The sequence below is a fragment of the Passer domesticus genome, chromosome 32, assembly GCF_036417665.1.
Source record: "Passer domesticus isolate bPasDom1 chromosome 32, bPasDom1.hap1, whole genome shotgun sequence".
NCBI classification, from domain to species: domain Eukaryota; kingdom Metazoa; phylum Chordata; class Aves; order Passeriformes; family Passeridae; genus Passer; species Passer domesticus.
The window spans coordinates 2,235,660-2,305,197 of NC_087505.1; the positions used below are offsets into that span (position 1 = coordinate 2,235,660).

The 69,538-nt window shown below is 51.7% G+C and overlaps 1 protein-coding gene across 5 annotated transcripts; it reads left to right on the plus strand.

Moving 5' to 3' along the window:
• Positions 1 to 5,742: 5,742 nt before the first annotated feature.
• Positions 5,743 to 35,671, plus strand: LOC135288400 (basic proline-rich protein-like). 5 transcript variants are annotated; one of them, XM_064401786.1, is made up of 6 exons: positions 5,743 to 5,879; positions 9,482 to 9,533; positions 21,527 to 21,572; positions 27,014 to 27,100; positions 27,501 to 27,842; positions 35,287 to 35,671. In XM_064401786.1, the coding sequence occupies exons 1-4, from the start codon at positions 5,758 to 5,760 to the stop codon at positions 27,088 to 27,090; spliced, it is 297 nt and encodes a 98-aa protein (XP_064257856.1). In that variant the 5' UTR covers positions 5,743 to 5,757; the 3' UTR covers positions 27,091 to 27,100; positions 27,501 to 27,842; positions 35,287 to 35,671. The 5 variants fall into 5 exon arrangements, 2 of the variants coding, with proteins under 2 accessions (XP_064257856.1, XP_064257855.1); XM_064401785.1 differs by having other exon boundaries at positions 27,014 to 27,076; XR_010351528.1 differs by lacking the exon at positions 5,743 to 5,879 and adding an exon at positions 5,910 to 6,853.
• The last annotated feature ends 33,867 nt before the right edge of the window (positions 35,672 to 69,538 follow it).

Here is a 69,538-nt window from a genome sequence, read left to right on the forward strand (position 1 = left end):
AAGTAGTGAAGGATTTTGCAGAAAATAATGGATCATTTTCCCATTTACCCATGATTCAAGGATTAATAACTAATCCCATCAAAGGACATCTGCTTAGATTGTTCCTTGTCAGTGAAAGTAAATAGAGCCTTTTAGTCTTTAGACCTAAACTCCTCTGAGGTTATTATGCAGAGGAACCTCCTACAAGCTCTGGCTTTCTCTGTCGCTCCTGCTGTGCCTAACCCTGGAGGGAGAAAGCAAACTTTGCAAGTCCCTGGACATAAAGGTTATTTGCTAGAATGGAGGAGACTTTTATGAGAGGCTGGGTAAGCTGAGACCCTCACCCTGCCCTGAGGCTGGGCTGGGGCAGGGGCTGCACCCCCCGAGCCCCTTTGTGCTGCCCCCGTGCCACGTTTTGGGCTGGGAATTCAGGGCTTTGCTCTCCCTAAAGCTTCTCCCCTGTTTGTGGGGTGTTTCAGCCCAGCTCTTCTGGGGATAAATGGGAAAATGAGGAATTGGTTGGGTCTGGGTGCAAAATCCCCAGGAAAATGTGGGAGGGGGGAATGGGCTGGGGGTGCACAGGGCTGGGAGACCTGGGGGAAGTGGGGAGGGGGTGGCACAGGGCTGGAGGGAAGGAGACCTTGGAAACAATGAGCTGCTTGTCAAACAATGGCCTGTCAGGGCATCATTTGGGTTTTCACCGCTGGGGCTCCCAAAGCTGCTTTTTGGGGGGATGGAGACATTCCCAAAAGGGGTTTGGTGAAGCCAAAATGGGAGAAAATTGCCCCAGATGAGAGGAGCCGTATCTGCTCTCTGTAAATATTGATGGCAGGGAGGCCCCAGAGGGGAGGGGACACCCCTGGGGTCACCTGGGGAGAGCCTGGTGCCAGGCCCAGCGGATCCAGGTCCCTGGTGTGGAAATAACCACTGGTGCCCGTGCCAGGCCGTTGGAGGGATGCATGTTGTAAGCATTTCAGAACATCTAAAATTAGACTTTGTCTTTTTTCCCCCTACCAGAACACGGCTGAGTGTCTCATCCACCAACACCAGCTGTGGATTTTTCTTTTTTTTTTTTTACTTTTTTTTTTTTTTTTTTTTTGCTCTCGCTTTGGGAAAAGCTTCCTCAGAGATACAGACAAAAAAGAAATGCTGCTCCACCCTCTCCCTGGCACGCACAAAATATGAGAGGAGTAATTACAAACTGGGGCTCTGGGCCTCAAACCCAGACCCTGCTCTGAGCTATTGAGGGAAATCTTTCAAAACCCACATGGAAAGCAGCCCCATCAGCCTTTTGCCGTGTGGGGAAGCCGACCCTGCTGTGCTCAGCCCTCCCAGCCCTCTGGACCTGCAGCCCTGGTGCCGCTGTAATCCAGCTCCCAGCTCCCAGAAGGGAACAATTGCAGGCAGAGCCAGTGGGAGTTCAAAAGGAGCAATAGTGAATTAAACGATGGCAATTTCCCTTATTTTCCGCCGCTTAAAGGTGCACGCTGGGAATGTTTAAATATCCTTGTTATCCCCTTCAATACCTAGGGAACATTTTTTTAACGAGCTGGGCTGTAATCAGGCCGTGTTCGTGCCAGGCATCTCCAAAAGAGCTGCCCAGCTCCAGGCCCTTTTGGAGGCAGAAGAAAAGGCACCTGCTGCAGGGAGGACGCCAGGCAGCTGAGCTGGGGTAGGTGCTGGGGGGAAGCTTCACCCGATTTCACCAGGACAAAACACAGCTCCCTGCCCGTACAGGAAGAAGGAGTTTTGGTGTTTGGGGTTTGTGGGATTTTTCCTGGTTTGGTTTTTTTTTGTTTCACGCTGGAGGTGAGATGAGGCTGGGGATGACATCCCCTCTGAGGTGATCTGCTGGAAATGAATTTGTTTTCAGGCTTCAGCCCCCTTTTTCCCCTGCTGGGTTCCATGGGTGCCTTTGAAGGCGTCCAATTCTGCTCAGCCTTTGGGGTTGAACCATTAAAATCCTGAATTACTGAACCCTCCACCAAGGGGACAGCCAGGAGGAAACCACGAATCTTTCCAGCCCTGAGACAAGAAGGGTTTGTCTGGCTGGTCCAGGATGGAGAAAAGCATCCTCAGAGGCTGAGGGTGCCCAGGACAGAGGCTGAGGACGGGCAGGAGCTGCCTGAACACGGCTGGCACAGCCTGGCCATGGCTTTGGAGCTTCTCTGTCCCTCAGTGCACCCACTTGCCTCCAAACGCAGCTTTTGTTGGCATTTTCTTTGTCTGGAGGACGCTGAGGCACGGCCCAGGCAGCAGCAGCAGTGCCCAGTGAGGGCAGAAAAATGCCAGCCATGGAGTGGAGGTTGGCACCAAGGGAAAAACATTTTTTTAGAGAGCACCCAGCCCCAGAGCCTTTCCCCTTGTCCCAAACCTGCTCAGGCAGCTGTACCCCAGGTTTTGGGGTGACTGGGATTGCTGGGACCCAGGTTTTGTGGTCACTGGGGCTGCTGGGACCCAGGTTTTGGGGTGACTGGGGCTGCTGTACCTCAGGTTTTGGGGTGACTGGGGCTGCTGGGACCCAGGTTTTGGGGTGACTGGGATTGCTGTACCCCAGATTTTGGGGTGACTGGGATTTCTGGGACCCAGGTTTTGGGGTGACTGGGATTGCTGTACCCCAGGTTTTGGGGTAACTGGGGCTGCTGGGAGGATCTCAAACAAAATCCTGTGTTTGAATGTCCCAGAGCAGCAGCCACACACATTTAGGGCCCGTTGTGAGGACAGGAAATAACCCACAGCTTGTCTAAAGTCCTGTCTGTGGGGACATCTCGGTGCCAAAACTTCAAAAGCCAAAACCCCTCCTTGCCCCAAACGTGGCCCTTCTTTCAGAGCTCACACTTCTGAGCTGGCAGGCCGAAAAAAAAAAGGGAATTTCCTTCAAAAACCCCAGCAGGGGAGCTGCAGGCTGCCCAGGGAGAGCAGGGAGCACCCACTGCTCCTTCCCGAGAGGGGAAGGATGAAATGAAGGGTGAAAATGCAGGGGGGAATTTCAGAGGGCATTTTCAGGGGGAATTTTGCCCCCTGGCACACCCAGAGAATCCCCCTGCAGCTGCTGGGGGGCACGGAGTTGGCATCGGGATGGAAATCCCTCGTGTGCCCACAGGGAGGGCACAGCCAGGACGGTGCCCCTGGCTGGGGTTTGGGCACAGCCCAGCGGCTTCTGATGGGTTTTGGGGGGTTTTGGGGTTTTTTTGGGGGTGCTGCTGCTGAATTTGCTGCCCCAGCTCCCACTCGGGGCCTCTCCCCGAGTCTCATCCCGGGTTTTGGGGGGCAGAGCCGCCCCCAAAGCACCCGCAAAGCACCGGGCTGGGGGCGTCCCCCCCTCTCCCCTGCAAACCCGACCCTTCTGGGGGGAATAAAACCTTTGTTTGGGTTTCCTTTAGTTGGTTTTTTTCAGTTTTTAATGGGTGCGGCTGCCCCGCGGGTCTCTGCCCCCGCCTCCCCCGGGACCCCCGGAGCCGAAAATCGCGGTGAAAAATCCTCCTGGATCATCTGAGACCGACCGTCCCCGCGGGGTCTGCCTTCCAGCAGAAAGTCCCTTCAAAAATAAGTTTAAAACGCCCGTTTTGAGGCACTAACGCCCCTTTCCGTGCCCGGAAAAAAAAATAAATATGAAATAAATAAATCCGAAATGAGATGGGCACAAAGCTGCTGAGCTGGAGGCTGCGTGCCTCCCGCTGGAGGAGCCGGCATTGCCGAGAGGATTCCGAAAAAAAATGGGAGAAATTTCTCCACCGCTTTGCTCCAACCCCTCCTCTTTAAAGTTCCCTATCAGAGAAAATAAAAAAGCCAAAAAATGAACGCGTGTCCCAGCGGAAGGCAAAGGTTCCCTACTTTGGGATAAGGAGGGGAAAAAATAATAATCCTATTTTTTCTTTTTTTTTTTTTTTAGCATAATGTGGTGGGCGAAGCCGCCGTCCTCGCGGGCGGGTGGGGAAGGGATGCCAGAGGGTCTCGGGTCTGTAGCGAGGATTTCTGCAGGGAAAAAACTCCTCTCGTTGGGCGCCGGGAGCTGCGAATTTGCCAAGAGAGGGGGAACGGAAAGGGAAATTCAAATTTTTAAAATTTCCTTTCCACGTTTGCAAACTCACGGGAGATTTGCGGGAATGTCGGCTGAAATAGTAATAATAATAATAATAATAATAATAATAATAATAATAATAATAAAAAAGCGGGGACGGACAGAAATGGTCGGGGTAACACAGGGCTCCTCTGCCCGCGGCCGTGCTTTGGCCATTCGCAGTAAATAAATAGATTTTTAAAATGTAAAAATAACAGTAATAATTTAAAAAATAAGAAAAAAATCCTGGTGACTCGGGAATTAAAGAGGAATGGGGTAGAGGAATGCAGAGACCCAGACGGGGCTGGGAAAAGCGGCTCAGCTGCCGAGGTGGAAAGGAAACTACAAAAAAAGGCTTTTCCCAAATATATATTTAAAAAATATTAAAATAAATCTTAAAAACTGGGAAGAAAGAAGGGAAGGGACACCCGCAATTCCCTTTTTGCACGGCTGTTGCTCTCCGGGCTCCGGAGGGGATTCTGCCCCCATCCCCCGCCGAGGTTTTGTTCACTTTGGGTGTTTTTATCTATATTTTTATCCCTTAAACTAAACGACAAAACAGGGAATTGATTCCTGATTTCGAATCAATTCTCGTTATTTGGGCGTTTGAACGGCGGGCAAAAGGGAGAAAATGTTATTTATTAAGGGGAAAAAGAAAATAATCCTGAGTAGGGAAGAAAATCGGAGCCCAGCCCGAAACGGGCGTTATTTTTTAATACAATTTGTGGAAGGAGGGAAACAAAATCAATTCCCAGATGGAGGGGGAAGCCCAGCGCAGGGGGAAACTTTGTGAGATGCCCGAGCAGCCCGGCGGAAAAACCCGCGCCTTGCGCTGCTCCTGCGTGACCCCCGGCTTGAATCCACACTCAGGAAATGCCAGGGAGACTTTGCCCTTAATCCGTGCTTATCAAGCAAAAATTAAAAAAAAAAAAATTAAAAAATTAAAGAAAATTTAAAAAAAAAAATTTAAAAATGCTTATAAAACCGCAGGTAACAAGGGAACTCGCAGTCCAGCGCGGGGATCTCCGCTCCGGCGGGGGTTTTGGTGTTAATAAAATGCAAGAATTCGGTAGTTACCTGTGCAACACTCCCGGGGCCGGGCCCGGAGCGCTCCGAGCCCGGCACCGGCTCCGTGCGTGTCCCCGAATCCCCGGGATGCTCCCGGGGCGGGCAGAGGGCACCGCGCCCTTTGGGGAGGGGGTCCCGGGCTGCAGAAGGAGCCCCCGCACCGGGGCCGGGCCGTGCTGCTCGCCGGCCGTTAATGGCAAAGGGAGAAAAATAAATTTATTTGAATTCAGGAGAGGATTGGGGCCCCAGCCGGGCGTGTCTGCCCCCCTGAGCGCTTCGTGCCCCCGCGGCTCGGCTGCTTTGCCCCAAAACCACCCAAATACCCTCAAATAACCTTTTTTTCCCCCCCCGTTATCCCCGTTCCCCCGCACCCCGCTTCCCACCCCCCAAGGTTCTCTCTTCCCCGCTCCTCCGTGGCTGCGGAGAGAGAGAGGTTGCCATATTTGCATATATGGTAATGAGCTCCTAATTGCCAGGCTTGCTGCGCTTCGCCGATCGATTTCGAGCAACGCAGAGGTTAAGGAAGCTTGGAACCAGCGCGGCTCTCGGCTCCCCCCAGCCCCGGAGCCCCTCGGAGCCCCCCCGCGCCGCGGAGCTGGCCCCGCATTTGCATCCCAACTTTTTTTAACTCTCACACGTACACTTTACGTATGGGCTACGTGGAGCCTCCTCGGCCGCTCCTATATATCCTTACGCCGGGCACGGCCCCCGCTCCTCCGCCGGCGGCTCCGGGCTCGGGGCCACCGCCGAGAGCCGCGGGAGAGCCGGGCAGGTGAGGGCAGGGCACTCAGGGCACTCAGGGCACTGAGGGCAGGGCACAGTGGGCACGGCAGTGAGGGCAGGGCACTGAGGGCAATTTGGGCAGGGCACAGCGGGCAGGTGAGTGAGGGCAGCCTGGGCAAGCAGGGAGGGCAGGCAGAGCCGTGCGGGCAGTCTGACATTGGAGAGAGGACAGGCAGAGCCGTGCAGGCAAGTTGGCACTTAGGGCACTGAAGGAAGGACAGGCAGAGCCGTGCAGGCAGGTTGGCACCGAAGGGAGGGCGGGTTGGCACTGAAGGAAGGGCAGTCCGAGCCGTGCGGGCAGCCTGGCACTCAGGGCACTGAAGGGAGGGCAGGCAGAGCCGTGCGGGCAGGTTGGCACTGAAGGAAGGGCAGGCAGAGCAGTCCGGGCAGCCTGGCATTGGAGAGAGGGCAGGCAGAGCCATGCAGGCAGGTTGGCACCAAAGGAAGGGCAAGAAGAGCCGTGCGGGCAGGTTGGCACTGAAGGGAGGACAGGCAGAGCCGTGCAGGCATCCTGGCACTCAGGGCACTGAAGGAAGGGCAGGCAGAGCCGGGCGGGCAGCCTGGCACGCCGGGCACCGAGGGGAGGACAGGCAGAGCCGTGCGGGCAGGTTGGCACTGAAGAGAGGGCAGGCAAAGCCGTGAGGGCACCCTGGCACGCCGGGCACCGAAGGAAGGGCAGCGGTCCAGGCTGGCGGGCAGCACAGGCAGCACCCGCCGGGCACCGGGCGCATCCAGGTGCGTGAAGAAGCCGGGGTGAGGAAAACGGGAGGCCGGGTCCTGCTCCCCCGGCCGAGCATCGCCCACCCACCCCCGCCCCGCCGAGCCCCCGCAGCCTCCCGCGCCGCGCGGGGCCGGCCCCGCACAGCCGGACAAACAATGTGAGACTTGGCGGAACAAAAGCGGCGGGGCTTGGGTTGCTGAACACGTCTGAGGCCAGACGAGCCGCGCGATTTATTGGACTCGGTGAGAAAACCATAATAAAAAAAAAAAAGTAAAAGGGGGACGGGGGTGGAGGGGGGAGAGGACTCTCAAAGCGTCTTTATGATGGGCTGGGGGCCGCGGGCTGCGGGGCCGGGGGGAAATGCCCCGGGAGCGGGTCCAGCTCCTGCCTGGGGCCGGGATGCGGGGTCGGAGCTGCTCCCAAAACCGCGGGGCAGGAGGAGCTTCCTTCCCTTTTCCCTTTCCTCCCCTTTTCCCTTTTCCCTTTCCTCCCCTTTCCCTTTCCTTCCCTTTTCCCTTTTCCCTTTTCCCTTTTCCCTTTTCCCTTTTCCCTTTTCCCTTTTCCCTTTCCATTTTCCCTTTCCTCCTCTTTTCCCTTTTCCCTTTTCCCTTTTCCCTTTTCCCTTTTCCCTTTTCCCTTTTCCCTTTTCCCTTTTCCCTTTCCATTTTCCCTTTCCTCCTCTTTTCCCTTTCCTTCCCTTTTCCCTTTTCTCTCCTTTTCCCTTTCCTTCCCTTTTCCCTTTCCTCCTCTTTTCCCTTTCCTTCCCTTTTCCCTTTTCTCTCCTTTTCCCTTTCCTTCCCTTTTCCCTTTTCTCTCCTTTTCCCTTTCCTCCCCTTTTCCCTTTCCTCCCCTTTTCCCTTTCCTTCCCTTTTCCCTTTTCCCTTTTCCCTTTTCCCTTTTCCCTTTTCCCTTTCCTCCCCTTTTCCCTTTCCATCCCTTTTCCCTTTCCTCCCCTTTTCCCTTTTCCCTTTCCATCCCTTTTCCCTTTCCTCCCCTTTTCTCTTTTCCCTTTCTTTCCCTTTTCCCTTTCCATCCCTTTTCCCTTTCCTCCCCTTTTCCCTTTCCTCCGTCCCGTGGCATCCGAGCTGAGAAACTTGGGTGCCGGCCGAGCGCGTCCATCCCACGGCCCCGCGCTGTTCTCTCGGCCCGCGGGTGCCCCGGAGCCACTTTGGGTGAGGGATTCACTTCTTCCACCCTGTGCCGGCTGGGGAATCCAGATTCGGGGTGCGGAGCCCCCCCGGCAGCCCCCGCTGTGCCCCGGGGCTTTGTGCCTTGTCCAGGGGATGCTGTGGGTGCCTCCCGGGGGGGCAGGAGGAGGCACCCCCAAATCCTCGCTGCCGGGGGTCGGGCAGAGCCGGGGGGACACGGACCCCCGTGGGGAGCGGGGAGCGAAGGCTCCCGGTGCCCCCCAACACCGGGCAGGGTTTTGGGAGGGGCGGGATGCGCAGAGCTGGATCCCAAATTTGGGATCAGCGAATGAAACGCGCGCGGAAATAAACCCAGAGCAAAGGTTCTGCACATCCTCCTGCAGCGCCCGCGGCAGAGCCAAGGGGGAACGGCTCCTCCCCACCTCGGGAACTTCTCCCCGTGCGGCTTTTCTGAAATTTCTCCCCCCACCACCACAACGAGGTGGGAGCCGCTCCGTTCATATCCCAAACCCCGAGAATTCCTGCCCCGGAGAGGCCCCGCGAGGCTCCCGCTCCTCAGGCCGTGCAGGGAACCCAAATTAAACGGGTTTAGGGGTTTTTTTTAGAAGTTATTGAAGGCAAACGTGATGCCCCGGCCGAAATCCTCCTCTCGGTTGCAGCGGGCCCGGGTGTTCCAATCCTGCCGCCGCATGGGATTTTTTTCGACGTTTTTTTGTAATTTTTTTCCTGCCAAAAATTCTTCAATCTTCATTTTAATTTTAATTTTTATTTTAACTTATATTTTAGTTCTTATTGTCCTTTTTTTGTTGCTGTTGTTTTGGTTTTGGTCTTTAAAAGCCTCATCCCTGCAGTCTGTCCTTGATTCTTTCCTCAGCGAGGGGAAGGAGCTGCGCTCAGAGAGTGAACAGGGAAAAATCAACCCGAGCTTATTTTGGGCTATTTTTCGGGTCGTACGTGCACTCCTGCAAAAAAACCCCACAGAGTACCCAGCGGCTCACGTCCTGCCCACCTCGGCTCCGTTTTTAGCCCCCCGAAAATTAAGTTTTTGTATATGCACTGGTGTGCGTGGAAGTTTTAAGGCTGGAAATCCTCAAATCCGCCGTTCCAAGGGAGATCCCGCGGTCGCGGCGGCGGCTCCTTCTGCTTCCTCGCGGTTTGGATTGGTTTCTTTTTCCCCAGAAAGACAGCAAAGCACGGAGCGGGTTTTTATTTGTCAAGGCACTCAGAACACACCCGAGCATTTTCTGCAAATCGCTCGTGCCCTTCCTTAAATCCTCCCAGATCGGGCTGGTTCTAACGCGATGTTAAATAAAATTAGAAATAAAAATGCACTGTCATCGGGGTAATCCCAGGGTGAATCCAAATTTGAAAGCGAAATCCCTGTTTTTGCAGCCTTTTTCAGGATAAATCGCAAAATTCGCAGTGTTTTTTTTTTCTTTTTTGGCAGGTTAAAAAAAAAAAAAAGATAATTTCTGGAGGGGGCTGAAATAGAAATTAAGAATAAAAAAAATGTAGGTGAATTTAATAAAGAGGAGAATCAAAAGAGGGGAATCAAAAGAGGGGCAGGCGTGCGGTTGTGTCCCTAAAATCCCATTTCTGTGGCGGTGGGGAATGGTCAAAGCCGGCCCCGCCGGGACCCCACCGAGCTGCCCCACTGCCCCGGGGGCTGCGTGGGCACCGCTGCCCCTTTAACCCCCTCCTCTTCTCGGCCTTTTCTTCCAGGAGAGCCCCGGCTCTGGACCCCGTGCCCACCGAGGAGCAGCCGCTGGCCCAGGTGGGTGCTGGGGAACCACGGAGGGAGAAAAATCGCGGGCAGAGCCCAGCCCGGGCTGCGGGGGCGCGGGGGGCGAGCCCCTGGCCCCAACAGGAGCTGGAGGCTGTGATTTGGGTGGGAGGACCCCCCAACAGGAGCTGGAGGCTGTGATTTGGGTGGGGGTACAGGAGAGAGCACCCCTGGGTGCCTCCATGGGTGCTGCAGCCCCTCCTTGCCCCGTCACCCTCAGAGTCTTCCCAAAATCTGCGGTTTTCCCCCCAGCTAAGCCTGGAAGTGGAATAAAAGAAAGGGGAAAGGTGCAGAACAAACCCCCCAAAGCCTTTTGTGCTGGGGGGCTCACAGAGAGCGGGGCAGGGGGCGCGGGGAGGGGCTGTCGGTGGAGCAGCCTGAGGAGCAGAGCCCCAGGGCTGTTTTGGGGTTATTTTCACACCCCCAACCCCCTTTCCCCACTCCAGTGCTGGGCCTAGACCAGTGGGTTCCTATTTTCCCAGTGGGGGCAACTGGGAGAGGGGGTCCTGGCAGGTGGGACACGCTGTGGTGGCAGCGGGAGAATCCAGCTCCAGAAAGAGACAAAAGCCATGAGTAACTTCCCAGCCCAAACTCACAGACCCAAAACCAGCTGGGAAAAAAAAATAATAATTCCAAGGTAAAGAAACCTTTAAGAGAAAATGAAAAAAATCCCAGCTCCAATGCTCTGTTCTTGTTCAAGGTAAAATCATGGGGTTTTTTGTTGTTGTTTTTTTAATTTTTTTTTTTTAATGGGATCTATATTATAGCAAGGAAACCAAAGGGTAATTAACAGCGGGGTTAAAACCACAGAAGTAAAGCAGCATTTGGTTCCATCCGGGCTCTGCAGAGCGCGGCCAGGCCCTGGCGCTGGCCCTGGGGGTGTTTCCCCTCCCCGAGAGGGGGAAGCCGGGGAGGCCGAGCCTGGGGGGCACGGAGGTGGCAGCGCTGCCGGGGGGGCGTGCGGCTCTGCGGCGCAGGGCACACTCGGCGTGCCCAGGCCGCCAGCGGTGGCCGGTGGCGCCGGGGGTGGTGGCGACGGCCACGGGAACGAGCCAAGTCCAGGCCATGAGCGTGGCGATGATGATGATGATGATGATGATGATGATGAGGGTGGTGTTGGCGCTCCAGGGCGATGCTGGAGGCGCCGATGGCGGTGGCGCCGGGCGGCGGGGTCGGTGGCGGTACCGGGGGTTCCGGGGGTACCGGGGATTTTTTTTTTTGGGGGGGGGGGGGGTGCCGGCGGCGGCGGCGCGCGTGTGCGCGCGGCCCCTCCCCAGCCCATTGATGAAGCGGGAGCGCTGCAGAGGGGTGGGAACGGCCCGGGTGACGTCAGGCGGGCGCGGACCAATCAGCGGCGGCGGCGAGGGCCGGGAGTGTGAAAGCATGAATGAAAAGTGCCGCGCGCCGCTCCCCCCGGCGCAGAGGCTGCGGGCAGCGGCTGCGGGCAGCAGGTACGAGCCGAGCCGAGCCGAGCCGAGCCGAGCCGAGCCGAGCCGAGCCGAGCCCAGCCCAGCCCAGCCGAGCCGAGCCGCGCCGCCGGCAGGGCCCCCGAGCCCCCCGCAGCAGCCGCGGGGTCTCGGCGGAGCGAGGGCTCCGCAGCGCCAAGGGTGAAAGAGGGATGCAGGTGAAAGAGGGATGCAGGTGAAAGGGGGATGGAGCCCCGGCAGGTCGCTGTGGCGAGGGGAGGGACGCGGCGGTGGAGGAGGGCGGCAGGGATCGCGGGGTGCCACGGGGGGAGGAGGGGGATGCGGGTTCCTCGCCCGAGGGATGCTCCGGAGCGGAGGAACGGCGCGGGGGGGGTGCACGGTCCTCGCCCAGAGGAAGGAAAGGGTGGAGGGACGCGGGTCACTCTGGAGAAGGAGAATGAGGGTTCCCCCCCCGCGCCCCCGGAGGAAGGAGGGATGGAGGGGAGCAGAGCCCCCGAAGCAAGGACGGAGGGATGCGCGTTCCCCGCGAAAGAAGAAAGGACGGAGGGATGCGGGGAGAGGGCGCGAGGGATGCGGGGAGAGGGCGCGAGGGATGCGGTTCCCTGGCGGGGAAAGCCGCGCTCTCCCCCGAACGAACGGAGGGATGCGGGTCCCGGTCCCTGGCCGAGATGCGCGGTCCTCGCTCAGGGCCGGGGTCCTGAGCCGCGAGCAGGAGTCGCTCCCTTCCTTCTTTCCTCCCTTCCATCCCTTTCATCATTTCCTCCGTGTTTTCTGTGTTTATTCATCGCTATTCCCCCCGATCTTGGCTGAATCCAAAGCATCACAAGTTACTATTTATATGAACCGGCAGGTTTTTCTCGCAGTCATTTTGTTTGGAGAGCGTTAAACGCATTTGTGGGTGGGGAAATGTCCTTTTGGTCTTTTATGCATATTTTAAGTTGTGGGTGCAAATTATATTTGCTTTGATTATTACCAGTTTGAATGCATTAATTTGATAGTTATTAAAAATAATGTGGGCTTAATTCTCGGCACCTGCAGAATATCATTTGGTTTGCAAATGAAACAAATTGAAACTCGGCAGAAAATAGGCAGCCCTTGCGTGGTTATCCTGTAATTCTGCTCCAAATTGTGTTTCCTGGGGGCCTGATCCTGCCTGTCCCAGCGATGCTCAGGGCTGCAGGAGCAGGGCTGTAGCTGTGTGAAGATATTACGGATCTGGCTGCTAATATTTGCATCTCTTTTTATTCGTTTTCCTCCCTCGTTCCTTCCTTAAAAGCCACGTGCCCCCGAGCCCCTGGAGAAGAGGAGGTTGGCTTTTTCCTGCTGATGCTGTAGACTCCAGGGGTTGGTTGTTATCTTTGGTTATCTAGCTGTATGAGTGGTGTCGATTCTTCATAAAGCTAGATAACCGAAAGTAAAAATAACCCCATTACACGCCTGAGGAGGATGTGGAGAAGAAAGGAAATTCATCAAAAGGAAGAGGAGGAAAAGAAAAATATATATTAAAAAAAAAAAGAAACAAACAAAAAAAAAAGAAACAAAAAAAAAGAAGAGAAAGGAAATGAGAGGCGGAAAAAATGGGGGAAAAGACAACTTTCAGAGACTGGAATTAAAACCCGAGGTAGGATTTTTTTTTTTTTTTTTTTTTTTTTTAAAGAACCTATTTGCCTCCTATAATTTTTGATTTTAAGAGTTTACTGATTCTGGGCATGTGAAGAAACCGTCTGTGTTGAGAAAGACAAAGATGTTGCCGCTCTCTCCTCGGCCGTTAACTGTAATTGAATTAACAAAGTAAAACTTCCAATCAGATTATGAATTAGTTAAGTCCAGGACCCAGACTACAGATCAAGGATGAACTTTCATTGCATAACCAGTCGTAGAGCATCAGAGAATCCATAAATCAATACAGATTACTGTGTTGGATTATCTGTTTAATAAAGCAGCAACAGAGCAATGTTTATTAATGGTTGTTTTGCAAATACGAGTGCTGGATTCTTTTTCCTTTTTTCTACCTTCCCTCCCCCCTCTTCCCTATCTGTTATACAGATACATAAATTTTCCTCCCTGACAGCTATAACTTGATATCAGTATTAGAAAGAAGGATATGGTGATTTGTAAAATGGTTTCTTGCAGTTTTCTTTGTTTTTCTTCCCTTGTGTCTCTATCCAAATGCTTCCTTTCTTCTTTTAACCTTTTGTTTATGAATGTTTCTTTGAATGGACTCAAGATTCTAATTTGGGGATTTACAAGAGAGATTTTATATATATATATAAATATATATATTTATGTATATATATGTAAAACTTGTGTGTGGAACCGCATGAGACTAATTGGAGAACTTGATTTTGCTTAATTTATCTTCTCTGCAAATTGATGTTGGTTCTTATCCCTCTTTAATGGATTTTTCCTCAACCTCTTCCTTATGGAAAGTGGGATTTTTAAATCTGCTCTATTGTAGAAGGGAATTTTGAGTCAAAGAGGTGAACTGGGTGCTTCCCACTTGCTTTTAATAATCAGGTGCCTGAGATGCCACCTACAAATCACAGCAACCTCTATGAAAAGGTGTCTTGATGTTGCTTAGAAGAACACAAAGATCTCATGGTGGATTAAGATAAAATTATATCAGAACGGTGATTCCAAGGAGGAAAAAAAAAACCAAAAAAAACAAAAAAGACTTCATAATAATAAAGAGCTAATGTGGGTGATGGCACCTGAACTAATTTTGGAAAGGAGCAATTATAGCTTTGTGACTTTATGAAAACCCTCTGGTGAGAGATGTAGGAATGAGCTGACTTTTGACCCGTGCTGGACCCGCTCGCTTCGCTCGTTTGGGATCTTTAAAAAAACCCAAAAGGGCAGAAGGAACTGTCCCTGGCGCTTCCTTCAGGGAAGGGCTGTAGTGCTGGGTGTGACGCGAAAAGATTTATCCTGCTCACGTGAACGCTTGAAATTAATAAACAAGGTATTATTCCCCTTCACCCTGGAATTCAGAATAATTTAGCCCACGTGTGGAGTGGAGTTCTGAAATGACCTGCTTGGGGAGAGCTTAGGGAGAACCTTCTTTCCTTCTTCCCGCTGAGGTTCTGCCATTGTTCCTGGTGCTGGCGGCGGCAGGGATGCAGGGAAGTTTTTACAGGCTCTGATTTGATTCCCTGCTCTCCTTTGCCACCCTGCTGCCCCTCCCCAGGGGAGCGAGGTGCTGCTCTGCTGGCCAGGCTGTTTGTCCCCAGCCAGAGAGGGACAGGAGGACAGGGCACCAGGGAGCTTTGCTCCACGGACGGGAGAGCAGCCTCCAAGGAAGGCGAGGCATCTCCATGGATGCTCACACCCTGAGCATCTCAGGGGGAGGCTGGACACCCTTGGCCTTGGTGACAAAGCGGTGACAAAGCTCGGAGCTCTCCTCACTCATCTTGTCAGGCAGACAGAGCTCTGCTGGTGCAGCTGGTGGTGGCCAGGATGTGTCTGTGGGCAGATGTTGGCACCGAGCGCGGCCCGAGGGGCGCGGTGGCTCCAAGGGGGACGAGGCACTTTTATCCAGGGTGAGCCCTGGGAAGCTGCCATGTGCCATCCACCATTGGCCCGTGGCTCCCCTCAAGGAGGGGAAAATGCCTTTTCTCCAATCAGGGGCTGTGGGAGCATCTTTTGGTGTTCCTGGGTGACCAATCCCGGGCTGTGCGGCGCTGCCATAGGCTGGTTTGGATGGTGTCACTTCTTTGGCTGTAACAAAGGCACGAGCAGGAGCAGGGGGATGTAAACCGGGACAAGGATGAAACTCCTCCAAGAATTTAGCAAACCATGTGTGGAGGGCCTGGAGCCAGGGGCAGGAGGTGCCTGTGCTGGTTGGTGATGGAGAGGATGCATTTAAAGCCCACCAGGCCCAAGTTGGCTCTCTGGAGCTTTTGCACCTCATTCTCAGCTGCAAAAAGCTCATTTTGAAATGTTTGTGACCCCCAGTGCCATTCAGAGACGCGGTGACACTGTGGGGCTAAAGAACCTCCATGTTCATCCCCCGTCCCTTTGTGCTCCCAGCCTGGGGAGAAAATGGAAACCAGTTCCAGCTCCCTCGTTGCCCCTCAGCTGTTGGATGGCTCTCTGGGGGTTCCTGGTGCCACAAGATTTGCTGAGGTCTCTGGGTGCTGATGGAGCATGTTACTCTTTGGTCAGGTGGAATTTCTTTTGAATTTGAGTTTTTGTTGTGAGGGATAACCATTTCCAGTGGTGGAAATGTCTGTGTGACTGTGAGCTGGGCTGTCTCCAAGGGCTTTGGAATAGTCTTGCAAATAGCTGATTTTTAATTTTTTTTCCCTTTTTTTTTCTCCCTGATTTACTCCTGGAGTGCTCCAGCAGTAAGCCCTGCGTGTTTGCGTGACATTGATCCAAATTGCAGTTTACATGTGGCCGTTTAAGCTTGCTTGGCCACTATGATTTGACTGGTTAACACTCAGCACTGTCTACTCTGCTCTCCCTTCTGGCCACATAACTGCTGGAGACATTAATAGGAGACACACTCGTTTGGGAGCGAGGTATCAGCTCTCCACATCGTTCTCTTGCTTAGCAGCAGTTTGGAATCAGGGGGAAAAAAAAGACAAAAATGCAGTAGTGGTTTTTCCGTGATTCAGTGAGATGTTGAGGAGAATGACCCTTTACAAATATAATTGTTGAAAATTATTAATTTCACTCAGCGGATCTCCTTTAGCTTCTGTCTTTAGTGCTTGTGTTGGCAGTGCAGAAATGCAGTTTGTGGCTGGGGCCAAAGCCCTTTTGCACCGTTCTCATTGTACGAGCTCTGCGGGTCGGGGGACTGGCAAAAGGGCAGAAATTCTTGTGCTGGTTGGGACTGCCACTGGATATGAACTTTTACTTTGTGATGGATAAAATATGTGTATTTCTGACATTTTGTATTTGAAAATTCTCAGCCTGGAATGATGAAAAGTAGCTAAAAAATGGTTTTAAAAAAATCATGATTTTATGGTGTTCGAGGGAAACAGACATTTCCCCATTGTGGGAATTTTTTGCTTGCCTTTTACAGTTTTAAACTGAAAACAAAAGGAGGCCCTGATGGCTCAAGCCCTTTGAGGTCTCCCTAGTATGTGAAGTGTCCTTTTCTCCCAGCTCAGTCCCGTGCACCCTGGCTGGGGCAGGTGTGGAATAGCACTGCAGTGCCACCACAAAGAAATGCCACCGATACGACAGAAATTTGCATGTATCCATTTCCTTCTGAAACGCACAGATTTAATTCCTTCCCACAAGCAGTCGCAGCTGGATTTGGAGGCAGAGGGGATGGTTTTTTAGAGATGCTCTCACAGCAGGGCTGGCAGCCAGCGCTGACTTGTTCCCAGCACCAATCCTCAAAGCTCTGCTCTTTTCGGGGGGCTGCGTGGCCCAGCTGGTCGAGCTGGGTTTGGGGGGCACCTCTGTGCCAAGAAAAGCGTGAGGGCTCTGCCGTGGGCACCCACAGGGTCAGAAATGCTGATGGAAGCCTCCAGCTGCCGGTCCGGGGCTGAGAGGGGAGCACATCTTTGTGCTGAGAACAGAGTCTTTCCTCTTCAAACAATCAGGGCTTCAAACCCCTGAGCGTTTTCAAGGGAGCGATTTTTATGTCGGGATTATGATAAACCGGCTGAGTGGGCGCGCTAAGCCGCCATAGGAATCAGATCAGGGCCTGCTTTAATTTCAGCGAGTGGCGGTGTGTGGGAACGGAGGCTGGGCTGATGCTCGGAATTAACGGGCTGGGCTCCGGGCTCAGCCTGCAGCAGGGTGGGCACGGTCGTGTTGTCCTTGTCGCCAGCGTGGCTTTGCCCATCGGGTTTGGCACTTCGCAGGGCGCTCTGCAGCACCCTGGGGTGATTTTGAGGTGGTCGGTGCCGATCTCTGTGTGGCAGGAAAGATTCCTTGAATTCCCCAAACGTGGTGCTGCGTGCCCAGCACACGGGGCCGGGCGGTTCTCCCGCACCCAGCCCGGGGGAAACGGGTGACAGTGCCCCGAGGGAGGCACAGCTAGGAGGAAAATGATAAAATGATGATTCTGTGGTCCTCGGGCTGCTGCAGGAGGCGGGCGCCAGCGGGCAGGTCGCTCAGATGCAGCCGGTGTGATCGGATGTGAAAGCGGGGCCGCGGCGCTGGCAGCTCCGCTCTCCCTTCACCGCAGCTTTTGCTGGCCCAGGCTTGTCGGGGGGAGGATAAATATAGTCCTGGGGTGGCATTCCGGATTGCCCGGCGGGATTTTCGGGGACAGATCTAGAAATGGGCCGGTGCGGGTGAGCCCCGCCACCTCTCGCTGGCCGAGCGGGGAAGGGGCGGCGGCTGCGGGCAAGGCTGGCATGGCCCTGGGCATTTTCACAGCAAAAGAGATGGGAAACTTTGTTTTAGGGTGCGGAGAGGGATGCCTGAATGCTGGGATTATCCTGGGGGTGTCCGTAGGGCTGCTGGGGAGGTCTTGGAGCAGCACTCGTGCTGGATCTGTTATCAGTGGATCACAGCCTCCTGCTCAGTGTTTAACTCAGGATTTATCCTGTTACAGCTGAGGGCAGGCTGGGACCTGGCATCTGTAACTGCGCAGCTAAAGCTGTGTAATCCTCACCAGCATCCACGGCCATGGCTTGAGCTTCGGCTTTGACAGCCCAGGCTAGGTGTAAAAATAATTGTAATTCCTCTTCCAGGGGTTTGAATCTTGCTGGAGCGGGGACAAAAGGAGCAGTGCCAGGATGGAGGGAGCATCCATGTTGGGTGCTGCCTTGAGCTGCTTGGTCTCGTGTGGGGCATTTTTACAGGCAAGCAGAGGGCATGAGGTGGAGGTTGCTCTGGGATAAGGAGAAAATGCAGTTCTCAGAAAGAGGAAAAAGTGCTGATTAATAAGTGTTAGATACTCATTGGTGGTGGACTGGCCTGGTTTCGAGCCCTGTGTGGCTCCAGGGGGATGTTGGCTCATCTTGTGGCCTTGCATTGTTTAGGTCAAGGCTGGTAAATCAGGTTTAATTTGACCTTCAGCAGGTTCCTGCCTGCTGGAAACTCATCTTTTATTGAAAAAAAACCAAGCCGAACCAAAAAACAAAACAAAAAAACACCAAAACAACCAAACAAAAAAACCAACCCAGTCCCCACCCCCTCCAAACAAAAAACCCAAAAAAAACCCCCCAAAAAACATCAACCAAACCACAAAAGATTTTATGGATCAGTGTGTGAGCTCTGGGAAAGGGAAAGGGGATCTTTCAGATCTTCTTCACCCTTTTGGAGGCACAGAAAGCTCTTTGGGAAGGAGGAAGGTTGTCCCTATGGAATCTGCTTTGTTTCATCTACCTCTTCCCCTAAATGTTTTAGTAAATTTCTGCTGTTTTGGTTGAGTGAAATATTCTGCTTTTAGGTTATTTCATAGGAGTGGATTGTTTTAGGGATTCCCGGGCAGGAATGTGTCTGAGCCAAACAACCTTCCTCTGGCATCAGCAGGCACCAGCTGCTTGGGAGGAAAGTGCTTGAAACCCTACAATTATGGGATAATGTATTCCAAGAGACTTTCTTGGCTTTCCCTTCCTGGGCTGGAGAGTTTATATTCCCTCCCTGATCCTTGTAAAATGTTGCTGAACTTGGATGTTTTTGTCACCTGCTCCTCCATGGTGCCGGGACAATCCCACTGGCAGGGCTTGGGACTGGGCAGGAGGGAAAAAAAGCCAAATTTTTTTTTTTTTTTTGCTTTGAATTTTTTGACTCTGCTAGGGGCAGAGGAACCTTATCTTTGAAAAGATCTGGAGGGGCACCGGCCACATATAGAGCCAATGGAAAAGTGAAGGGGAATTAACAATATAACTTGGATTGTTCAAAGGAATTAGGCACGTAATTCACTCAGGAGCTTTGGCTGATCCTGCAGGGCACTGTCAGCATCCAGAGGAGTTTTCTTCCTGCTGAGGCCTGGCCAGAAGGTGCAGAAATTTTCCCTTCTGGCTGGGGGCAGGTTTGAGGGCTCGGGACTGGAGAGGGACCACGGGAGGCCCTGGGCCACCACCCCACCCCACAATTTTGCAGACAAACTCCAGTCCTTGGAGATTTTTCTCTCTTTTTTTCCCTTTGTTTTGCCTTCGAAAAACCAACCCCGCTAACAAACACACACACACATATTTTTCTTCTTCTTCTCCATGAGAAAAGGCCTTTCCAACATTAAACCCACCCATGTGCAGGAGCAGGGCTGGCTCTTTCTGGAGGTAGAGCTTTCCCACGGAGCTGTGCATCTTTGCTGTGGAAACCCCCTGATTTTTGGAGGCGAGCGAGCGGGAGGAAGCCTGTCCAGCTCTGCCCAGCCGGGCTGAGGCTGTGACAGGATCGGGGCAAGCTGGCAGAGATTCGGGAGTGAAAGCAAGCTGCCTCCCTCCTCTGGTGCGAGGGATGGCCACGGAGCAGGTTGCCATGGAGAACGGGGATTATTCTGCGCGTGTGTGTGTACAGGCTGGGGGGGGAATATCGTAATTTTTTCCTTTTTTAAAAAAAAAAAAAATCCATTTCTGATGGAGCGTGATGCCGTCAGCGGCCGTGCTCACCCAACCTTGGGAGCTGCAACCTCCAACCCCAGCCCCATCCCCTCCTCCCCTGCTGCTGCTGCCCCAGCCCCTCCATCGGACTCTTATCTCCAATAATCCCCCCGTAAGAGGGCTTTCTGCTTGTTATGACACCCAGTGAAAGCGTGGGAGAAAGATCCTTTCTTCGCCCTTGTCCTCCACAGCCAGCCACTAGCCTGAATGGGAGGCTTTTTTGTGTCTCTGTGTGCCTGACTAATTGAGCTGAAGGACTTGCGTCTGGAAGGGCTTGAAAGGGACTTTTGTTGCCACTGCGGAGTTTGTGGAAGGCGAATGAGCCCTGCTTTCTTAGGGAACGCGGGTCCTGGGCAAATTTGACTCTCGAGTGCTCACGCCTCCCAGTTCTTTGGGAAAATAAGAAAAAAAAAAAAGAGTGGTGGGATTGGATTTTTTTGTGTTGTGTGTGAGATTTTTTGGGAGTGATTTTTTAAATTTTTTTTTTATTATTTTTATTTTTTTGAGCACTACTGGCAGCCTCGGGAGCTGGAGAATTGAGTCTAGCAAAAAAAAGAAAAAAAAAAAAACCAAACCACCCTGGCCCTGGAAGGTTGATGAGCTGGCTCTAAAAAAAAGGCTTGGAGAGATGACTTAAAACTGGCTAAAAATAACAATATCAGAAGCCCTCCAAAAAGAAGAGTATTGAGAGCCCTTGCCTCCAAAAATAACAGTATCGAGAGCTTGTGCCTCCAAAAATAACAATATCGAGAGCTTGTGCCTCCTGTAGCTTTTAAGGCTCGATAATCCAACCCCAAATCTTCTCTAGGATTCCATGGGAAATTCCTTTGTGGTCCAAGGATGCTTTCACATCCCGTTGCATCCTGAGAGGAGATGAGCACAGCCAGCACAAGAACAGTTTAAGTGGCGGCTGCAAAATTCCTTTTTTTCCTCTCAGGAGCGCTGAAAAGTTGGGATTCTGCCTCAAAGTGCTTTAGTTGGTGCCAGGTGATGCCCAGGTGGCTCCTGGAATTTTGGTTTTGGGCACCTGGACTGTCGTCCCTGTAGGTATCTCCTGCTGCACTTTTGCTCCCATCACGAGAATTTGGCGTTTCCATGTGTCCAGGATATTTTCTTGCTGCCTTTGCTAATTTTTCACGATACTGAATCCATTCAAAGAACTTCTCCAGCCTGTCTTTTCCCCATGGTGTGGCTATGCAAAACGTAAATGTCTCTCCTGGAAAACACTCTCTGGCAAGGAGGGAATGTGAGGTTGGGGGGGAAAAAATGGCTTTTGAGGCAGAAAACTTCTTGGCATCTGGCAAAGATGGCTTTTGAAGTGGCTGGTGAGAAAAATGGGGAAGAAAGTGGCTGTATGGGGTCAGTTTGTTCCTGTTGCTTGTTTGCCATGGGATGTGCAGCCCCTGCACCACCTGAAATAATTGTCCATTTATTTTCACTAAATAGATTTCACTCTAATTTCTCAACACCTCCCCACCTTCTTCTTTTATTCCAGGGATCTTGCAGGTCCCTCCACACAAGAAATTACTGTGGCAGTTGCCAGAGTCCATTCTATCCCCTGTGTGGATAAAACCTCATAGGGTGTGTTATTGATTTCTAACTAAAAGGGGTTAAAATATATTGAAAATTGTGTTTTTAATGGGGTGATGTAGACGCTGCAAATGCCCATGGCACCTTTTTTCCCACCCTGCACCCAAAGGCTGCAGTTGGGTGTCTTCAGGAATTTTTCAGAGCCAAAGAGGTGCATGAAGAAGGGGAAAAACAAGAACAAATGGGTTTGAAACATGAGTGGGGAAATTTGATAGAGAGGGAAGGCAAAGGCAAAGAGAGCTGAATGAACAGGAGGCCTAAATAAAATAAAATAAAATTAAAAAAAAAAAAAACCCAAAAAATAACTATCAAAAATTTAAAAATTACTTTCAGAGACGTAGCCAAAACCCCTTTTCAAGTGACTCCACTTGGAGTTTTTAAACCCAGAAATTTCTTCACTGCTTTCTGCCAACATTGTGCTAAACTCAACCTTGGTTTTTATGTCCTGCAGCCCGAGGCCCGTCCTGCCGCAGCTCCGGGGATGCCCAGGACACCAGGTATTTATTAATGCATCCTGATTCCTTCCCGTGCCAGGAAATGACAATTTCTGGGTGTTTGGGTGCTCACGAGGAGTTTGTGCTGTCAGCCCCATGCCAGAATAATTCAGTTTTGTATTGGTCATTAGTGATGAGCAGCTCCTGGCTATGGCTGGGCATTGCTGCACCCCCAGCATCCTCCAGTCCTTTTTTATTTATTTATATTTTTTTTTTTTAATTTTTAAATTTTTTTTGATGTGTGTGTTTGTTTCTCAGTTATTCTTTTAATATATGCTTTCCAATAACTAATTCAAAAAGAGAAAAATCACCCAATTCCACTTTTGGAATGATGTGTGAACTTGGAAATTGGGGCTTGGAGTCAAAACAAGATGAGGAGAGCAGAGCAAGACTCCTGCTCCAATGGGCTGGAGGCCAGAAGACATAAAGAAACCCAGATTACTGGTGTCTTTTTTTAAAAAAAATACTATTATTTTTCTATTTTTTTTAATTATTTTTAGTAGGGAAAGGGATTTGCCAAAGTGCACACCTCAAGTACATTTTACCCTCTGCAGAGGCCTTATTATGCTGGAACCAGCTAAATGAAATAAAAGAGTTTATTTTTTTTATAACTGACCAGTAGCTCCGGGCTCGTGCATTTCAGAGCACAGAAAAGTGACTCTAAACCAATAATTTTTGTGGTGTCTCAAACCAAGCCCCTAAAATTTCAAAAATTCTTGTCCTTGCGCAGATTATTGCTGCTGCACTTAACACCTTACAGCTCAAATAACAAGAGATTTTGAGCAGATTGGGAAAAAATTCAAATGTAAAAGGAGGTATAGAAAATAACAGAAAAATCAAGAGGTTTTGGAACAGATAAGAAATAATTCTTGGGCAAAACACAGCAATAATCCTAAAGTGCTTTATTTTTGTGAATCAATATAATATTGCTATAAAATATTTGGAATTCTGCCATGCATCTGTTTCTCGGTAATATTCATAATTCCTGCAATCCCAACATTCAGGGAGCACGAGGTCACTACCTGGAATTTCCTTGTTTCAGTTCCCAGCACTGGGGCTTTCTCATCTTTGGGGCAGGGATCAGGAATGAGGATTTTTACAAGGGTCTGGGGGAATGGGGCACTGATGCCACACATGTTTTTAATGCGCTGTGGACATGCCAGGATGCTGGACAGGTCACAGGGATGTGGAGGGACCCCAGTGCCACCACTGTCACCCTCTGCTCCTCCCTCCCTCTCTCCCCGGAGGACCACGGGCTCACCCAGCACTGGAGAAAATTGAAATTTAATTTTTTCCTCAATGAAAATACTGATGGGGGGGAAGGGAAAAAAAAAAAAAAAAGAGGAAGAATGGAATCTTGGTGCGTTTTGTGACTTTGTTCCCAGCAGAGGAAGAGCCAAGGCCAGCCCAGTGAGCGGGTTCGATGTGAGCAGCCAAACCCTTGTGGCTGCCAGGACCCTTCTCTGCTGCACCACCGGAGGGTTTCACCTTCTGCCAAGAGCGGCCTGCTCCTCTTCTTTCTCTTCCCTTCCCTTCCTTTTCTATCCTTTCCTTTATTTTTTAACCTAATATTTATATAATTTTATTTTTCAATTTATTTTTTAATTTTCCTTTTTCTTTATTTCCTTTTTCTTTTACTTTTTATTTTCCTTCTAATTTTCCTTTTTAATATTTCATTTCCCTTCATTTTATTTTTCCTTTTTTTTTTTGTCGTTGTTGCTTTCCTATTTTTTTCCTTTGTTTTCTTTTCCCATTTTAATTTCCATTTTTCCCCCCAATTTCGCACTTAAGCCTGCTTTGTCTTGTCTCCTGCTGGAACGTTTAACGAAGGGCCAGCCGCTCCCACGCCAGTAGGGATTTTTTTCTTGTTGTTGTTGGTATTTTCCTGACGCTTTGTTCCACCGTCCCCACCTCGGTGCCCATCGAGGGGTGCGGGTCGGGGTGCCCGCGATGGATGGGGAAGCACAAAGCCCCAAGGAAGACACGAGGGCTCTTGTTATCCGGGCCGTGCAGGAAAGAGTTAAACCATTAGAAATTCCGAGCCCTTCTTCCGATAGTTAAACCTGATTTGCATGCATTTGCATAATGAATGTCATTTGCATTCTTGGAGGTTGGCTACTTCTGTGGGAAAAGTCAAAGCGGGATTGCGGGGAGGGTGAAGGGGGGTCGGTGAAGAAAGAAGGGAAGATTTTTTTCCCCGCACCCCGCGCATCCCTGCCCCTCGCCATCCTCACCCAAACGCTCTTTTCCTTCCCCTCTTTCCCCCCATTTTCCCCCCTCAAGGCCTTCCTGCCTTCTCCCTTCCGCAGGACACAAAGCCAGCCATCGCTGGCTAGGCCGTGGCGAGGCCAGGCGCATCCTCTCCCGCTTGCCCCCCTTCCCCTCCTTTAATTTCTGCCTCTAATTCCATCTTGGCTCCCGTTCCCGGCGCCCTCGCGAGCGGGGGGCTGCGGCCCCGGCCCTCCCCTCCCCGTGGGTGCATGCGTGCTGAGGGGAAGGCAAGGTGGGAGCCACCATTTTAGGCAGCTGCTGTGTAAAATGGCCGATTCCCCTCGGCCGGGCCCAGCCACGCGGGCGGGAGCGTTCCGGCGGCTTCCGTCGCGTTCCGGTGGCTTCCGTGGGATGGGACGGAGCCGCTTGCGGTGCTTTGGGTGCCGCGGCCTCGCCACCGGGCCTTCGGCCTCGAGGGGCTCATTCTGGCCTCGCCATCGGGCATTCGGCCTCAAGGGGCTCAGCCTTCAGCCTTGAGGGGTTCATCCCGGCCTTCAGCCTCGAGGGGCTCATCCCGGCCTTCAGCCTCGAGGGGCTCATCCCGGCCTCGAGGGGCTCATCCCGGCCTCAAGGGGCTCATCCCAGCATTGTCGCAGGGCCTTCAGCCTCCAGGGGTTCATCCCACTCTTCAGTCTCGAGGGGCTCATCCCGGCCTCGAGGGGCTCATCCCAGCCTCGCTGCGGGACCTTCAGCCTTGAGGGGTTCATCCCAGTCTTCAGTCTCGAGGGGCTCATCCCAGATTTGAGGGGCTCATCTTGGCCTTCAGCCTTCAGGGGCTCATCCCGGCTTCTCTGTGGGGTCTTCAGCCTTGTGGGGTTCATCCCAGCCTCGCCGCGGGGCCTTCGGCCTGGAGGGGCTCATCTTGGTCTTCAGCCTTGAGGGGTTCATCCCGGCCTCTCCAGGATTTGGGATTTGGGATTTGGGATTTCTCTCTTCCCGCCGTCACCGAGGTGTCGCAGCCACAAAAGGCCCCAGCCAACCCACAGCCCAAAACCAGCCTCTTTTCACCTCGTCTCCAGGTTTTGCACCACCAAAGGCGGGCCTATCAGCTTTTTTTTTTGCTGTATTTTTAAAAAATTATTGTTCAAAGTACCCTCCATATGGGGCTTGAGGCTTGGCTGCAGAATTTTTTCCTAGATGCACTAGATGACATTTCATTCTTTGTGTACTGTGATAACATTAGCGAAACAGCTGTTTAATTATTTTTTTTTTACCCCTCCTCCTTATTTTGGACTAGAAAAATTCAATAGCCTCATTTTTGCTGTTGCTGAAACCATTTCATGGCTGTTTAAGACGGGGGGAAGAATCAATGTGAAACAGGAGTGACTTCATCCCCTCCGTGCTTCGCCTGGTCCAGGTGATCTGTGGGCACAAAGTTATTGTGCTCAGGTTAATCTTAGAGAGGGGAAAAAAATCTCTTCACACAACTGGTGGGATGTGATTAATTTTACTACAGCACCTGAAATATATTGGGGTGTTTTATCTGAAGACTCATTGCAAGAGGTTTGTGGTTTAGGTGAAAATCTTGGTGTTCCATGAGGCCGCGTTTGTTGTTCTTTTTAATTTCTCCCCATCCCTCTGTTGCCATGAGACCTGGAAACTTAAAAGCCTAAATATGCTAAGTGAGTTTAACCCTGGTGTGACGGGAATTTTGAAAGCAGATTAAAACCAACTCAAAATTTATCCCTAGAAGGGAAATAAATCACATTTTTTGCTCGTGGGCTGACGCTGGAGTCCCAGACACACCTGGCTGAGGGCAGCCCCGTGGGGAACGTGGCTGGGTTTGGCTCTAGCCTGGTCCTTGGAGGGGTTTTTGGGGTGGGAAGGGGCTGGGGAAGGGGGAACTGTCACTGTTGTAACGCTTTTGCTGGATCTGGGAAGAGCCACGCGCTCCACTCTGCCTGCCAAACGTGCTTAGTCAGGAATGGGAAATACTTCCCTAAAACTTGCAAAAATGCGCTAAGGCTCTTAGCTCTTGGACTAAGCTGCAGCTACTTAGTCCATTTCTCACTGCTTTTATTTATAAACTTCAGGCTGTGCAGGGGGATTTTTTTTTCCCTTCCTTTTTTCTGGTTCTTTCCCTAGGATGGGGCACAGGAATGTGACGGAAGCAGAGCTGGGAGGAGAGGATGGGTCTGGGCACCACTGAATTTCCGCAGGGTCACGTTGTCTCTGGTTTCTGTAGTGTTAGAGGTGATTTATGGGACTAAAGGCCAGCAGAACAAGCTCCTTTTTGGGCTCTTCCTCAGTTAAACCACATCAATTCTGCACTGAGTATCTAAATCCATGTGCAACCTGTGAGTAGCCACAGCTGGAGGCAGAGAAATCTTAAACTAGCAAACCAAAACCACTACACAGAGTTTATACACATGGAAAGTACATAAAGTGAATATTAGTATTTTATTAAAATATAAAACAGTACTGTGAGGATATCTCAAGGCTTCCAAAGGGTCAGGGCTGCTCAGTTTTGGTATTTTCAAGCAGGGATGAGCTTTTTCACTGGGTTCCTGCTGCATTGAGGGTGGCAATCACAGAGTGCATCCCGAGAGGCTCCTCCTTTGGTCCAGGACTCTGCCCTCAAGTGCTCAGATCAGCCAGGACAAATGCCCCAGCCTCAGGGGGCTCTGGGCTTGGGTTTGGCTTTGGGTCTTGGTGCAGCAGTCACTGCCCTGGGCAGGGAGGGAGGCCTGGAGAGCACAGCTCCCCAGAACATAAAGAAAAAAATAAAGAAGGTGGGTTTTTACTTAGATTTAGAGGTTTTTGGTCATGTTTGTAGCTTTTGAGCACGTGGAGTTGGTTTTGCCACACAACTGCAGTGAGGTACTGGCTGGAACCATACCTGGCAGGGATGGGAAATGGTGCAATGAGAATTTTTAAATTTAATTTCATTTTAAATTTCATTTCATTTCAAATTTCATTTAATTTCAAACAGCCATTTCAAATTGCCCCAGAGCAGACTCCAGCTCCTCTTGCTCCCTACAAGGCTCAGGCCCCACAGAGGCATCGTAAGTTAGGAAACCAGTTTCAAAGATGTTGAGAGTTTTCCAGAATAATTCTCTCTTCCTCATTCCCCTTTCGTGTCAGAAGTGTGGCTGTAATTTCCCTGTCCTGATGTAATCCAGCCAGAGAACACTGGTCTGACATTTAACATCCTCTTTTCTCTCTCTTACCAGGCTGGACGTGGGCTCACCCTACCTGCTGCTCATTTTCTGACTCACAAATTGTCTCTGGCCCTGGTGAGATTTCATGAGAACACCCTGGTAAGGGGATATTTTAAAATTTTGGATTTTTTTAAAAAGCATTTCCCTAAACTTACACTGGGTCTGGCACCATCAGGCTGCCAGGATGGGCTGAGTGTCTCCATGGCAAGGGCTTGGGGACTGGTGAGAGCTCGTGGGGACCACATGGTGGGGAAAAGAGGAACCAAAATTTCCATGGCCACCATAACCTTCCTTGATGACCATTTGGCCCAAAGTCTCAAACATCTGGATTTTTTTTCTGTGTTTAATATCTTTTTTTGTGGGTTTGTTAACCTGTAATGCCCAATCCCTGGGAAAGGTGTCTGTCTCATCCACAGGAATAAACAAAAACAGGGGAGAGGGGGTTTCCTGTTAAATGAAAAGGGAATAATAAAGGTGTTTCTGTTGTGCTTGGTTTTAGCTCAGATTGGCTCAGGAGTGGGGGTTATAAGGAAAACCCCACCCTCCAAAAACCACGAGGAGCTGCCAGCAGGACCTTGTCTAGAGGGACCCTCAGCAGAAGCCCCTCACCACGGCTGATCCCACCTCATCCTCCTCCTCCTCCTCTCCTGCTCTGCTGGCAGACCCTGGCCTGGAGCACGATGTGGATCCTGATTTACACCAGTGCCTGTCCAGGCTGACCAGGGCTGCTGACCAGCACCGGGCCTCGGCGTGGGGACACAGCACCAACACAGGCACAGCCAGGGTGCAGAGGACACCAGGACATGCCCACCCTGCCCACTCCCCTGTGGGGCACTCGCTGGTGAGCCTGGGCATGTGGCACCACCGTGGTGGGTCGCACTGGGGCGTGGGGAAGGGATCCACCTCGAGGGATGGGGATGGCAGGTAGAGCCCACACCGGTGGGCAGCTGGCCCAGGAGGAGCTGGGAAGGGACAGTGTGTTTATTATGGAGGCGCAGCTGAAGCGGGTCCTTTGCCAGTGGTCAAGTCTGAATCACAAACTCTGCATTGTTTCCGAGTGTGTTCAGCACATTTCCCTTCTCCCCCTCCCTTTCCCTTTCCTCTCCTCTCGCCCTTGCACAAAGCTGTCATTGTGCCGGGGACTTGGTGATGGCAGCGTTGTTATTTGGTCAGAAAAAAAAAAAAAAAAAGAAAAAAAAAAGAAAAAAAAAGAAAAGAAAGAAGTGGGGAGGGGGGACCCAACAAGGTGAAGAGGTTTAAATCAGCTTAGCCCAAATGCCAATTAAAAACCAAAGAGGATTAGGCTTGTGATCAGCAGAATAGACAGTCATTGTACCCGGGAGGAGGGTCCCCCTCCCCAGGCCCGACGCGGCGGTGCCGCAGGTTTGGCTGGGACCGGCATCGCTCTGCTCCCTCGGCAGGACGGAGCAGGGCAGGGCACCCACCAGAGCTCTCGGCAGAGACAGCTTCCCGCTGCAAACACCTTTTCTCGCATTTTTTAAGGACTCTTGTCCCGCCTTGAGCTCGGCTGAGCAAGGAGAGGGTTCAGCCTCTCTGCCCAGAAATCGGCTCTTGGGCTGGAGCATCCTTTGGCCGGGGGCTGCTGCAGGGTCCCTGGGGTGAGGTCCTGTCTGGGGGTCTGAGCAGACACTGTCCCCATCTTGGCAGACCCCCAGGTGCGTCTCAGGTGCGTGTGCTGGCTGAGGGCTCTCTCCAGCTGTAGCACCCTTGGTCAGATCTTGGCTCCCAAGCAGCCAGCACATCACCCTTGGCCTCAGCCATGGTGACAGTGCCAGGACCATCACACGAGTTCTGCTCCAGTGCACAGTCAGAGAAGACTGGCTCTCTGTTCCATGGCTTGGAGATGTGATGTCAGTGCTTTCTGCCTGGTTTAGTCCTCTGCACTGCCCACGAACTTGCTGCTTCCATGAAGTCTAAGGTAGCCAGAACCCGTGGTCCTTGTAGCCCCCTGATCTGTGAGGGGCACCCAGGCTGGGTGAGATGTGTCTGGGTGGTTGCTTGGACTCTGAGCCATGTGGCTCACCCAGTTCTCTCCCAGTATGCTGGTAAACTGGTAAAACTCCAGGAACAGGAAAATGCTCTGCACCATCCTGGTAATGGGCGTCAGCCTCATTCCTGACAGGGCAGTGAAGGCAAATCCCCTGCAGCCAGAACGGCTACACTGGTGTCAAAAGGGTGTTGACAGAGTTGGAGTGTCCTGATACCACACTGGCTACTTAAAATGAGTCCTCACTGAGGTAGAAAATGTAATTCTAGACTAACTTTGAGGTTAGTTACCAAGTGGAGGTGGGAGCTGGGCCAAGCAGGGAGAGGTTTAAGGGACATGAGCAGCAAACTCAGGTGGAGCTTGAGCACTTCCATGTCTGAGTGGGGGTGAGCAGCCTGAGCCCCCCTCTTTTACCCTGGCAGTTGGGGGTGCAAAGAGACCCCCTGCACTCCTGTGCTGCCTCTTCTCAGTGGCTCTGCAAGGTGGATCCTTTCTGCTGTTGGGGGCCATCTCCTGCTGGGGTGGCCTTGGAGCTTGGTGGATCCCAGTGCCCTGCTTTGCCCGGGAGCCCGGGGATGGCTGTGGTGCAGCCTGGTCCAGCTCCAGCCATCTCCTGGGAGTCACTGAGCTGAGACCTTGCTGCTGACAGCTCTAGGTGCAAAAACACTCCCAGGGACTTTTCCCTCCAGAGCAAAAGAAAGAGAAACCCTCCTGCTTCTGGACCAGGAGCTGCTCCTCTCCAATCCTGGGCCAGCAGTGGCTGAAGGACCAGAGTCGTGGTGCACCAGGCGAGGTGGTGCTCAGGAAGCAGAAAAGCTGTGGAGCAAATGAAACGTGCTTTGAGGGGACAGGGAAAGGCTGAAGGGGATGCTGTGGGCTGGAGGTGCTCCCCTTGTGAAGTCCCCATGCCCGGGGATGCCCAGCGGCGTCCAGCGAGCGCCCGGGCTGTGGGAGCGGGGACGAGAGGGCAGGATCCGCTCGCTTTTTTGTGGCTGCCGTGTAATTTATGATATGAGAGAGAGCCATTGTCTGGACCCATCCTGTATTTTTCCGAGGGCTTTGCCTCTCTTCCCAGACCCCCGCTGTGCTCCCGCTACTGTACGGTTGCTATGGGGCTGCTCCCCGTGCCGCGGCTATGCGGGGCAGTGCCGGGGAGGGCTGCCCGCCGCGGCCGGACCCATCTGGAGCCCCGAGCCCGCTGCCGCAGCCCTGACGTGCCGAGGGCCTGGGAATGGGGCTTTCGGCCCATCCAAGTTCACGGCCACCGGAGGCATTCAGCTGCCGGAGGGGCGGGGGGGTGTGCAGCGGGATCTGGGGCGTTTGGCTCCATTCTCCCTTCCCTTTCAGCGCCGGCAATGTCCTCGGTGCATACAGATCCCCCGTCCCTTTCTCCTCCTGACAAGTGCGCACATAAATAAATTACCCCACCGGGCGAGTGTGGAACAATCTGTCCCCTAAATTCTATTCATCGCCAGACAGGACTCATTATTCCCCCGATTAAAGCCGCTGGAGTAGCTTGCAAGGGTTACAGTTACTCTGTCAAACTGTAAATAAGACACTAAAAATAAAGGGCGCTGGCGAGAGAAGGGGGAAAGGGAAGCCAGACTAATGCCTGCTGCTAGGGAAACCGAATGAATCCCTAATGACGCCTGTGTACAAACTGCAAATAATGAAGGAAAAGTGACAAACAGACCTCAGCCAGGCTGTGGCGAGGTCTTCGCTCTGTGATGGCAGTGGGGACCAACTCACCCCTTCCTCCAGGGCCAGCCAGCAGGAGAGCCAGACCCTCTCACACACCCCTCGAGCAGAGCATTTAAACCTTTGTCCTTCTCTTACAGGAAGGTTTGTCTTTTGTGGGTGTGTTTATTTTTCAGGCACAGAACCCACCTCGGCCTGAGCCCGCGTTTTGAGGTTGAAGGGGAAAAGGTGCATTGCCTGAGGTCTCAGAGCAGTGTGCCAAAGTTTAGTTTGTGCTCTGCCACTAGAACATCTTGGAACTCTGACTTAGGACAGGGCTAGGACCAGGGGGATTAAACCCATCCTTCTGCCCAGAGCCCTGAGGGAAGCAGCCCAGGCTCCTTCCCACCTGCAGCAGGAGATGCAGGGCTGAGTCCCAGGTCTGAGCAGTCTGTGTCCTCTCCTTGCTGCTGCCTGGGCCCTGATAGATCACAGGAGAGGATGTGTCCAGCCTTGGAAAGCCTCTTTGGATAAAACACAGTCCCCTCCTGGTCTCTTGCCAGCCAGCAAAGATAGGGATATTTGCCTTGCAGCAGATCCTTTTTCTCCTTTGATATCTTAGAGCTGAAGAAATGAGGCAAGAAAAAAAAAAAAAAATCAGCTATAGGCTTGTTGTGGGTGTTTCTCAGTTCCAGAGGGACTGAAATGTGAGAGTTTTATTTCAGGTCCTGCTTGAACTATTCCCACCACCAGCAGTGGGTGAAATGCTGGAATTCTCTGTGTTGCTCAGGGAAATATTTTGATTCACGCCCCCCAAGCCTGTAAAAGAGAAAAGACAGCTCTGAGCTGTGCCCCTCTGGGTGGATTCTTGCTCTCCAAAGCAGAGCACTGAGCAGGGAAGGTCCTGGCAGGGCCGTGCAGTCCTTGGGACCCCAGAGCAGACCAGGCTGGACACTGAACCCTCATCCCCCAGATCTGTGTGGATGCCTCAGTGCATCCCATCCTCCCCCAGAGCCCAGCAGTGCTGGGGCCTCTCTGCAACCTGATCTCCACCAAGGAAGGGCACAGCCAGAGCAGGGGGAGCAGCAGGTGCTGCTGATCCCTGCCCTGTGGGTGCTGTTCAGCACAGCACCCACCTGTTCTCCCAGCAGCAGCAGAACTGCAAGGGGATGCAGGCAGAGGGATTTTTAGAGACATGTTATGCTTCTACAAGGCTCAGACATCTTAAAAGGGATTTTTTCAGGCCAGCTGAGCTAGTCTGGAGCCCAGTTGCATTTCCCAGTCTGGTCAAACCAAGGCTTAGCAGATTTCTTTCCCTTCTGTCTTAGAGGAAACAAACCCTTTTCACCCACAATTCCTGGCTGTGAGGCCTCATGACTCCAAAGCAGCATTCCTGGGGCATTCCTGGTGCCACGGTATGTGCAGAATTTCAGACAGAGGCTCATGGCTCCACATCTCCGTGTGCTCTCCCTGCTGGACTCTGTTATTTGGGAGAAGCTCCAGGATGGAGCACTGGAAATAATTGGTTTTGTCATTGCCACTGGTGGTGTCTGTGCAGCTCCTGCATCTCCAGGTGGGTGTGTGCAGGTGCTGATGAAGGAAGAGCTGTGCTCCTCTTCCTCCCCTTCATCATTTACTTAGCTGGAAAAAGAGCAATTTGAGAAAAGTCTCATAAGCAGCCAGACCTGAGCAAGTCCAACCCATCCCTGGGTTCTGCTGGTGCTCCCCAGCCATGGAAATGGGCAGCTCTCCACCATACCTGCTCCCTGGAGTTTGCTTTTAGAAAAGTTTTGGGTTTAGGGAACCTCACGGTGTCCTGGGAGAGAATTTTGGGGTTTTGTTCCCTACTAGGAGTCTTTGCTTGCAGACTCAGGTGCTGGGAGCAGCATCAGGGCTAGGGATGCAATTGGGAATACTCAGATCAGTATGAAACCACACCAAGAATGGCAAAAAGGAACTTACTCACCTTTCCCTGCCTGAACCTCTTGGGGGATTTTTTTCCAAGGGTTTTTTTCCCCCATTTTCCAAAGTTTTTCCCCCATTTTCCAAAGTTTTCCCCCATTTTCCAAGGTTTCTCTCAACCTGTAAAAATAGAATTATCACTACTTCTTAATGGAATCTGGGATTCCCTCCATGTGAATCACCCAGTGGCAGTAACTCAAGCTTTACCTTGGTGTTTGAGGACACTGGGTGTTGTTGGCCCTTGAGCAAAGCACATCCTGACCAGATTTGCCCTGGAGAGATGAGGACAATCATGAAGTGCTCCATTTTAGATCTCTTCACAGCAGCTCTGAGAAGATCCCCTGCCTCCTTTCATTTCCTCAGGACACCTGACTGTGCTTTTTCACCCGTCCACAGGTGTCATCTGGATGTGCCCATGAACCAGGAGCTGGCAGCTCGCTCTTGGACCTCCAAAGCTGGCTCAGCAAGGTCCGAGTGGCCGTGTTCCAGTCACGGCCCTGTCAGCTCCCTTTCCTTTTCAGGGATTAGGATGAGGCAAATACCTTCAGCCTGGTTTAATCCTCGGTACCTGATTCTGCAGGAGCCTGCTGGCACACACGCAGCACACACACATCTCAGTAATAGCCAGGTAACTCGCAGGGCTAAATCACTCTGGGTTTTTTTTTCATTATAACCTCCTTTTAAAGCACATTTAAATGCTTCCCTGCAGGCTCATGTGAGGGCTGTTAAGGGCTTCATTTGAATAAATAAGGGCACAGGTAGAGGAGGAACATCACCACAGCCCCTGGAAACCCAGCGCCAGCCATGGCAGCAGTGGGCTGGCGAGTGGCGAAGGGCCTCGATGTTATATATTCCATAAAGTAGAGTAATTAAGTATTACTAGTTTTGATGACTTCAAACAGAGTGACTCCAGGAAATAAGCCCCTTCTTTATAATTAGTGGGATTTCCTCTGCATCAAACGGAGAGATTGATTCTTTAATCTGCTCACATGCTTTTGATTTGGTCTTTCAGCTGCTTGTACCAACTGCTTCTACTCCCTGCTCTTGCCGATAAAACCTTGCAAAGGAGATTTTAGGAAGGCATGACCTGAGTTGAGGTCCAGGATTTTCTTTGTGTGTGGCTGTTTTGTGTATTCCTAATTTGCCAGAGATGATGATCATGATGATAACAATAATAAAAAAAAATAACACAGACACGGCTATTAAACATCCCCTATGTTTAGGTAAATAATTGTGGTTTGGGGTTTTGTTTATTGTCTTCTCAGCACACCTCTTAGCTCTAGATCGTGCTCTTCAACACCTGAAAAGGTAATTTTGGCTTCCTGTCTGCAGGTGGGCTGGCCCAGGTTGGGCTCACTGCATAATGTTTCTCTTGTAAGAGCACACCCCTAACGCCAGGTCTGCTGGCATCCCAAGGGCTCCACTGAAACTAGGGCTGGACCTGTGCAGGGTGTCTTTGGATATTTCAGGGTTTGGACCTGATTTAGAACGAAACACTTGGAAAACTTTGTCTGAAATGAAACAGATTGTGGCTGCCCCATCCCTGGGAGTGTCCAAGGCTGGACAAGACTCATGGCAGGGGTAGAACGAGATGAGCTTTCAGTCCCTTCCAACCCAAACCATTCCACAATTCTACGAAAATCCCGGCAAATGTTGCTGGTTTCCAAATGAAGTGTTGAGGATGGAGTGGGAACTTGCCCCCTGCAAGTGCAAGAAGCTGCTGGTGAGCAACCAGCTCCTTCCTGGGCGTCTCCATGGGGTCAGTGGTGCTGCATCAGTCATCTGGGAAATGTGGCCTGGGGTCTGTGCTGGGTCCAGGCATGGACTAAACCTCCCACGTGCTTCTCCCACCTCCAAAGCAGCTCAGACCTTGAATCACCTCAGCAAACAGCCCCTGGCTGGGTTTTCTTCTGGCTTGTGGGGTTCTTCTGGCACTGCTGAGGACATAAAAAATGGGGGAAATTTGGACTGTGCTGCTTTCCATCCACCTTTTTATGCTGTTGGAAATATTCAGGATGAGCAAGAGAGGCTGGTGGGCCTCATCCATCGCAGAGGATGAGAATGAGAGGACAAAGGCTCTGTTTTGGCAGCTGCAGGGCAGGGCCTGGCACCGCTCTCGGTGTGTCCCCCACAAACAAGGTGGGAAGGGCAAACGGGGCTGTGCCACCCCTGGTGGTGGCACCAGCCTGCAGGGAGGGGATGGATCCTCCTGGGCTCACCTGGAGGCCGAGCAGGAGCAGGAATGCTGCGAGCAGTGGTTGGTATGCCCTGCACAAGCCTCCCCGCGTCGGGAGCGGTGTCGAACACAGATCGTATAATTAGGGACCCAGTGAATACGTAACTGTGCATTATGCAAATAGTGATCAAAATCACTGTTTTCAGCAGAAATGCCTGAAGATCAAGACAGAAGCTTCATGCAACCTTAATTTAATCTGGTCCTGCAGGAGTGGGGAGGTCTGATGGATGACCCAACCTTGTGCCTGCCCGTGTTTAGCAAGGCTGGGGTGGGAGGTGGGGGGAGGAGTGCTGGAGCATGCTAAGCGAGGGGGAAATGGCACTGAAATCATGTTAGCAAACAGGGAAAAAAGGGCAGAAAGAGCTGATGTTTACAGTAATTTTATTTTTCTTTTAATTTCAGGTGAAGAACATAATGCTGGAAGAATAGGAAAAATTAGGAAAAAAAAAGAAGAAAAGAAAGAAAAAGAGTCTCCAACCCCAGGAAATCTGTGTTAATTGCTTATGAATGTCTCTGTCTAAAAAATTATCGAATTGATGTTGTCGTGCTTTTTTTTGACAGCCTGTCTGTTACATTTTTTTAAAATATTCATGCACCGAAATCTAATTACTAGGCAAATTTAATGATAATGAAATGAAGGCACTTTAGCAGAAAGCATAGGGCCTTGTTAATGTTTTCTCAGCCTCTGTCTTGTTCATATTTTTAAAATTATTTTTTTTACAACTGTCTTTCTTGCATATGAAAAAAAAAAAACGATTGCTGAAAATAAAACTCAGATTGCCGATAATGTTTGTGGTGGTTCTGTTTGTAATGATGGGGAATTTGCAAGGTGATTAAAGGTGTTTTGCAAAAATCAAATGAGCCTAACCTAATCAGATAAGGCAGATGAAATATTATTATTAGAGGGGTAACATTAAGAGCATGCCTGGAGGCTTTAACAAAGATGAAGCGTCTCGTGCACCGTGCAGGGCCAACAACAGCCTTGCCATCCTCCGGGCCTCTCCAGACCCTTCCCAGGGCACAGGACCTGGCTGTGCCCGCCCTAGGCTGGGCCTGGGTGGTTGGAGGATGCACACGGTGGTTGGAGGGTGGATGTGATGGTTGGAGAATGGATGTGATGGTTGGAGAATGGATGTGATGGTTGCAGGATGTATTGTGATGGTTGGAGGATGGATGTGATGGTTGAAGAATTGTTGTGATGGTTGAAGAATGGATGTGATGGTTGCAGGATGAACACGATGGTTGGAGGACGGATGCGATGGTTGAAGAATGGACGTGATGGTTGCAGGATGGATGTGATGGTTGCAGGATGCATTTGATGGTTGCAGAATGTATTGTCATGGTTGGAGGATGGATGTGATGGTTGGAGGATGCACATCATGGTTGGAGGATGCACATCATGGTTGGAGGATGGACGTGATTGTGGCAGGATGGATGTGATGGTTGGAGGATGAACACGATGGTTGGAGGATGGATGTGATGGTTGGAGGATGGATGTGATGGTTGGAGGATGGATGTGATGGTTGCAGGATGTATTGTTATGGTTGGAGGATGGATGTGATGGTTGGAGGATGCCCATGACGGTTGGAGGATGCACATGGTAGTTGGAGGATGCACACGATGGTTGCAGGATGGACATGATTGTGGCAGGATGGATGTGATGGTTGGAGGATGGATGTGATGGTTGCAGGATGCACACAATGGTTGGAGGATGGATGTGATGGTTGCAGGATGCACACGATGGTTGGAGGATGGATGTGGTGGTTGGAGGATGGATGTGATGGCTGCAGGATGGTTGTGACTGATGAGGAATGCAGGTGATGGGTGGAGCCTGCACGTGAGGGTTAGAACATGTGTGTAATGGCTGGAGGAGGCTCCTGAGGACTGGAGAACTTGTAATGGATGGAGCATGACCAAGCATGCACGTGGTGGATGGAGCACACATGTGATGGCTGGAGGACACACGGGGCAGGCGGAACACGTGATGGTTGGAGTGTGCACACAAAAGAACTTCCATGTGACATCCAGGCCACCTGCTCCGGGCCCCCAGCACCCCTCTGGGTGGTCACTGAGCAGAGTGCCAGCAGCTGGGTGGCAGAAAAACACCGTGATCCACCTGTGGGCCTGAGGAGATGACACCTAGGACCCATGAGCCATCAGGGCAGGGGCCAGCCTGATTGCCAGGAAGACATGGTGGGTCTCTGGCCATGCTGCAGGCCTTGGTGGGTGTCCATGCTGTGCTGGGTGTCCATGCCGTGGTTTGTGTACGTGCTGTGGTGGGTGTCCATGCCATGGTGGGTGTCCATGCCGTGGTTTGTGTACATGCCATGGTGGGTGTCCATGCCATGGTGGATCTCCATGCCATGGTGGGTCTCCACGCTGTGTCCATGCCATGGTGAGTCTCCATGCCGTGTCCATGCTGTGATGGGTGTCCATTCCATGATGGGTCTCCATGCTGTGGTGAATGTCCATGCCATGGTGAATGTCCATGCCATGGTGGGTGTCCATGCCGTGTCCATGGCATGATGGGTCTCCATGCCATGGTGGTGTCCATGCTGTGGTGGGTCTCCATGCCATGGTGGGTGTCCATGCCGTGTCCATGGCATGATGGGTCTCCATGCCATGGTGGGTTTCCATTCCGTGTCCGTGCCATGGTGGTGTCCATTCCATGATGGGTCTCCATGCCATGGTGAATGTCCATGCCATGGTGGTGTCCATGCCGTAACCTGTCCTGCACTGCAGCTCTGCCCCTGCTATTTCTATGATCTAAAGTGCTGAGGATGGTGTCAAAGGTTTTACTGAGGCTGCTGGTGACCCAAATCATTTCTGTAGGACATCCACTTCTGGAAGAGCACCAGGAAATTTCTTTCGCTGTGGCTGGAGTGGTCACCACCTGGAGAAGGTGGCGTGGGTGGGAAGGGATGTGCCAGCTGGACTTGTTGGCTGCCCTTTGGTGGGTGGCTGGAGGCCAAGCTCACACCTTTGGGCTCGTGCCCCCAAGGCCTCCCCAGCACAAAGGGAAGGGTCTCTGTGGTCCTTGTTCCTGTAGGAATGAAGTGGGTGGCAATTCAGAAGTTTGCAGACCTGGCTGTGAACGTGGCTGGACAGCACTGGTTTTTCCTCCCCAGAAATGCTGCTCTGCATCCTGGGCTCACCAGTGGCAGCTCAGTGGGCTGGAACAGCTGTGGCAGGTCTTGAGGAGGACCAGCACAGGGCAGGATGTGTTTTGGACCTCCTTTGATTCTCAAACTCCCTGCTCCCTCAGCAAGGGCAAGGGTCCTTGCTCAGCCTCTCGCACTGCAGCCCGGATTTCTCCAATGTGGCAAATCTCTTGGAAGTAGCTCCCAGACCACGTTAATCCCCTTAATCCTTCCTGCAGCCCTTCCCTGCTGGTGCTCAGGCACTGAAAGGCTCCTGACACATCCCTAAAGTGCTGCAGCTGGCTGAAGAGGGGTCCCAGCTCCTCAGAGCTGGGAGCAGCACTGCCCCCTTTGTGCCTCTGGTTTCCACACCTTCTGCTGCAAAGGCTTGGCACTTGTAGGCCTGAGTGGAGGGCAGGGAGAGCTTTCTGACTGTTCCCAAACCTGCCACACACATTTGGGATCTGAATTTCCAGGCTTGCAGAAAGGAGTTCTCCCTCTGCACTGAAACCCTTTGCAAAAGATTTGGCTCCCTTGGGAGCTGCGTTTCCACCTGCCCTGAGGGGGTGGCAGGAGGAGTTCAGTGACACGGGGAGGGCTTGCAGACTCTGCCATGGGCACCCCAAGAGTGCTTTTGCCCCCCTTTGCTGTGCTTCTCCACCTCGTGTCTCCTAAAGTGCTTCATGTGGGTTTTTCTCTGCCCTTCAGCTCATCTCGTGGGGGAGAAGAGCAATCCCTGGGCTCACTGCCTGGAACCATGGAATGGTGTGGGCTGGAAGGTGCCTTAAAACCCATCTCACTCTTCCACTATCCCAAACTGCTCCAAGCCCTGTCCAGCCAAGCCTTGGACACTTCCAGAGGTGGGACAGCCTTCTCTGGGCTACCTGTGCCAGAGTCTCACCACCCTCACTGTGAAAACCTCCTTCCTTATATCAAATATAAAGTTCTTGAATATAAATATAAAGTTCTTCTGATGTGTGGGAGGCTGTTTCTTGCTCAGCTGTCCTGAAAAAAAAGCCCCGTTCTGGGCAGACTCAGGAGTGCTCCCAGGCTTACACACACACACACACAGAGCTCCTGACTGTATTTATCCTCCAAAGTGACAGTTTTCTATTAGAGAGCTGCAGCCCAGCACGATGATTATAATTGTCACTAATTTCTTTCTTTAGCAATCAGGTCTGTACCTTGACACTGTGGCACAGAACGAGGCAGATTCCCCCCATTCCAGGCGAGGTTTGGTTGGTGTTTGTAACCCCCTGATTTCCTTCAGGGAAGCTGCTGCTGATGCCAAGTTTTGGTTGATGGTGGGAGAGGGACAATATTAATAAAAAATATGGGCAGGAATGGGAAATGCCTCATGCAAATCCCTTCTGCAGGGACAGTCACCCTCATGAGCAGACAAATCCCAAACCTACAGAAGGCTGGATTCAGGAATGGGAGGCTCTTCCCTGCCTTTGGTTTGGGCTGGAGCACCCCGGGACCAGCAGGGCTCTGTGTGGGTGTCCCTTCCCTGGGCACCTGGGGCAGCCCCTCACGCTGGTGCCCGTGGCAAGAGGAACCTTCTGCTGGTCAGGATTTTCCCAGCAAACCCACGAAATGAGTGCAAATGGGATGGGATGGCAGGAGGGCAAGGTGGGCTGAGCGAAAATTGGCTGTGAAGCTCATGAGGGTTCAGAGAGAGGGGCGAGATGTGCTCCTGCATTTCTATCAGGGTCACGAGAGGAGAATTTGGCCCTCTCATTTATTTATTTATTTATTTATTTTAGCTTAAGCCTCTGAAGAGAGTGCTGCAGAGATTCCCAGGGGGTATTGGTTGGCAGAGGTCCCATGATACCCTCAAAAATATCCCCCCAAACAGAAATAACTCAGTAAAACAAAGCAACGGATTGTTCAGCCAACTAAAATTACCAGCATGTCAAATAAAATATGTACAGCATTAAAATAAAATTTGCATTGCAATAATGCTTTATTAAGCACATTAGGAGATTAAAAGAATCAACCCATTTGTTCCCATTCATGTTGCGTCAGGATTTGCATTTCTTTTTTTCCCCACCTCCAGCTCGCCCCTCTCCCCTCGCTTGTTTGGCGAGTGATTTTCTCAACGAACCCTGCAAAGCTCTGCCCCGAAAGAAGGTGTGTGTGTGGATATGCCCAGGGGTTTTTAAATCAAAGCACTTGACTTGGTGGTGTTTGTCTGCATGAGTGTGCAGCAGAGGAGGGGTGGGATGGAGAAGAAAAGGTTTGTCTGCTTCCATTGCAGCTAAAATGGTTAATTAAGACAATAGAGGCTCTATAACAATCGGGGCCGGGGCTGTGAATGCTTGTCTAGACTCTATAGTTCAGCTGCAACTTCTCTGTCGGAATTTTAACTTGGCCCAGCTCATTTCCCCTCCCCTCTTTCCCCGCCTCTCAGCTCATGTCCATAAGTTCTCTTTTCTCTTTTGTTTGTTTTTTTTGTTTTTTTTTTTGTCCTTAATCAATCTTTTGAGAGATGGGGGCTGGATTGACAGCTCTGCCTGTCTGAGGGCTTGTGTTTGCCACGGCGCTGCCTTCCCAGGGAGGAGTCATTGTTAGCAGGGTGCTCTGGGCTGAGCCCGGCTCCTGGGGCTCTCTGGAGCACCCCAAAACGGGAGAGATTTCATCTTTATTGCTGCAAGCCTTGCAAAGGGCTGGGGAGGAACTGGGGAGACAGCAGGGCTCAGAGTTCTGGGGTTCTGGCACACGGGGTGGCATTTCTCTGGCTCTCTGAGCTGGGATTGATCCTTCTCTGGGTGAGGCTGGGGGAGGCCAAAATCTGCCACTGGTTCTGCTGGGTGAGGGCAAAATCTGCCACTGGTTCTGCTGGGTGAGGGCAAAATCTGCCACTGGTTCTGCTGGGTGAGGGCAAAATCTGCCACTGGTTCTGCTGGGTGAGGGTAAAATCTGCCACTGGTTCTGCTGGGTGAGGGTAAAATCTGCCACTGGTTCTGCTGGGTGAGAGCAAAATCTGCCACTGATTCTGCTGGGTGAGGGCAAAATCTGCCACTGGTTCTGCTGGGTGAGGGCAAAATCTGCCACTGGTTCTGCTGGGTGAGAGCAAAATCTGCCACTGATTCTGCTGGGTGAGGGCAAAATCTGCCACTGGTTCTGCTGGGTGAGGGTAAAATCTGCCACTGGTTCTGCTGGGTGAGGTGTGCCAGGTGAGGGAGGCCAAAATCTCCAAAATCTGCCACTGGTTCTGCTGGGTGAGGGCAAGAACTGCCACTGGTTCTGCTGGGTGAGGTGTGCCAGGTGGATGAGGCCAAAATCTCCAAAATCTGCCACTGGTTCTGCTGGGTGAGGGCAAAATCTGCCACTGCTTCTGCTGGGCAAGGTGTGCCCTGCCAAAGCCACCTGGCTGCCCTTCCCCTCGGGTTTGTGGGCATTGCAAGGAGCTGCTCTGGCCCCAGTAAACACCAGCTGTCCCCAGCCAGGGTCACAGCTCCCCTTGGGCCTCCAGGCTGTGAGGAGGGACAGGTGAGACCTCAATGACACCCATATTTTCTACTTCCTTTGGGAATTGCATCAAAATGATCCTTAAAGCACCAAACAAAGGGCATGCCAGGACTGCAGCTTGCAGCAGAGGGGTCTGGTAAAATGTTTGGTGTCCATAAAGTTGAGATCAGCCCCGGTCCCCAGAGGAGGAGAGGGGTGGCTGCTGGCTGGAGCAGCTCCCCAAAGCCCAGGGATGCTCCCCAGAGGTGTGGGCTCTGCTGTTGGGGTCCCCCAGCCACACCCCATCAGGGCTCCTCTGTTTTACCACACGTGAGGCCTCAAACCCTTTTTTTCTCCACGCCGGGGAGAGGCTCCTGCAGGGCTGGAGAAGGCAGCCCGGTGTCTAGGTGGCTTTAAAGGCAGCCTGAAGTGGCTGCACTCAGATAATGGCATGCACAGCGGGAGGGAACCTCTCTGGAGGAGGACGCAGGGATGCAGCCACACGCTTGAAATATGGACGAGATTATTCCAACTGCATACATGCAAATGAGGCCCGTCTGCAGACAGGAGAGACAAAAGGTCATTAGCTTCCCATGTAGAACCCTTTGTGCAGGGCCTAATTTACTGTCTTCCTCACCCTTTCCTACAGATCTTGCATTTTTAGGCTTAAAACTGGTGATATTTTGGCGGGTTTGAGGGGTGCTGAGCAGCTCGGGGTTTATTCCGTGCTGTGGGAGGGACACGCAGGAGTTTTTCCTCAGAAGCAGCCTGCTCCCACCCTGCAGCTTGCCCTCTGAATTGAGGTGCACCTCTCCTGGCAGATGAGATCCCCCAGGTTTTCCCCCAAAATCACGAATATCTGCCTGCCCAGAAGCTTGCTAGCAGCTCTTGGGGACTTTTTGATCCCCCAGACGATGCTTGGAGCTGGTGGAGGGAGGGGGATTGTGCGGCCATTCCTGTGGAGCTGGTGGTGGCTGCTGGGTGTGGAGGAGCTGAGGGCATCCTTGGGGCACCCAGATGTGCCCACAGCACCCAGCCCTGCTGTGGCTGAGGGGCACTGGCTGCCTGCTGGCACAGAAACAGGGCTGAGCCTCACCCAGACCCAGGAGATCCTGCCCTGGCATGGGCAGAGGTGATGCCCTTGCTGCCCTCTCCCCGCACAATTTGGGAACAATCCCGTGTTCCAGAGGCTCCTTTGCAAACCCCTCCAGGTGCTGATGGGATATTTGGGTGCCTCCAGCCCAGTCTGCTCCAGCACTGCTTGTACAGGGAGATTCCCTCCGTGCTTTTGGAGCTGCTGCCTGAGTTTTGAGCCCTGAGCTAACGGGGAAAACTCACAGCATTTCCCTTAAAATTAAACATTTTTTTCCCCATAAATTGATTAAATTAACGATTTTAACAAATAAATTTTTTTTAACAAATAAATTGATTTTAACAAATAAATTGATTTTTAACAAATAAATTGATTTAAAAGAAATGATTAAAATAAACATCCTTAAACATAACTCTGCCCTGTGAAGGTGCTGTGGGCAGCTGGCACAGGAGGGGATGGGTGCAGGCAGGCAGGGCAGGGTGCTATTTGTTTAGATGGCAGAAGGACCAAGGTGCTGCGGGTGGGGGGACCCCAGGGGCCACCCCGGGGTGCGGGACGGCGAGCAGAGCGGCTGCTGCCAGCCCTGCCTCCCCCAGGCCGGGATTGAGAGTTTATTCACGCACTAATCAAAGTGACATGATGGTCGTGGCAGACTAAAGCCATTCACTCCCCGAGCTGGCGAGGTCGGGAGGTCGCCCAAGTTCACAAGAATGGCTCTTTTGTGATGCAGATCGGCAGAGAGCGGCCAGACGAGCGTGGCAGGGTCCCCCCACGGTGACGTGGAGCCGGGCGATGTGGCGGCACGGCCCCGAGTGGGGCTCCTGTGCCCCCCCCGGGACACGGGGGGGACCCCCTGGCTCTGCCCTCTGCGCCTCCGTGGGGTGGGGGCTGCAGGTGTGGGCACGAGGGGGGTGAGTTAACAAATCAGTCGGGGTACAAGTGTCCTGGCAGCGAGTCTGGCAGTGGGACGGTGCCACCCAGCACCACGTGTGGCTCCGAGGGCTTTGGGTTTCTCTTTGCAGCTCGGTCCAGGCCATTCCTGCTGGGGTCTGCGGGGCTGTGACTGGGACCTCTTTCCACTTGAGACCCCCAGGGTGTCCGTGGGGATCAGCTGAGCTTCAGAGCTGGGTTTCAGAGGCCAGAAACGCTGTGCTGTGGTCCTGAGGAGCCAAGCCTGGAAGGGGAGATGCTGCTGGGCACGAGGGACGAGGACAGAGGAGAAACTGCAGCGGCCTTTGAGCATCCCCTCCACGCACAGGCTCCCCTCCCTCTGCCTCCTGTGCAGGCCCATTTGATAGCTTTACAGATGTGATGACAATTTTGCACCTCTAAAGCTAAGCAAACCCCCAACCCAATTTTTATAATTGGCTCTTGACCAAAATGAGAGTTTCTTTGAGGGTGTTTCGAACAAAGCGCGCTGATGGAAGGGGCACCCCGAGCCACAAAAGGGCTTGGCTTTGATCCTTTCTGCTTTTATTGTCAGTGGAGGTAAAATAAATGGTTTAAAAATTAAATTGGTGCGAGGGTTTTTTTTTTTTTTAAATTTAAGCAATGCTTTCACGGCAGATTTGAGGCAGGGACTGTGCTCAGGCACCTCTGTGGGTGCTGGGTAAGCAATGAGGAGTGAGGTCAGTTTAGGGTTGAGGACTGCTCTGGCTAAAAACAAAGGCCAATCAATTGGAGCAAAACTGATTCCTTTTCGCTGGAATGGAAAACCCTGGGAGGAATTATCCAACAAAATTAAATCCTCAGAGTGGGGGTGGAATGGGACATGACGAGGCTGGAGGAGAATTTGTTAAAAGACATGAGCAAACCCTGCAAGAAACAGGCAGGTTTTCCCTTTCTGGAAGGGAAAGCTCAGGTTATAACCCCAAAGCTCAGGTTATAACCCCAAAGTGCTGGGTTTGGACTGGCACAGTTGGACTCTTCTGACTTGGTGTGAACGTGGAACGTCCTGGGGCTCAGCAGCTCTTGGCTGTGGTGGTTCAGGGCAGGCTGAAGGTCTGCCATGGATTGCAGGATCTCTGATCTCTGCTGGCCTCCCTGATAGAGAGATACGGGCAGTGGCAGGGCATGAAATCTGCTTGAATTGGTGACTCCCAGCTCGTGCTGGCTGATGTGCCTGAAATGACTAAATTACCTCTGTGCTGCCCCACGGCTCCCCTGGGCTGCACAGGGTGGGCAAAGCTGCCCTGCACAGCTCAGAGGGGTTTGGAGCCACCTCGCCCCTGTTGTGGGGGTGAGCTTGCTCAGCAGCTGGGGAAAATCGAGTTTGTTCCTCTTCAAATCGTGCCTCACGTATGATTTCATCTCTGTTTGAGGTGGTGTTTTTGCTGCTGCTCGAGCTGGAAACTTCCAGCCTGGTTCTGTGAGGACAGGGGGGTGTGTGCCTAAATCTGTGTGTGCCCAAATCTGTGTGTGCCCAAATCTGTGTGTGCCTAAATCTGTGTGTGCCCAAATCTGTGTGTGCCCAAACACGTGTGTGCCCAAATCTGTGTATGCCTAAATCTATGTGTCCAAATCTCTGTGTGTGCCTAAATCTGTGTGTGCCCAAATCTGTGTGTGCCTAAATCTGTGTGTGCCCAAATCTGTGTGGCCAAATCTGTGTGTGGCCAAATCTGTGTGTGGCCAAATCTGTGTGTGCCTAAATCTGTGTGTGCCCAAATCTGTGTGTGCCTAAATCTGTGTGTGCCTAAATCTGTGTGTGCCCAAATCTGTGTGTGCCCAAATCTGTGTGTGCCCAAATCTGTGTGTGCCTAAATCTGTGTGTGCCCAAATCTGTGTGTGCCCAAATCTGTGTGCGACCAAATCTGTGTGTGCCCAAATCTGTGTGTGCCTAAATCTGTGTGTGCCCAAATCTGTGTGGCCAAATCTGTGTGTGGCCAAATCTGTGTGTGCCCAAATCTGTGTGTCCAAATCTGTGTGTGCCCAAATCTGTGTGTCCAAATCTGTGTGTGCCCAAATCTGTGTGCGACCAAATCTGTGTGTGCCCAAATCTGTGTGTCCAAATCTCTGTGTGTCCAAATATGTGTGTGCCCAAACACGTATGTGCCCAAATCTGTGTGTGCCTAAATCTGTGTGTGCCCAAATCTGTGTGTGCCTAAATCCGTGTGTGCCCAAATCTCTGTGTGCCCAGATCTGTGTGTGCCCAAACACGTGTGTGCCCAAATCTGTGCGTGCCTAAATCTGTGTGTGCCCAAATCTCTGTGTGTGCCCAAATCTGTGTGTCCAAATCTGTGTGTGCCCAAATCTGTGTGTGCCTAAATCTGTGTGTGCCTAAATCTGTGTGTGCCTAAATCTGTGTGTGCCCAAATCTGTGTGTGCCTAAATCTCTGTGTGCGCCCAAATCTGTGTGTGCCCAAATCTCTGTGTGTGCCCAAATCTGTATGTGCCCAAATCTGTGTGTGCCCAAATCTCTGTGTGTGCCCAGATCTGTGTGTGCCCAAATCTGTGTGTGCCCAGATCTGTGTGTGCCTAAATCTCTGTGTGCGCCCAAATCTCTGTGTGCCCAAATCTGTGTGTGCCCAGATCTGTGTGTGCCTAAATCTGTGTGTGCCCAAATCTGTGTGTGCCCAAATCTGTGTGTGCCCAGATCTGTGTGTGCCTAAATCTCTGTGTGCGCCCAAATCTGTTTGTGCCCAAATCTGTGTGTGCCCAAATCTGTGTGTCCAAATCTGTGTGTGCCCAAATCTGTGTGTGCCCAAATCTCTGTGTGTGCCCAAATCTGTGTGTGCCCAAATCTCTGTGTGTGCCCAAATCTGTGTGTGCCCAAATCTCTGTGTGTGCCAAATCTGTCTCTGCTTCCCAAAAACCCCTGGTGGGACCCACTGGCTGCCAGTCCCTCTCTGTCCTGTGGCTGTCTGCAGCTCTGGGGAGGAACGACAGGGAAGAGCAGGCTGCAGGGGCAGGGAGGGATTTCCTCCCCCATTTTCTCATCTCTGCTTTTTGAAACGATCCTGAGGAACCTTTTGGTGCTTCCTTGGTGCCGTTTGGGGAGGTGGAGTGCGAGGAGGCCTGATGGTGAGGGCTGGTGGGGTGAAGTGATCCTTCCCAGGGCTGTGCCACGCCTGGGGAGGGGGATGCCACTGCCAACACCAAATGAACCCCAGAGGGACCATCTCGCTGGGACAGAGAAAGCGAAGGCAGAGGCACAAAGGGGTGGGCTTTCTTCCTTTTTTTTTTTTTTTTTTTTTTTCTTTTCCCGGTGGAATACAATGTGATGAATTCAGAGCGAGGGCCAGCGCCACCCTTTAATGTACTTCCAGCTGAACGGGGGTTTCTATGGCAGCCGGGAGAGCCCTGAAAAGCTGTTTGTGCAGAGCTGTGCCAATGGCATTCGTGGTGAGGGGCACCGGTGCCAGACGGGTAACGCTGCTCAGCCACTCATCACGCTCTGACAGCCCCCGGTGCCCCAGCACCACCCCAGCCTCTCCGGGCTTTTCATGTCCTCACACAAAAGGGGTGGCAGATCCAGCCCGGGATGTGCCTGGCATCGCCCCCGAGCCATTGTGGGGGTGAAAAATCTGCCAGGGGAGCAGGAGGCACAGCTCACCCCAGGCAGGTGCTGAGAGGAGGAGCAGGGCACGGTGTCTGCCGGGGCTTGGCCATCCCGTGGTAAAGAGAGAAAGACAGAGAGCAAAAGAGTAAAAGAGAGAGGAAGAAAGAGTGAAAAAGAGAGAGAAGTTCCTGTTACAATACCATAAATCTTTTGTGTTGAATATTCTAATTCTCACTAACCAATCTAATACAGGATACAAACCTTACAGCATTTACATACAGCCTATAAGGATCATTACATTACCATACTGTGTCACATTTTAAACCCTAAAAATGACTCTTTGGACCCTTTCTGAAAGATAGTATAGTGTGCTCTGACCCTTGCACCTGTCTGCAAGCAGAGGGGATTGTTCCATCAAAAGGAGATTACCTTCAGCCAGCCATACCATTGTTCTCCAGTTGTTCAGTAACTAAGGTATCTCAAAGCTTGCTTTCATTTCAATCTCGCTTATAGTTTCCATATTCTCAAAATCTTTTGCCAGGCAATCATATTTATAAGGCTTTCCCGTTTCATCTTCCCCAACACAACTACAAGGTTTGCTGTTGGTGTTTCTCCTCCTGGGGCTGCCTGGTGCTGAGTGCACGCTCAGCAGGAAGGAGCAAACACCTCCTTGTGCCCACTGCTTTCTCCTGGCAGGCTCTAGGAGGTGGTGACAGTGGCCCTTGGGTGGAAGGGAGTCCCACCCAGGGCTGCAGCAGCCTGAGCACCCATCTAGGCCTCCATCTCCCCAATTTTGCTGTAGATCTCCAGCACCTTGTGGCATCCTCCTTCAAGGAGAAGTGCACCTCGATTCTCCTTCCAGGGAGGAGCAGGGCACGGTGTCTCCCTCAGCTCCATCCTGTTTTACTCCCTGTGGCTGGGAGTGTTCTCCCAAAACAGGAGCAGCTGCAAGGGTTGGGGTTGGTGTTTCTCCTCCTGGGGCTGCCTGGTGCTGAGTGCACGCTCAGCAGGAAGGAGCAAGCACCTCCTTGTGCCCACTGCTTTCTCCTGGCAGGCTCTAGGAGGTGGTGACAGTGGCCCTTGGGTGGAAGGGAGTCCTGAGCACGGCTCCTGATCACCCATCCGGGCACAATTTTGCTGTAGATCTCCAGCACCTTGTGGCATCCTCCTTCAAGGAGAAGTGCACCTCAATTCTCCCTCCAGGGAGGTGCTGGAGCAGCCCTGCTCAGCTGCTGCCTCTCCAGCCCCTGCGGGTTGAGCTGCTGCTCCAGCTCATCCAGGAGCACTTTGCTTTTCTCCAACTCTTCCTATTTCACCTGCAGCTCCCTGGGCTGGAGGTTTGGCGCTGAAGCAGCCAGAGACAGAAGGGCTGCTCTTGGGGGGAGCCCTGGGCTGGTTTTGGGGGTGTTCAGGGCTGCTCCCACCCAAAAGAGGGATTTTGGGGAGCCCTGGGCTGGTTTTTGGGTTGTTCAGGGCTGCTCCCACCCAAGGGAGGGGTTTGGGGAGCCCTGGGCTGGTTTTGTGGGGTGTTCAGGGCTGCTCCCACCCAAGGGAGGGGTTTGGGGGAGCCCTGAGATGGTTTTGTGAGGAGTTCAGGGCTGCTTCCATTTAAGGAGGGGTTTGGTGAGCCCTGGGCTGGTTTTGGTGGAGTGATCCAGGCTGTTCCCACTGAAAAGAGGGGTTTTGGGAGCCCTGGGCTGGTTTTGTGGGGTGGATCAGGCTGCTCCCATTTAAGGAGGGGTTTGGGGAGCCCTGGGCTGGTTTTGTGGGGTGTTCAGGGCTGATCCCATTTAAGGAGGGGTTTGGGGGAGCCCTGGGCTGGTTTTGGTGGAGTGATCCAGGCTGTTCCCACTGAAAAGAGGGGTTTTAGGGAGTTCAGTGTTGTTCCCACCCAAGGGAAAGGGTTTGGTGAGCCCTGGGCTGGTTTTGTGGGGAGTTCAGAGCTGCTCCCACTGAAAAGAGGGGCTTGGGAGAGCCCTGAGCTGGTTTTTTGGGGTGATTCAGGGCTGTTCCCACCCAAGGGAGGGCCTTAGGTGCAGACTTCTTCTGCTGCTGCTCCCTGTGATGCTGCATCGACCACAAGTGGTTCCAGGTGGGCCCTTCCCCCATCCCAGGGCCCTCCTCATGCTCATCCTCACCAAAAGCTCCCTGTCCCTCACCAAAAAACTGATCACCAACTTGCTCCTTTCCACCTCTAATCTTTTGTTGTTGTTGAGAAAACATTTGGGATGGGATTTTTCCTACAGATTCAGGGCTGATCTCATTAAGACAGCCGGAAGGGGAAGAGGATGTTTTAAATTCATTGGCAATACTTGGAGTTTTTCTTCCCTTCTCCTTCCCCCTTTCTTCCACTTCTGAGGAAGAACAAGAGATGAAACTTCAATGTTTTTCTCAGAGTGAAATTGCAAAGTAAATTACTTTAGACTCTCTAATGTGAAATATTAAAATGAAAAGTGATTTTTTTTTTTCCCAACAAGCTCAGTGTTCCTTCTTGAAAAGCCCAAAGCAAAATGTGTTGATCTCGTTTCAGTGCTTCTCCCCTCACAATTCCTCTTTCAAAACAAGCTCTTTGTAGGAACGGACTGTGTTTAGGCATGACATCTTGCCTTTGATGAATTGTCATTTTCTATCAGAAAAATGTCCAGCCAGCTCCATCCACTGAGGGGTGAGATCCCCAACAGCTTCAATTTGTGCACAAGTGCAGAGGGGAGCTCGTCATCCCCCTGGGAAGGATTAAAAGATTGCTGCCATCCCTGCACCAATCTGGAATTGAATCTTTCAGTGGACACCAGCAAAACCCAAAATAGCGCTGGGCTCATTTCTGGCTTGGCTAGGTTTGGGGTGTTTGTGTCCAAGCCCCGATATTTTCACCTCTGAACTCCAGGCTGTCCCTGAGCACTTCCCCAGCCCTCTGGAGCAGCTCAGCTCCCCCAGGGGTGCAGGGTGAGATGGTTCCCCTGCCTCTCCCAGGGTTTGGGGAGAACTGAGCAGCTCCAGGCTCGGGGAAGGGGATTCCTGGAGGTTTTTGTGCTCGTTCCCTAATAGGCAGCTGAAGTTATCCAGGTGACCAAAATAAATATTTCCTGGTGTCCCCACTGCGGCCTCAGAGCCCAGCAGTGCTCCGGGGTTTGGGGTGAAAGGAATGGGAGAATTTCCTGCCTGTCTTGGCACCTTTGAGGCCCTGAAGGGTGCAGAGGAGGCTCCTTTTCTGCCCCAGCAGAGGTGAGCTGTGTCCTCTGCCAGCCCTCTGAAAGAGCCCAACTCAAAACTGGGCGTGGAGAAGGTGAAAGCTGTAAATAACCTCTAGATTATATAATAATATAAATATAAATATAAATATAAATATAAATATAAATATAAATATAAATATAAATATAAATATAAATATAAATATAAATATAAATATAAGTATAAATATAAATATAAATATAAATATAAATATAAATATAAATATAAGTATAAATATAAATATAAATATAAATATAAATATAAATATAAATATAATAAAAAATAAAATAAAAAACCTCTAGAGAGCAAGGAGCAGCGCTCAGGAGGAAGGGCCAGCACTCCTTCAGTTCTTCTCACCAAATCTTGACTCAGTGCAGAGACAGGATTATTTTTGAAAGCATAATTTTCTGCTTTTTCCTCCCAAAAAAGCAGATGGGGCTGTGCCTTCCTATTCCCCAATATTTGAGCCCTTTGGCCGACAACAGAAGGTTTAAAAAGTGGGGAGCAGAGCAGCAGTGGTGGCTTTGTGCCACCAAGGAGGTGCTGGCTGCTTGTCCTGTGCTGCAGAGCTCCCCCAGCCCTGCCTGGTGCTGGGGTCCCCCGGGTGGGACCCCACTTTGGGGCTGGGGAGGTGCCACAGCTGCCCAGAGCATCGGGACAGGGCAGGAGGTGGCTCTGGGAGCCTCTGCTGGCCCCGGAGCTGGAACTGCAGTGCAGCCATGAATTCGCAGAGAGGAAATGAGGGGAAACCCCAAGTGCCAGGGGAAAAAAACCCTCAAATGCCAGGGGAAAGAAACCTCAAATTCCAGGGGAAAGGAAATCCCAAATGCCAGGGGAAAGAAAACTCAAATGCCAAGGGGAAAAAAAAACAAAACCAAAAAACAAAACAAACAAACCGAAATTCCAGGAGAAATGAAACCCCAAATTCCAGGAGAAAAGAAACCTCAAATGCCAGGGGAAAAGAAATTGCAAATTCTAGGGGAAAAGAAACCTCAAATTCTAGGGGAAAAGGAAAGAAAACCCAAATGCCAGGGGAAAGGAAACCCCAAATGCCAGGAGAAAAGAACCACTAAATGCAGGAGAAAAGAGATCCCAAATTCCAGGGCAAAAGAAATCCCAAATTCCAGGGGAAAGGAAATCCCAAATTCCAGGGGAAAGGAACCCCCAAATTCCAGGGGAAAGGAAAGAAACCTCAAGTTCCAGGAAAAAGGAAACCCTAGATTCCAGGAGAAAAGAAACCACAGATTCCAGGGGAAAAGAAACCACAAATTCCGGGAGAAACAAAACACCAAATTCCAGGGGAAAAGAAATCCCAAATTCCAGGACAGATAAAACCCCAAATTCCAGAGGAAAGGAAACACCAAATTCTAGGGGAAAGGAAACCCCAGATTCCAGAGGAAAAGAACCCCCAAATTCTAGGGGAAAAGAGAAGAACCCCCAAATGCCAGGCCAGCCTGGCAGCGCTGGGCAGTGCCAGGGGCAGGATGGGCAGAGGAGCTCCGGGGAGCAGCCCCTGCCTTTGCCAGCTCTGCTCTGCTCTCGGGAGGCGGCTGGCAGAGCGTTTAAAGGGTTAAATGGTCGCTGCTTTCGTGCTTCAGGTCTGGGTGAGGTTTAAAGCCGGGGTTGTTCGGTGTCTGGGGGGACAGGGGGGACAGGGGGGCGAGTTCGGCTCTGTGACAGGCGCTGCTGGGGCAGGGGCTGCAGATCCGGTCCCTCTGTCCCTCTCTGTCCCTCTGTCCCTGCCTGTCCCTCTCTGTTCCTCCCTGTCCCTCTGTCCTTCTGTCCCTCTGTCCCTCTGTCCCTCTCTTCCTCTCTGTTCCTCCCTGTCCCTCTGTCCCTCTGTCCCTCCCTGTCCCTCTGTCCCTCTCTGTCCCTCTGTCCCTCCCAGTGCCACGGGGCTCTGACCTGCCTGAGCGATTGTCAGTGAGGACTCAAACACTTCTGAATTTTGAACGGTTGGATTGACTTTAAAGGTCTTTCCCAACCTGAAATATCCCATTAAATACATTTATTCCCCTTGTTCTGGCTGCGAGCAGGGAGGGCTCTGCTGCAGATGTGAGAGGGCAGCTTTGGGAATGGCGTTGGAATTGCTGGAAGAACTTTTTCCAGGTGAGGCAGCAGATCCCTGCCTTCACCTGCAAAAAAAAAAAAAAAAAAAAAAATTCAGGAAAAAAGTGGCATGGAGGAGAAAGGGGCATGTCAGTTAAATTTTTTTAATGGAACACAGGAATTCTGGTAAACTTTTGTCAAGAAAACCCAATAGTTTCTTGTATTTGAACTAGAAAAAAATCAGTTTTTTGGGTTTTTTTTGTCACGTAATATCCACACAGTCCTAGCTAGCATTTGGCACAAATATAGGAAAAAACACCACCAAAATTTTTTCAAAAGCTGAAAATATTTTGGCCAGATCTAAACATAACCAATCGCTGTGCAATTCCCTGTGCTCCCTAGGTAAAATAATAAAAAAATAATTAATTTTTAGATATGATGAAGTGTTAATAAATCTTTGAGTTAAGCATCAGAGAGTTCAGCTTCTTTTGAGCCTTAAATTTGTGGCACAGAGCAGCGATGCCCTGTCACCACATCCTGCCACCCATCCAGCCTGAGCTGCTGCTGCCACGAGTGACCCCTCATAAATATCCTATCCCAGTGCAAAAGGGGAAAAACATTTATGAAGGCAAAAATTCGAGTGACCCCTCATAAATATCCTATCCCAGTGCAAAAGGGGAAAAACATTTATGAAGGCAAAAATTCGAGTGACCCCTCATAAATATCCTATCCCAGTGCAAAAGGGGAAAAACATTTATGAAGGCAAAAATTCGAGTGACCCCTCTTAAATATCCTATCCCAGTGCAAAAGGGGAAAAACATTTATGAAGGCAAAAATTCGAGTGACCCCCCCTCATAAATATCCAATCCCAGTGCAAAAGGGGAAAACCATTTATGAAGGCAAAAATTCCCCATCTCCCCTAAATGAAAACAAATCCCTTTCCGAGCGTGCTGGCATTTTTAAAGGGAATATTTGTCAGCGTTGTATTAATGGGCTGGGGGTGGCGATTCAGCTGTGAACAGTGTTTATTTTCCATTTATTTTCTGGACATTAATGGCACTAAAACCGGGCACTGCCGAGACAAAAGGCTGTGGCAGGTACAGCAAAGTCGGGGTGGGAAAGGGACCCAGGGCTGGCACCACCCCGGGCACGGCCCTGCCAAGGAGCTGGGCACCTCCCGGAGGTGGAATCCCAAATCCCGCCCCGCAGCCTCCGTGCCGGGCTCGTGGAGCAGCTCAGGCGAGAGACAGACACGTAAAAATAGATTTGGGCTCCTCTTTTTTTAGGTTGTTTGTGTGGGGGGGGCTGGCACGTCCTGCGCCTGCTCCTCTCCTCACAAACCTGTTCTGGCCGAGCCCTTTATTAATTGGAACAATCTTATTTAAAGGAAGATGAATTTTAAAAAATATAAAGAAAAATCAGCAGCCAGCTGCCCCCATCACCCCCCCAGTAATTGTCACGGCTTTGGCACTGCCTGGCAGCTGCTGCCCTCTTTTCCCTGTGCTGTGTGCCAGGGCGTTGGCACTGGGAAACGCTGCTGGGTTTAGTGGGGAGAGAAAGGATCTACTGAGCATTCATGGTCGTGCATGTATCCATTCCCCTCTTTTGAGGGGGAGAAAGGATCCACTGGGCATTCAGGGTGGTGCCCGTGTCCATTCCCCTCTTTTGGAGGAGAGAAAGGATCCACTGGGGTTCCAGGGTGGTGCCTGTGTCCATTCCCCTCTTTTGGGGTCTCAAGGGTGGTTAGTGAAGCTGCCCTGTTGTTTGGGGGGGATCTGGGGCCGTGTTTGAGGATTGCAGGGATGCTCCTGTGGTGCTGCTCCCCAGGGGCTGCCTGGGCTCAGGGGGTGACCCCTGTGCCTGCCTGGTGGTGCCAGAGCTGTGGGAGGAGGGGTGTGATGTGCCCTGGGATTTGGGGCTCAGGGAGGAGGGGTGTGATGTGCCCTGGGATTTGGGGCTCAGGGAGGAAGGGTGTGATGTGCCCTGGGATTTGGGGCTCAGGGAGGAGGGGTGTGATGTGCCCTGGGATTTGGGGCTCAGGGAGGAGGGAGGAGGGGTGTGATGTGCCCTGGGATTTGGGGCTCAGAGAGGAGGGGTGTGATGTGCCCTGGGATTTGGGGCTCAGGGAGGAGGGGTGTGATGTGCCCTGGGATTTGGGGCTCAGGGAGGAGGGAGGAGGGGTGTGGATGTGCCCTGGGATTTGGGGCTCAGGGAGGAGGGATGTGATGTGCCCTGGGATTTGGGGCTCAGGGAGGAGGGAGGAGGGGTGTGGATGTGCCCTGGGATTTGGGGCTCAGGGAGGAGGGATGTGATGTGCCCTGGGATTTGGGGGTCACAGCTCAGGGAGGAGGGATGTGATGTGCCCTGGGATTTGGGGCAATCCTCCACCCCACCAAGTGACCCTACCCGTGCCCCTCACTCAGCTGAGCACCGGGACATTCCCAGGAACTCACACCTGTGCCCCAGCCATGGGCAGGGCCCTGTGAACCAGCTCTGGGCAGGTGAGCCGGGACAAAGAGGCTCCTCCTGCCCCTGTGTGTCACCTTTCCTGGGGCTCTGGGGTCAGGGGTTCCTCCTGCCCCTGTGTGTCACCTTTCCTGAGGTTCTGGGGTCCGAGGTTCCTCCTGCCCCTGTGTGTCACCTTTCCTGGGGCTCTGGGGTCAGGGGTTCCTCCTGCCCCTGTGTGTCACCTTTCCTGAGGCTCTGGGGTCAGGGGTTCCTCCTGCCCGTGTCTGTCACCTTGTTGTGTTCACGGGTCCCAGGATGAGGGAAGAGATTAATCTGACTCCCATATTTCTTAGAAGGCTGATTTATTATATGATGATATGATATGATATGATATGATATGATATGATATGATATGAAAAATGTTGTACTAAAAGAAGAAAGGATTTCATCAGAAAGGAAAAGAATAAATAATAAAAACCTGTGGCTCCTCAGGGCCTCGACACATCTGGACCATGGTTGGCCATCAAGTGAAAAGAATTCACATGAGACCAATGAAAGATGCACCTGTTGGAGACAACCTCCAGCCCACGTTCCACAGCCATCACACAGTTATTGTTTACATTTCTTTTCTGAGGCTCCTCAGCTTCTCAGGAGAAATTCCTGGCAGAGGATTTTTCAGAAAATATGACAGTGCCATCACCTTCCCTGGGGCTCTGGGGTCGGGGGCTCCCCCAGCCCTCCCGTGTCACCTTCCCCGGGGTCACGGCTCTGCCCTGTCCCCTCTCCCTGCCTGGTTCAATAGGATCAGGGATTTCCCCAGCCCTTGTGTGCTAAACCCCAGAGCTGCTGCTGTGGGGAGGGGGGAGCCTCTAGAGGATGTTAAATATGAAATTTTCCACTTTAGCAGCACCCTGCTCAGAACTGTGTTCAGTGTAAATGATAATTTTGGTTTTATCCATTCCCCAGGCAGGTTTTGGTGCTGCCTCCCACCCATCCTGCAGAGAAATCAGAACCTCACTCTGTCCTTGGACACTTCCCTGAGATGCCAGAGCCAGGGCAGGCTCACTTATCCCAAATGCCTCCTTGTTAAATCCTCTGGCTCCAAAAATTGCAGCTTTTGTTGGTGTCACCTGCAAGGAGGGAAGGATCAGGCCTGGGCTGCTGCTGCAGCTGAAGGTGGTGCCAGAGGGAAAGGGTGAATGAAAGCTAGAAAGAAATTAAAATCTCAAATTGTTAATAGATGATTAAAGGATATTTATGTGTGACTTCATCCTCTTCCAAATGAGAATGGATTTTTATTTTATTTTATTTTATTTCTAAGGGGGAATTAGGACAAAAAGGGGTTCAGTGCACAGAAAATGAGGAGCAGTCCAAGGAGAACAAAAGCGTGGGAGTGGGTGTTAGTGAGGCTTCAGAGGGATTTGATTTTATCTTGGGATTTTCGTCCTCCCAAACTGTCACCCTCCTCCAAAATCCCTGCCTGACACCAGGTGAAACATTTTCCTTGGCTTTTTCCAGAGAGGGAAAAGAGGGTTCAGGCTGAGGCAGGGAGCGTGTGAGCTTGAGTCTGGGCTTTTCTAAAAATTCATTTTAGGGCAAAATGTGGGGCTGGCTTTGGGGGGCACTGGTGACCCCTCAGCTGAGCTCTGCTGAGAGCAATGCTTGGTTTCAAGGTCACTTCTGGGTTTTTTTCAGCTTAAAAAAAAAGTTTAAACTGTCCAAAGGAAACATTAAAATCCACATTTAAATTCCTATAAATTTTGGAGGTGTTGCCTTTCCAGTGTTTCCCTAAATGACACTTGCTGATTTTCCAGTTTTTCTTACTTCCAAAGCAAATATTCAGTGTAATTTCTGTGGGGTGGAAGATTTCTCTGTAGTAAAAAAACCCTGAGTGTCCTCTCCCCATCCCAGAGCTGGGAAACCCCTGGCACTGCAGGACCTGGAATATCTAATTCATTTTTTTCCCCTCTCTAAAATCTGTGTATTGCTGACAGATTTTAGTAGAAAATGGGTTTATACTGAAACAGGGAGAGGGAAGAGAGGGCAAAAAAGGGATTGCAAAAGTTCCTGGAGAGCCACGGGGCTGGAAAAAGCCTCGGAGCCGGGAGGATGCGGAGGGACCGCGGGGACATCTCCCGTCTCTGCTGGGGGAGGGCTCTGCCAGAAAACTTTTATTTCTGCTGCTTGCCAGAGAAGAGTGGGAACAGGACGGTCCTGGCTCTTCCTGGAGAAGCAGCAGCAAAAAAAAAACCCGAAATATATGTATTTATGAAGGGATTTTCTAGCCTGGAACACGCTGGTTTTTGGTTAAAGGTGAAAAATCGTTCACACGAAGCCAAGGGAATAAATCAGGGAGAAATGTGAAATCCTCAGCACAGGAGGCACAGCCCTCACTCGTGCTTCAGTGATGGGTTATGTGGTGGAGAAACAACTTTTCATTGAATTTAGCAATTATTTGTGTGATATAAAACGACCCAGTTGATGCCATGTTTACAGTAAGTCTAATTAAATAATGAGTGAATGTAGCAGCAAGAAAAAAGGACAGATTTGAAGCTTTTAAATTATTAAAAAAAACCCAAAAACCAATATAGGTGCAGTGTTTTCTAATAGATCCGTGCTGTTAAAAAAAAAAAAAAAGTAGTAGTAATAATAAAAATAAAAAAGAAAAATTAGTAGTAGTAGTAATAGTAGTAATAATAATAATAATAATAATAATAATAATAATAATAATAATACCACTCAGATTTAATCCTTATGATTATAAATATGGGACCTGTGTTTAGGTATGTTTAAAAAAATAAGACGAAATTAAAAGAAGTGAAATTTATGTTACAGGATCAAATGGAAAGCTTAAACTCCACAAATCATGCACTATTTCCCAGGATTTGCAGCTGTAACTTGACAAACTGGTGGTTCCCGAGAGGAATGGGTTTTATTTTGTTATTTGGGGGTGTTTTTGGGGGGCGGCAGTTCGGACACAGCCTGGGGGTGATGGGAGGAGCGGGGACAGGAGGGACCGCGCCGGCTCCGGCGGCAGCTCGGGGGGGTCGCAGCTTTTGGGACAATTTCGGAGCTGCTGCTGCTGCTCCTGCTCTGGTTTGTTTTGTGTAATCGGCTGAAATCCCCGTGTTTGTGAGGTTTATTTTAAAAAAATCCCAAAAACCAAAACCAAAAAAAACCCAACAAAAAACAAACAAAAACAAAAACAAAACAAAAAAAATCCCAAAACCAAAAAAAAAAAAAAAGAAAAAAAAACCAAACCGCCCCAAATACAAAAAGAGAAACCCGTTTTCCATCTCCCAGCCCTTCAAACCTTTATTTTTTTGTTTCGTGCTGGTTTTTCTCGCCGTTCCCCAGCACTCCTCTCCCCAGAAGGGATGGGGGGCAGCCTGGGGGGGGAATTTTGGGTTGGGGGCCCCGGCGGGATGCGGCACGCAGGGATTTCCCCAAGAGCTGCTGCAAACCAGCTCCGTCCCCGGCTTTGCTCCGTCCAAAGCAAACCAAAAACCACCCTGCATCCTCGCCGTGGATATTTGTAATTTATTTACGATTAGCCCCAAATTTACCAGAGACGACAGACTGAAAAGGGTGGCCGGGAAGGGGGGGGGGAGAAGCAATTCAATTAATTTGTAATCTTGATTTTCATTAGAAAATGCAAGAATAATGATAGCGTCCATCAGGCAGAGGGGGGGAAAAATCATAAATGGAGATTTCCCCCTCCCAAATCAGATTATAAAACAAGCTTTTTAAAATTAAATTAGTAGATACGCAGTTGATCGGAGTAACCCCAGACCGTGAGCGAGGCAGAGGCAACAAATAAAAATAACAAAGGACACAAAAGTTGTCTGCTCGTCCCTCTCTCGGTGCGACCTCCGCTGCTGCTGGGGGGTCCCGGAGGGAGCAGAGCCGGGAATGGGGGGGACGAGCTGGGAATTGGGGGGGGGGAGAGATGGGAATGGGGGGGATGAGATGGAAATGGGGGGATGAGATGGGAATGGGGGGGACGAGATGGGAATGGGGGGATGAGATGGGAATGGGGGGAGAGATGGGAATTGGGGGGGGAGATGGGAATGGGGGGGGAGATGGGAATGGGGGGAGAGATGGGAATGGGGGGATGAGCTGGGAATTGGGGGAGAGATGGGAATTGGGGGGGGAGATGGGAATGGGGGGGGAGAGATGGGAATGGGGGGGATGAGCTGGGAATTGGGGGATGAGCCAAAAATGAGGGGACAGAAACAGGAATTGGGGGGGATGAGCTGGGAATGGGGGGGAGAGATGGGAATGGGGGTGGGATGAGTTGAGAATGGGGGGGATGAGCTGGGAATGGAGGGGGGATGAGATGGGAATGGAGGGGGGATGAGATGGGAATGGCGGGGAGAGATGGGAATGGGGGGGACGAGCCGGGAAATGGGGGATGAGCCGGGAACGGGCGGGATGAGATGGGAATTGGGGGAGAGATGGGAATGGGGGGCAGAAACGGGAATGGGGGAGGATAAGTTGAGAATGGAGGGGGGGATGAGATGGGAGTGGGGGGGATGAGCCAGGAATGGTGGGGGAGAGATGAGAATGGGGGGGCGACGAGCCGGGAAATGGGGGGGATGAGCTGGGAATGGGGGGGATGAAATGGGAAGGGGGGGGGGGAGAGATGGAAATGGGGGGGGGGGATGAGCCAAAAATGAGGGAGCAGAAACAGGAATGGGGGGATGAGCTGGGAATGGGGGGATGAGATGAGAATAGGGGCGAGGATGAGATGGGAATGGGGGGGATGAGCCAGGAATGGGGGAGATGATCTGGGAATAGCGGGGATGAGATGGGAATTGGGGGGGTGAGCTGGGAATGGGGGGCAGAGCCGGGAATGGGGGGGCAGAGCCGGGAATGGGGGTGCGGGGGTGCAGCCGGCTGGCAACAACTCAAATCATTCATTTGCAAACAGGGTTCTGCCGGCAGCGAAAAGCTCTGCGTTGAACTCGCAGCAGAGGAGTTGTTTCATCCCGGGTTAAACCCAAAATCTGCACAAAAGGGACATTTTTAGAGGGGAGTGCCGCGCTGGACTCGGGCTCAAAGCGCTGAGCCCGACCCGCGGTCCCTCCTTTTAAAATATTCATTGGCATTTCTTTTTCTCTTTTTCTCTCTTTATTTATTTTTTTTTTTTACATTTATTTCCCACGGAGGAGCCTGCCCGCACCATCCCGGGTGGGATTCGCTCCCCGGCGCTGGGAAGGGTTGGGGAGAATTGGGGGGTTTCGGGAACTTTCCCACGCCCCCACCCTTCCCAGCCGAACTTCAGCTTCGTTTTCTGCCTTTTCTCCTCTCAATTTTCCATCCCGTCAAATAGACCAAAAAAAAAAAATCTCTTTAAATTGATCCAACCCGTATTTTATTAATTTTTTTTCCCTCTAAAAATCGTCGAAGTGGAATTATCTCCCCTAAAAGGCAAAAGGGAAAGTTTGGGGGAATTTCGGGTGGTTTTGGGGCTGCTCCCAGCTCTGTGCCGGAGGAAATGTAAAATCTCCCCTGCCACACGCTCAGACAAAGCCGTCTTGTTACCCGGGATTTGTCGGGTCAAGCAGGATCCCGTTTTAAGCCAGTTACTAAATGTAATTCTCCCACTTTGCCTCTTAATTTAGCAAACGAAAAAAACCCCATTTTTCGCTGGGGGCATAAATGGCAGTGATCATTTGCGCCCAGAAGTTAAAAAAAAATTAGGGGTTTTAGCCACTTTATTATTCCTGCCACTAATGTTTGTTCATTTATAGAATGAACAGTATTTGAAAAATGTTTGAGTGCACTAAAATTTCCGCATCTAATTAGAAATTATTTTTATAAAATACCGTACTTGAAATTACAATTTTAAATATCCACGTAAAAAAAAAATTCTTAACAAGGCTTTTACAGGGTCCTGAGCTGGTGGGAACCAATTTAGCTCCTTTGTGTAGCATCATCCCAGGGTATTTCCTATTCTTCTTAGGAATTTGGATTGATTCTTTATTGTGAACTAAACATTTTTCTTAGTGTTCACATTTTTTCTCTAGAAAAAATAAAAAAGTTTTTTTAAAAAAGTAAAAAAAAAAAAATTGACCCAAAAATTGAGTTTGTGTTTTGGAACTTATTCCATGCATACACAGAAACAGGAGATCTCAGGTGTCTGGTTGAAATAAAGTTTTTAAACGTGTGTCAGTCCTGCTCAGAACCAGTTTTAATTGCAAAAAAAATCCTTGAAATTCTCTGTTCCAAACATGTTGTTCTCTGTTCCGAAGCTGGTTGAAATTTTCATACTGTAATCAAAACAAAAGAATAAAAAGTGTGGGAAGTTTTTACTTTTTAAAGACATATAGTGTCTTTCACTGTCCTTGCTCGGCAGCTCATGCAGCAGAACCACTCCAGCAGCAGAGCCATAAGTGGCAAAATTTTTGTCTCTCATTAAGAAAAAGGGCAAAAAAAAAAATTAAAAAAAAGAAACTTCAAAAAGTTTTGAGAAATTTTCTTAGAAAAATGCAAGTATTCCCAGAGATTCAGATGGGTCCTTCCTCCAGGTGCAAAAAAAAAAATTTAAAAAAAAAATCAATATTTTTATTTTTTATCACCACCCAGTGCACTGGAGACCTTTGGAAGGGACAGACCTTTGGAGGGGATGGGTGGCCCTGGCAGGGCACGGCAGTGGGCTGGGGGCTGCAGCCCCTCTGGAGAGGAGCTTGGCTGCTTCAGATCCAGAGGCATTTTAACCACATTCAGGCCACTCTCCCGATGCTTCAGTTTGTTGGATTTTACCCCTTGGAAGAGCTAGAAAAGCTGCAGCATGCTTTGGGCAAAGGATGGTGCCCCGCAGTTGTCCTGGGTGTGCGTTTCACCTGGCACAGCGGGCTCCCTCTGTCCCTGGCACCGCCGGGGATGGTCTTACAAACCTCCCACTCTGCACATCAGCAAAACTGAAAGATTCTTAACGTATTAATTTCATTTTTTGAACGTGGAAGGCGGAGGTGTCCTTAAAAGCCACCCTGTGCCCACCCTTGCGCGTGGTACCGGCGCCCAGCATTGTGCAGGGCTCTGCAGCCCCGCTCGGCCTTTTGTCAGCCCCCTTTTCTGTGTCAATCAGATGCCTTTTGTCAGGTCCCAGACATGTTGTGTCCACAGGCACACAAATCTCCCTGCGCAGAGCGGAGCAGAGCGTGGGGAACGCGCTCGGACGGCGCCGCAGCCGCTCCCACGCGCGGGGGGCACTGCCACACAAACCCCCCCGAGGGGCTGGCACGGAGCTGCAGGGTGGCTGGGCTGGGACAGGTGCAGGGACATTCCCCAGCGTGTCCGTGTGTCTGCGGGTGCTGTCTGTCCTGCAGAACGGAGCCAGGAGCTTCCTTGCCCTGTTGCTTTTACCCATCTTTTTTTTTTCAGTTTTACACCCGTGTTTCTCAAGAATGTGAGGTTTGATTTGCTCCTCAAGCCATCCCTGGGAAATGTTTATTTTACTGTTTGATCTGCTGGTTTTGTGAGATCTGCTGCAGTTAGAGACGCACAGGTGCCACACAACCACAACTCGGGCTTGGCATGAGCACCCCAATGTCTCTTCCCCCCAACTCCTGCCCACCCCAAGCTTGGGGGATGTTTGCTGCAGCTCAGAGGGCAACTTTGGGCTAAACCCCCCTGCTTTGGGCACTGGCAGCGCTGGGCACACACAGAGGAGTGGCTGGCGGCCTCCTGGCCCTGATGAGAGGAGCTCTGCCTGTCCCCTCAGCGCCGCCATAACCCCAGGCCAGAGCAGGCCCGGCCGTGTCGCTCCACGTCCTCAACCACTGTGCCCTCGATGGTGCCCGCAGCTGCAGGGGCAGCGAGGGATGGAGGGAGGCAGGAGCACCCCCCGTGAGGGATGGAGGGAGGCAGGAGCACCCCAAGTGTGGAAAATCCACCTCAGCGGCCGCTCTCCCCGGGCATCAACAAAATGGCGTCAGGGCTCCCAAATGGCGGCCGGGGCTGGCGGGGAAGGGCCCGGCGCGGTGCCAGGGCCGCTCCGAGGGCACAATGACTGGCACATAACGGCCCTGGCCACGGCCGCCCCTCGCCATGGCCGTGCCAGCTGTACCCCCCTCCCTCCGCCTTGGCACAGGCAGGCAGCCCCGCCATGGCCGCCTCTGAGGAGGATTAAGGCCGCAGTTGTGTCTCCCTCTTTCTTTCCCCCTCAGTGGCTGAGAACAGGAAACGTGAACCTATCTGAGACTAATTGACTTGCAAATTAATCGTTTGTCCCTGTGCCTGATAATTAGTGCTAACGATTTTTACACCCCCCCCCCCTTTTGCTCTCTCCTCCTCCTCTTTATTTTAAAGGGGGCTGTTTTCCCTTTCTTTTCCTTTTCCCCGCTCCTCTTTTTATCCACCCTCGCTCCAGTTCTCCCCTGAGGATCCCCAGCTGCCCCTGGGGTGGGGATGGCACCGGGTTCGGGGTGCAGGGGCCTGGCAGAGCCCACAGCTGCTGGTTTGCTTCCCACGCCTCGGTGCCAACCTCCACGCCAAGGACAATGAGCGGGGCTGGGAGAAAGGGTCAGGATTTGGGGGGCTGCAGAGGGGCTGGGAAAAGGGGGAGCTGCGTTCAGGGACGTGGCATCGCTGCAGCTGAACCCGCAGCTCCAAATTTCCCAAATAGCCGGGAAATGGGTGTTAAAAAAAAAAAATTTAAAAATTGCTTCAAAAAGAAGCAAAGGTCTGGGGTTGTTTTCTCCAGCCTTCCCTCTTCCTCTGGTTTTCTTCCATGGATATATCTTGTTGCCACAAGTCAAAAAAGGCTTTTCTCCTGGAGGAAGGCAGCTCAAAATATTTGAGGGGGTTTTTTGAGTATTTTGAAAATATTTGAGGCTGGGGATTGGAATCACTGGTGTTGTGGCTTTGTCCAAAAGTGTCACCTGAAGAAAGGGTGCTGCCGGGGATGGACAGAGCTGCAGCTGGAGCATGAAGTTCGAGTGAGAGAAGGGGCAAAAGTGGGTTTGTGGTCATTTTTGGGGCAGCCCAGTGAAGCTCATTTGTGCCTGGGAGCAGCTCAGGGCTGGCAGGAAAGGATGTGTTCACATTGTCGGTGATACGTCAACAGGAAAACACAGTTTAGTTGAAATTGATGTCTTTTATGAGAATATTTCCCTGTCAGCAGCAGAATAACCCCGCTGATGATATTCCAATGTGTTTATTGAGGACTGATAACATAACATACCATAAAGTACCTCAGTACTTTACTTTCAGTAAACTGCTGCTGTCTGTTGCCTCTCCAGTGACACTGTACTGCACAAATAATTGAAAATTCTGCATGTAATTGTCATGTTTCAGTGCAATTCAAACCCAAACACTTTGTTGCTCCTGCATGGGAACTCTTGAGGAATTCCACTCAGCAATTTTATTTTTTTTTCCTTCCCTGTTCGTTAGGAGGAAAAGATGCCATTTGAGGGAGGCGTGTTGTGGAGGAAGGGGACCTTTTGTGATGCTGAGCTCCTCTTTTTTCCCTAGGCTGGATGGGATTTGGATCGTCCCAGTGCCAGGCAGGCCGAGAGGTAAAACAGCCCCTCTGTGCCATGCTCAGGACCCTGACCAGCCCCAGATTTTCGGGGTGTTTTGGGGGTGTTTCAGGGATGTTTCTGGAGTGGTTTTGGGTGTTTCTGGAGGTGTTTTCAGGGGTGTTTTGGGGATGTTTTTGGAGGGCTTTAGGTTGTTTTTGGGAGTGGTTTTGGGGGTGTTTTCAGGGGTATTTAGGGGATATTTGTGGCAAAGCCAGGGTTTTTCCACACTTCCCATTCCTAACCCTGAGTCAGGCTGCAGGACAGACACTCATGTCCAGCCAACCTCCAGTGGCCCTCCAGCCTTCTCCAGAGTGGAGGGGAAGCTCCCACTGACCATCTCACCCCCTTCAGCCGTGAGGCGCTTCCTCCTCTGACACTCAAATAATTAAAGAGATCCTTTTCTTCCAGCTCTTCCCCCTACTGCTCCTGGTGCCTGACACTATTTGTCAGCCAAACCCTGCTGGAATCCTGGTTCTGCTCCCCTTCCTACCCTGCTTTGTGTGCAGGGCTCTCTTCATCTCTGCTCGTGCAGCTCAGGGGCTGCTGGTGCCCCTTCCCTGGGAGCCGGGAGTCCATAAACGCTGAGCCTCTCCCAACCTCTGAGCTCATCAACTCGCTCTGTTTGGTTTGTCCAGAGTTAATTGCACACAAACTCTGGCCTGTTGGCACACAGGGGCTCTTTGTTCCTGCAAGAATCACTTGCCCTCCGAGGTCACTGCGGCCAGGACCTGCTGTCCCCAAGGGTCACCCCGCACTTTCAGTCGGATCCCTGAGTCCTGGCCAGGGTGGGATGGGGCAGGGGGCTGCAGGGAGAGAGCTGGAACGTCCTGGCCAGGGTGGGATGGGGCAGGGGGCTGCAGGGAGAAAGCTGGAATGTCGTGGCCAGAGTGGGATGGGGCAGGGGGCTGCAGGGAGAAAGCAGGAACATCCTGGCCAGAGTGGGATGGGGCAGGGGGCTGCAGGAAGAAATCTGGAATGGCATAGCCAGGGTGGGATGGGGCAGGGGGCTGCAGGGAGAAAGCAGGAATGGTGTAGCCAGGGTGGGATGGGGCAGGGGGCTGCAGGGAGAAAGCAGGAATGGTGTAGCCAGGGTGGGATGGGGCAGGGGGATGCAGGGAGAGAGCTGGAACGGGGAGCTGAGGCATTGCTGGTGCCTTTTGGGTCAAGCTCATTGAAGTAATGGGATGATTAGCAAGGATTGCTGAGCTTTATGGCTGGGGAGGAGGAGAGAGGGTGAAAGAGACGTTAGGGGTGGATTAACCCCTGTCAGACCTGTACAAGAGGTTTCCCAGATTAAACACGAGTTCAGTGGTCTGTAAACGCTCCCCTCTCGCCGGCTGCTTCCCCGGAGCAGCTCTGGAATGAAAGCTCTGCAGTTTGTGTTAGGGACCCGACTTCCATGGCATCCCAACTCCTGCTGGTGCTCCTGAGGCCACACCCTTCAACTCCCCTGAATCAACACCCCTGTGTTCTTGGAGATTTGAGTGCCACATTAACCTGGACACTTGGTTCTGATTAGCTTCCCAGAGGGCTCAGGAGCAACCAGTGAACATTTATGGGGCTTATGGTCCCTCCAAGAGGTTTTGGGTGATGTTCCCAGCACTGGCACTGTGGAGGGGGAGGCTGGACTGGGCATGGCTGTGGTGGGTCTGGCATTCCAGAGCAGCAGAGACCCTGAAATCCTGCGTGGGGGTGGGTGCTGCTCAGAGCCCCTGCTTTGGTCTCCTGCTGGCTCAGCTTTGCAGGAGGACAGGAGTGGCTGCTGGCGGGTGCAAGCAAGAGCGCTGAGGGCTGAGATGGCATGGATATTGTAAAATCAGGCAACCCCAGCTCTGGGAATGATTGGCATCTGACTCCAAGGCTTTAGAATGCTGAACACTCACTTTATTAAAACTATATTCTATTACATTATATTATACTATATCTATATTACATTATATTATATCTATATTACATTATACTTCTAACTAACTACTCAAAACTCATGACTGTCTGCTTGAGAGTTTTGACTTATACACGTGGGTCCAACTGGTCACCTTGAGTAAACAATCTCTGGAATACATTCTACATGGGCACAAACACAGGAGTAGCAAATGAGATAAGAATTGACTTGATCTCTGTGCTTCTTTAGGAAAAAACCTAACAAACACAGGAGTAGCAAATGAGATAAGAATTGTCTTGATCTCTGTGCTTCTTTAGGAAAAAGCCTGAGAGAGAGAGAATGATGTTTCTCTCTGTTCAGAGAACGTGAGTGCCACACATGGAGGGCTCAGTGGCAGGACTGTGACCGTTCTGAAAACCCTTTCTGAATGAAATGAACCTTCCTCCCCAACCCAGGCACAACTTCTGTGCTGCTGCTGGAGAAGTCAGAGCCTTCCCTCTTCAGCATCCTTCGGGCTCCATCTGGGTGAGACCAAGGCACGAGTTACAGCTGGTTTCAGAGCGTGATGGGGCTAAGAACTGGCAGCAGCAGTGGGAACGATGCCCTTCAACGCCCTCCGAGTGGCAGAGGGCCCTGGGAGCTCACCGGCTCCGCAGGGGAAGCTCCCACTGACCCTACCCTGGGGCAGGTGGGCACTGGCCCAGAGGTGGGCAGCCCTGTGCAGACCCTCAGCGCGGGGCTGGCGAGACGCTGCCTCGAGGCGCTTTCCCAATCCTGCGCACCTGGTACTCTGTCAATGCAGCCACTTGGCTAAATGTGGGTCATTGTAGGAGGATGCAGCCACTCGAGCAAACAAGCCTCAATTGCCCACTGATTGGGGTGGCTGAGAGCACCATCACTGAAATTTCTGAGGGGGGAGGCATTAATAATCCCCATTCTGTCTCTGCAGCCCTTGCCCCCTTGTTATTTCCCTCTTTGTGTCTTAATTTGGCCCATTATTATTATTTTATAAAAGGGCCTTTTCTCCACCCCCTCCCTCTTGAAGACACTCCTTAGACCGATGGGAAAATGGCAAGGAATAATTATGAAAAACATCAGTGAAGAGAGGGCCATCTGAGAGGGATTAAAGGATTACAATTAAAACTCATTTTAGGGAGGTGATGTGACATTAGCGTTTTCATTCTTCCCCCCCACCCCCCTTCCCCAAACACCCTCCAGGATATCTGGGTCTAAGTTGATTAAATGACAAACTCCAGCTCAGAGGGAAACAACAACAAATTAAAAACTGAGTAAAATGAAAAACAACAACCCAAAAATGATTTACAAAATGAAGTGAAAATGAGGTCACTGAGAATTACTGGAAGTCTGGCGGCAGCTGGAAACGGGGTGGACAGAGCACCTGCCACTAATAGCAGGTTTCTGATGGTGGGAGCATCTCCCTGCTCCGGTGGCAGGTGAAGCTGTCTGAGGTCTCTCCTGCAGGATACAACGGGAGGGTCGGGCTGTGGCACTGTTGTTTTGGCATGGCTGGTGCTGTGCCCTGGTTTGGCAGCTCTGTGTCCCACTGAGGCCGTGCTGGGTTTGCTTTGGGAGCTGGGCGTGGATGCAGTGCTGGCCCTGCTGTCTCTCCAGCAGCGAGCCTGGGAGGTGCCCCAGAGCCAGGGCAGTGCTGGGGCTCTGTGTCCCTTCCTGGCGTGGCTCCATGGCCCATTTTCTCACCTCTTTGCAGCTCTGCTGGTGGCTGGAGCCAAGCAGCCCCTGCCCCACACAGCTTTGAGCAGCCCCAGCATTGTTCCAGGCACTGACCCTCCCTGCAAAGCCGAGCAGAGCCCGTGTTGAAACACCTTCCCTCTTGTCCATCGGGATGCACAAAGGGTCCTGCCCATCCCACCCAGGCTCCTGAGGGTGGGAGCTGCTCAGAGCCACATTGAGATTCAGCGCTGTCAGAAATGAGGGGAGTTGGGAAAGGCAGCGTGCTCGGAGTGGGAGCTGACACTGCCAAATGGGAACACACACCGAGCTGGGGTTTTATTTGTTGTGGAAAGCAAATTCTAGGATGATTGCAGGCCATTTCAGTGAATGAATATGAAGCCTGGGATGGATGGGGGATTTCCCTTTATAAACCAAAAATATCCGTGAATCAAACTGTTCAGATGATGTGGATACCCAAACCCAAGCTGCCAGCCCTATTGGAAGCAGGGCACACGAAGATGCGGAGGCAGATGAGTGACTCAGGCTCTGCAGTTCACGGTGCTTAGGAAGTTTTGGCTGCCAGAATCTGATCTGTAAGGCCCCAATAACCACAGTGGGACTGAGCCAACATCCTGCCCTGAAAGCCCAGCTCTCACTGCTTCAACTCGGCCACAAAGCCTGGGAACGCTTTCCCTCCAGCCAGTCTGTTTCGGCCATGCATCTTCAGGCTGCAGAGCGAGAGCAGAGAGGAGCTTCTCCTCCATCCTCCTGCTTCTCCTGCCAAAGAGGTTGGGCTCAAACCCATCCTCTTCGCTCTCGCCTCCATTCAGCAGCCTGGCATAACCGGGCATCTCATCACGTGGCAGCGCACGTGGGCGCGAGCGCTCGTCATGTGAGGTGCCATATAGTGCCTCATATTGGGAGGCAGGGAGAGCTGGAAAAGCTTAACGGAAGGGAAACTCCCCCTCCTCCCCCCCAGATCCAGCCTATTTTCTTTCCTCTTCTTTTGTTTCTGGTTTCCGGAACTATGCGGCAAAGCAAAGCGTGGGGAGAAGAAAGAGGCTGAAGAGAGCTGGCATCTGGCAGGGAAAAGAACAAAATAGCAGAGCAGGGCTTCCCTAGGCAGGAGCAGTGGCTGCTCGGGAGATGGGCAAGCCCTGGGAAAATTCAGGGACTAAACATGGAGTTGGCCCAGGCAGGTGGGCACAGAGCTTCTGGTAAAGGCAGCAGAGGGTCAGCCCAGCAGCTTGGGATGCCCTGCTCGTGGGCATCCTCCTTGCTCCCCTCCTGAGTTGTGCCCTCATGGGCACTCTCCTTGCTGCCCTCCTGAACTGTGCCCTCATGAGCATCGTCCTTGCTGCCCTCCTGAACTGTGCCCTGCTCATGGGCATCCTACAAGCTCCCCTCCTGAACTGTGCCCTGCTCATGGGCACCCTCCTTGCTCCCCTCCTGAACTGTGCCCTCATGGGCACTCTCCTTGCTCCCCTCCTGAACTGTGCCCTCATGAGCATCGTCCTTGCTGCCCTCCTGAACTGTGCCCTGCTCATGGGCATCCTACATGCTCCCCTCCTGAACTGTGCCCTGCTCGTGGGCATCCTCCTTGCTCCCCTCCTGAACTGTGCCCTCATGAGCATTGTCCTT

Excerpts from the sequence above, each read along its gene's own strand:
- LOC135288400 (XM_064401785.1), top strand. The coding sequence starts at position 5,758 with ATGGGCTACGTGGAGCCTCCTCGGCCGCTCCTATATATCCTTACGCCG. Across the intron at positions 5,880-9,481 it reads GCCGCGGGAGAGCCGGGCAG|GAGAGCCCCGGCTCTGGACC; the intron begins GTGAGGGCAGGG and ends CTTTTCTTCCAG. Across the intron at positions 21,573-27,013 it reads GGGGATGCCCAGGACACCAG|GCTGGACGTGGGCTCACCCT; the intron begins GTATTTATTAAT and ends CTCTCTTACCAG.